This window comes from Phaseolus vulgaris, chromosome 3 (genome assembly GCF_051622355.1).
Source record: "Phaseolus vulgaris cultivar YP4 chromosome 3, ASM5162235v1, whole genome shotgun sequence".
In the NCBI taxonomy this organism is placed as follows: Eukaryota; Viridiplantae; Streptophyta; class Magnoliopsida; order Fabales; family Fabaceae; genus Phaseolus; species Phaseolus vulgaris.
The window spans coordinates 6709913-6770860 of record NC_143500.1 but is presented as its reverse complement, the minus strand read 5'-3'; the positions used below and the strand labels follow the sequence as shown (position 1 = coordinate 6770860).

The window sequence follows — 60948 nt, the reverse complement described above, 5'->3', positions numbered from 1 at the left end:
AGTGAACAAGCAAAACAAACAACACAACAAATTTTATAATGGTTCACATAAACTCACGGGCTAAGTCCAATTCTCTTATAAGTAGACAACTTAGGAGGTTCCACTAAACAAACAAATGATTACAAAATGAGTATACCAACCACTCCTTATTACAATGAGCATACAAACCACTTATGGTTCTTATGAGTACACCAATACCTCATTATTATAACGAATACACAAATCACTTTTGGTTATCACAAGTACAAAAACTACTCCTGGTTAGATTGTCTTAACCTCCCCTAAAATTAAGACCTCTCAAAAGAAAATAACACTATAAAATCACTATAAGATTGAAAACAATGTAGAATGTAGTTGTTTGTTCTTTATTGTCATCTTTTATCCCTTATATAGACTTGGAAGATGATCATTGTATATTAAATTGAATATTGACCCCAAATGTAGGGACCAAAAAGGTAATTATACCTTGAAATAATTGATCACTAGTTACTTATTCCTCTGTTGTTACTACACCAAGCTCCATAATCTAACATATTCATACTCCACCATCATCAAATTCACAAAAAGTGACTATATTGGAGACTGGAAATTGGGAATGCCACCCAATCATATCCTACATGTCATTAGTCAACCCAACAAAAAACCACTTCCTAAATTTCTCTTAAAGGAATAAATGGTTTACGGTGAAGGACATTAGTAACTTTTCAACTAGTAATGCACACTACTTCACTCCCCATAATCATTTTCAAATGACTTAGTGTAACACCATTTGGGAACCTACAAAATGTATACATCCCACCTTCATATTCAACAGAGACAAAAAAAATTGAATCGTAAACATTCAATTCTTTAAAGTGAACCATTTTCACTAGTGAGTTCCAAATGCTACATTATTTTTATGATCTAAGTGCACTAATTTATACTTCAACCATAGAGGGTGGGATGAAATGTTACGCTGACATGCAATGGATGGTTGGGGTGACTTATAACACGTGTCATCACATACATGCACGCTACCAATAAGGCATGACTTGTCAATGACAATGTGAGCACATGCTGACTTGGAGTGACCTTTGATGAGAGGTTACCCTGTCATGCAATAGATAGTTGAGGTGGCTTAGAACACGTGTCATCACATACACATGTACATTACCATGAGGCCTGAACTTGCCAATGTCAGTGGGAACGCATACTAACCTCGAGTGATGGTGGGATGGGATGTTACCTTGCCATGCAAGGGGAATGCGTGAGGAGCATAAGTGACCTTGGATGAGATATTACAATACCAAGCACTGGATGTGTGAGGTGATTTAGGACATGTGTCATCACATACACATACAAATAAACATGTGTCTAAGACTTGTCAACATCATTGGGAATGCGTGATAAATAGAAGTGACCTTGGATGGGATGTTACACTAATATGCATTGGGTGGTTGGGGTGGCCAAAGACATATTTCATCACATACAAAAGCACACTGCCACGCATTGACTTGTCAACATAATTAGGAATGCGTGCTAAGTAGAACCAACCTTTAAGGGAATTTCCACTTTATAAATGGAACCATATATCAACTTAATGCCAGAAAGCAATACCAATTCCTCCTTAGAAAACCAAATAAAATTCATTCTCTCCATACCATCATTTAATTTCCAATTCATCTTCAAATGGAGCACTTCGACATCACAAACACTGAGAATTATTTCAATTCTTATATCGCTGCTCAGTTTGCAAATGACAAATTATAAAATGCGACGAAGGTATCCAATTCTAGTGTCAATCTCCTAAATTATTTTGGATCCCCTATGACTACACCTTCAGTCTCCTCAAGGAAAAGTTTTGTGCTGCCTTGGACATTCCAAACACCACTCCATTAAATAACTTGTATTATCGCCAACCGACACTAAACGATCAGGGACAACTTACGTATCATGCTATTGAGATATCAACAAATGTCCATGTGTATCAAATGATAACTTGTAAGTCTCATTTCTCTATTAATACAATCATTGAAATGTATGTTATGTTTACAAGATCAACAAAACAAATTATGACATTTTTAAGCTAACTGACTCTAACCTCTTCCACAAAGCACAACCTCATCATTTCCATGAAAGAAATACTTTACTTTAGAGGACTTGTTGAAAGAGTCACCATAATGGAAAATTCAAATGGTTACAGTCTTACCTACATATGTAACAACCCAAGAACAATGATAATCCAACACAATTGGTCTTTTCATCAACTGTTAAGAACATAACTCAAGTACTATAATACAGAGACCGCAAAGAAATCATTGAAACCATCGTCCGCTTAAACTGGTTAATAAAAAATTGTGCATGATTTTATAGAAATCAAATCTAACATTAATGTTGCACAAATGATCTTGTTGGAAAAAAACTCAACTACTACATCCAAGCTCCAGTGTGAACAATCACGGAACAACATTGAACTCTTTATAAAACCAAAGATTTATGTAGGAGAATCCCTCATGAATTTATTTTGTGACTTAGAAGACAATATCTACATCTATCATTACAACATCAAAGATCTATATTTAACTAAATATTTATACGTTTAATTTTATTTATATTTTCTCCGTCCAATTACATGTATTTTCTTTACAACTATTTATGAAAAATTTCAATTCCTCTTTATAACTATGCTATTATCTACTTCTAATTATTTTCTTATTCACTCTACTATTTTCTATTCCTAATTTACTTCTTTCCAAATTCTATTACATAAAATTATTAATAATATATATAAAATAAATTCTATAATAATAATACAACCCAATTTTCAAGTTACTTATTTCACAAATGTCAAATTTATTTACATTCATAAACATCAATACTATAAACATAAATTATAAAAACAGTACATTGATAGAATTTCAAAAATTTATTACTGTACAATTTTATTTCCTTTCCATCATTATTTCAAAAATTATTTTTCAATTCATCAGTATTCATTATACACACTTTCCATTATTTTTTACAATTCTTTCTTCCTCCTCCTCCTCCTCAACATAATTTATTTATTTACACATTTTAATTTGCTTAAAATATGTGTACCAGTAAAATAATTATCGTTCAAATATTTATTTCTCACAATTAATATATTACATAGACTTATTTTATAAAATTAATATAATTTTTATAAACCAATACTTTTAGTTATACCACACACTTTCCATTACTTTCTTTTTTTATTTTTATTTTTTTTACAAATTTTACTATTTTAAAATTTTAAAATATATCTATTCATAAATATTTATTTATTTTATTTTTACTTATATAATAATTATATTCTAAAAATTTACTAAACATAATTAATATTCTTTTTAAAAATTAAATTTTTCTCCAAATTTTTCTTTTCAATTCATCATTTTTTTATATTTTCCCCAAATTTTACCTCCATTTCTTTATTTATTTTTTTAAAAAAAAAACAATAAAATTTCTACATCAGAATTAGGTTCCCAAAAAGCAATTTCCTATTCCTATTGATTTTTAGGTACAGATGCTACCAATCAGAGGTTAGAATTCGACTATTGGGAGACTGAATTCTGACCTATGTTCGAAGCCATTTAGTTACTGAAGCATTTCAAATTTGAAGATGTATTCGATTTCAGTGTAAAATGACGAATATGGTATAAATAAAATGGAAGCATGGATAAAACTAAATTCTGCCTCACCTTTTTTTAAAATATGCTTTCTGATTTTTTGTCCAGAACGTATTTTTTGTGTTTTAGAATTGTTTTTTTCAAAATAGATTTTTTTTTTAATTTTATTTCAAATTTTTATTTGTAGACAATAATTTTTTTCTAATCCACTTTTTCAAAATGTATTATTTTTAATTTTTATTTCCAGAATAAAAGATATTTTTGAAAATTTAAAAATGCAGGTTCAAAAAGTTTGGATTGGAAGAATTTGCCATGTTCGAAAATGTATTTTGCTAGAGTGTGCTATTGGAGAAATAAAAAAACCCATCTATACTATCCCAGCAAAAAATAATTATAAAATATGCACTCTAAAATTATTTTTTGGATTACTAAATTAAATAATCTAAAGTATAATAGCTATTTTTTAAAATTTTAAATTAATTGATTTGTAATATTATACTCGACTAAACAATTCAGAAATATTATGAATTAACCCATCTAAATAAAAAGAGGAAAAATTTAAAGTTTTTTCATAATCCATAGAGGTGAATAAAAAAAGTAATGGAGCTGCAGTAAGTAAAAATGAAGCAATAGAGAGCCCAAACAGAGGAGGCCCAACAAAGGCCAGTAAACATCATATGCATTCTCCGTCAGCGTTGGTGGCAAGTTGAGTGAAAAGGATTGATTCCTTTTTTCACTCTGTTTTACCTTCTCGGAGTGGAAAAATGGATCGGAGCTCTTACCGGTCGGGAATGCGAAAATCCAATTCTAAACCCGACATATACTCAACCTTCGTCGTTCACGACGACGAAGACGATGACGACGACGGCGTAGACACTAACCGCCGGCATAAATCCGGTGGTGCGCAGCCACGTGACGATCCTTATGCGACCATGGTGTACAAAGACAACGGCCGCGACGACGATGACGACGACGACGAATACTCTTCTCTCCCTCCGCTACTGAAGCGCCTCCCCAAGGACTTCGGCGGCGGAGCGCCGCTAGACTACGATGACGATGATGACGATGCTGGCGATTTCGGCACCATGATCATAAAGAGTGACAATAGACGGCCTCGCGATCGGCCTTCTTCCAGCTTGGCTTCGCCGACGTGGAAGTCTCGGAGCTCGTCTCAGGCGAGTCCTCTGAACAGATTCGGCGAAGAGGACGACGACGGCGATGAGGAAGACGGCGGCGGATTCTCAACGTTCGTCGTTCGTTCGACGGTGAAGTCTAGCGAGAGAGAGTCAGTAAGCGGAACAGTTGTGCGACGGTCCTCCGGCGGTAGCGGTGGCGTCGGTTCGACGATGGAGAGAGCAGTGGCGAGCATGCAGGGGATGGGAGATTTTGGATTCGGAAAGCAGAGGAAGGGAAGTGGATCTTCGCAGAACGATGAGGGAAGGCATCAATCGATAACGACGAAGGTTTCGACGAGTTCGATTCCTGACAGTATTACCAGAGAGGACCCTACTATTAAATACGAATTGCTCAATGAACTTGGTAGAGCCACTCGAGTTTATTCCCTTAATTTTCATTTATGTCTTACTTTGCTGAGTTCATTCCTTTAATTTTTTCCATTTGTGTTATACTGTTCTGATTGACTGCGCATTGCGAATTGTTGTGGTGTTTATGTTGGGGATGATGGAATGCAGGGAAGGGGTCCTATGGAGCTGTTTACAAGGCAAGGGATTTGAAAACCTCGGAGATGGTTGCTATCAAAGTGATATCGCTATCCGAAGGGGTGAGTTTAGGTTGCTTTATGTCTAGATACTTGTGTTATGGTGTTTTTATTAGTTAGACTAAGTTTGAACTATTTGGATGACTTTTTGGATGGTTATTAAGGAGGAGGGCTATGAGGAAATCCGTGGTGAGATTGAAATGTTACAACAATGTAATCATCCTAATGTTGTCCGTTATCTTGGAAGCTATCAAGGAGAAGAGTATCTTTGGGTAAGAGTTCATTTTATAACCTTAGCTTGTTATTCATATAGCACTGCCTTTGTGAAAATCTTTGTATATTTAGAGTATTCTTGTGACTTTGGTTTAATGGTGACGTTTTTTTTTTTGGGCTTCGTTGGGGTTATGGTGGTGATTGGCTAATTTTTACTCTAGACAAATGCCTTTGACAAAAATGAAGAGAGATTGGCAAGATTGTTCTTTTTGGCTTTTGTTTGCTCTTGGTTGGTTCTTTCACAAGGACCCCCTTCTTAATTTCTAATTCTTATCTATTGTCTTTCTCTATGCTTCTGTACAAATTTGCTTGATTCTAGTTATGTTTGAATTTGCCTGTTAAAATATTTCTGAATTCTGATTAAGTTTTTGGCAGATAGTGATGGAATACTGTGGTGGTGGTAGTGTTGCTGATTTAATGGGCGTGACTGACGAATCATTGGATGAGGGTCAAATAGCATATATCTGTAGAGAAGCTCTGAAGGTATAGTTGATGGACTTCGTTAGCATTGATTGTTTGACTTCTACCAAGATTTTCAATTTTAAGTATTATTATTTTGATAGAATTGAGAGAGCAAAGTACTTCAATAGATTTGTTTGAACCAAGTTTTCTGCTGTGTCTGTATGTTATTTTTGTTTACTTTAGCCCCTAATTGTTTACCTAATTATGTGTAGGGTCTTGATTATCTGCACTCAATTTTTAAAGTCCACAGAGACATCAAAGGTGGGAATATCTTATTAACTGAGCAAGGGGATGTCAAGCTAGGTGAGTAAAAAAGTTATATGATGATTGTCATATTGTTTCTTTGCACTTGAGAACTATAATAGTAGTATGCACTAGGGGAGTTGATTATTTTATTCTTACCCTCTTCTCAAATGAATGTCAAATTCATTCATTAAATTTGTGTCATAATTTTCGCCTTGTATGCCTAGTTATCAAGTCGCTATGGTGTTTTAGTTTATGTGATTGAGATGTTCTAATAGAACAACTACTCTTCTGAATTGTTATAAGCTACCACCTAGAAGCTATAATGATATGAAAAAGTGTTTGGGGTAGATAATTTCCATTCTAAATAATGATTTCTGCAACATCAATGTGATCAAGTAGTTGGGTCCCCTTTACGGTCATAGTTAACTAATACTTCATACAGTTAAAATTATCAATTGAATGTTCTCCAATTCATCACTAAGTGTACAATTAGAATTACTTTTGTATTTTGAGCGAAGGCACTTGTTAAACACTAGGGAAGAGAGAAATATTGAGTTGAAACCTTGTGCTTTTGAGACAACATGGGTACTTTATTTATATTGAGAAAAAGGAATCAAAACAATAAATAGAGGAGATTTGATATCCTCTAATACCAAAGATATGATTTTTGGAATAAATAAAAATGTTCCTAATAATACATATATAACTCCTTTTTTTTTTATAATTATAGCACTCCCCCTCAAGTTGGATCATATAAGTCGTGTGTGCCCATGTTGCTGCAAATATAATTGATCCTCGGTCTTCTTAGAGACTTTGGTGAATATGTTAGCCAACTGTTCATTAGAGTTGATAAATATAGTGATGTCTCTAGACTCCAGTTTTTCTCTCATGAAATGACAATCCATCTTAATATGTTTGATCCTCTCGTGAAAAGACAGGATTAGAGGCAATAAAGGATCAACTTCTTATTTCTATAATTATAACACTTCCTCTCAAGTTAGATCATATAAGTCATATGTGCCTAGGTTGCTGCAAATATAATCGATCCTCAATCCTCTTAGAGACTTTGGTAAAAATGTCAGCCAATTGTTCATTAGAGTTGACAAGTCTAGTGATGTCTCTAGACTCCACTTTTTCTCTTATGAAATGACAATCCATCTCAGTATATTTGATCTTCTTATGAAAGGCAAGATTAGAGGCAATGTGTAATGTTGCCTGGTTGTCATATACAAGGTGCATTTGGGAACTCTTTTCAAATTTGAGCTCTTTGAGGAGTTGTTTTAGATATATGAGCTCACAAGTGACTAATGTCATTGCCCTACATTTTGCTTTTCTCTTGATCTTGCCACAATACTAAATTACTCCTACAAGCACACAATACCCTGAAGTGGAGTGTCTATTGCTTGGTGACCCTACCCAATCAATGTTAGAATACCCAATAGTTTGAGTATTTCCCTTATGTTCACAATGAGGCCTTTTCCCCAAGAGTCTCTGTAATGGTCTTGACAAGGAAAGTCTAAAAATTGACTAATTATGCTTATTGCAAAGACGATGTCTGGATGAGTCACATGTGGTAATTTAGCATACTAATTACCTTCAGTATCTCCCGGGATCCAAATATGGTCTTCCTTAGTCAAGTACAAGTTTGACACTTGGATTGGATCCATTGGTGTGTTCACAAGCTTTTACCATTTATCATCCCTATTCCTTCTAAAATTGCATATTTTCTTTGAAATATGACCAAACTAGGATTGAGAGAGGAGTACATTACAAACTATTTTCTCCCAACTCAACACCCACACACTCAGTCACACACACACACATACATACATATATATATACACACACACACACACACACACATATATATATATATAAAGAGAGAGAGAAGTACATTACAAGGGAAAGGTATACCCTATAACACTCAACCTTTAGGCTAGGTACATACTCCCAACTCCCAAGAAATATCTTTATGTAAACTGTACTATACAATGACAATCATACTTTTAATAGTTATACTGAGTTAGTTAGTGATAAGTTCTGAGGCACTTGGGGAACCCACCCTCCAAAGCTAGTTAGGTGGAATCTAGCACTTTAATACTACATTGAACATTTGTAGAACTTAAACACCCCATAATACGCAACTTTCCATCACTCGCTCCTTAGAGCTAATCTCTTGCTAGCTTTCACTCAAAAGCTAGCTACTAAGGGGGAAGAACCAAGTGCTTAAATATTCCACCAATCATCCCATGCTTTTCAATGTGAGACTTAAGCACCCTATAATGCTCAAGTTCGTATCAGCTAGGGTTCTAAGTCAGCTATAAATAGCTGAATCCTTTTTCTTTGTAATCAGTTTTCTGGAAATACAAATTACCTTATCATCTCTAAAGTTTTCGCTCAAGTATATTTTAACTCTAGGTTTATTGAGCAGGGGATTTTGGTGTTGCTGCGCAGCTTACAAGGACCATGTCAAAGCGGAACACGGTAGTTGATGTGTTAACTTATTTTTATTTATCAGGATTTGTATTCTTTACTTATTATTACTTGATTACTTTATTTGTTTCCACATATAGAATAGAAATGCTAATTGTTACTGATTTCAATCCCTATGATTTAGGGATTCATGATTTGCATGTTATGTATATAAATAAAGTGGACTGATAGTATTTCCTTTCAAGCAATTCATAATAAAAGCAGTTTCAACTATCAGAATGTTATTCAGTCTGATGAATGAAGCGAGGACTAGGAACTAGGAACATGGTTTTAAATGCTTACATGTCTGAGTTATAGCTAGATGCAAGATTATTATTCTTTTAATAAATAGCAGGGGGTCGTGAATAAAGTATTTTGATTTACATCACAGCATTTCAGTTTTGGAACAATATTAAATAGTTGGGTGCCATTAAGTTGCTTATTAAGTATGTTCTTTCTATCAAATTGCATCTTAAACGGAGTTGGAGATGGTTGTATTATATGCATTGCAGGGATATCCTTCTAGTGGGATTGGCTTTGAATACAAGTACACATATTTTGAATTAAAGAAATGATTTGGTTTATCATTTCTTTACTGATATTTTTGGGGCACTTGTTTCGGATTAAGTTACACTATTGTGGGACATATTCAAATCCCAGCCCTAGTTTCTACCACTTGTTATGGCTACACACACAGTTGTTTCTGTCCCATTATAGGTACTTGAAAGTGATATGAGCTTATAATTATATTCAAAGTATTTGCCCAAAAATTTTGGCTTGAATGAGGTGTTGTTTACCTTATACATGCCCTTTGAGAATTCTTGAAAATGACATGTACTCATATTCAAAAGAAGTTGACTTAGATTAAGGCCTCCTGCTTCTTAAATGGAGATGTTATTCTTTCTTTTTATCGTATAAGATTTTTTATTTTCTATTTAATGTGCTTATAGTTCATTGGAACTCCTCATTGGATGGCTCCAGAAGTTATTCAGGAAAGTCGCTATGATGGAAAGGTACTGTGTTTTCTCAAAATTGTGAACCTTGTTTACTTGGTTCCATTATTTTTTTTATTTCACTGTACTGCATCTTCTGTAGACAGTTCTAAGGTTAGGACATAGGAGAAAAAGTCGTTGTACTGTATTGCCAGAAAACAACATTTGAATATGTATATTTAAATTTGGACAAAAAAAGTTAATTTGACACTGGTGGGTTTCAAGATTCTTCTTTAATGCTACCTCATGGACCTCCTTCAAAATGTGAAAGTCACACGAAAGCTTGCACTAGAATCTGGTATCCAAGAAGCATTTCCAGTTTTTTGAGAATTTGACTTTGTTAACGTTCCACACTCTTGGCTGATGAGCAGTGTTTTGAGGCTTAGTATTAGGATTAACCAAAAGTATTTGAGGTTTTATAAGATGTAGCAGAATAAGGAATATATTGTTGTGTAACTGGATTCGATGAAGTATAAAGACTTATATCTAAAATGACAGACATTTGCTGTGTAACCAAACTTAAGACAGATTTAACATTGAAAAATAACAAATTTATTAGCACCACAACCTCTTACTGAACCGCCACCACGACTAGTGACTCGACCACTAGAGCCACCGTGATTAGTGAAACCGTCACGATTATCACCACCACTATTACAATACTAGCCATAGTAATCTTGAGTAAAATTCAGTGAAGGAGATACCAAACCTTGCGTCTCGTAAACATACCGAACAATAAATGTTTCATGACCATAAAGAAAAGCTTCAAGGCATGCGAATTGTTTATTCGCCCAAGATGAATACAAAGTTAATGGAGAGGATTAAGATCAAGAATTTAACATCAAAACTTTTAGTACAATTGACTTCGTGGTTTATCTAGTACATGGTTTAAACCCTTTATTTTATTTTAGAATCAGTAATATTTTGCTTTTATTTCTACCACAATGCATTGTTAATCAGAGTCTAGAGAAATGAATATTGCTAATGATAATGTTTCATATATGATGAAATTATTGGACTGACCTGTATTTTGATCTGGTTACATTTATTTAAATGATTTTCAGGTAGATGTCTGGGCTCTTGGCGTGTCTGCTATTGAAATGGCTGAGGTATATCCAGTGCTTGTGTTTTTAATTCTACATTTTCCTAGTAAATTGTTAGTTTATCCAAAGTAGGTTACCTTTTTCTTTCACTCTTTATGCTCCCACCTTGTGTAAGGTATTGTCAATTTAACACTTTCTGAGGTGATTTTAAGCCTATAAGGTGGTCTTAGATTTTCTGGGTTTGATCTTGACCCAACCTCACAAAACTATCTTGTAAGGGGAAGTTATCACTCCACTTAAATATTTTTAGCCATATCACTAGTAGATATGATACTAAACCACAACCCTTGAGATTGTCATTTTAGGCAACCCCTAAAGTGGCTGCAACTAAGGTGGGCTAGGGCTGACTGCAATTAAGGTGGCTTTCCGACCGACCCTTTCATGTCCAGGACTTTAAGCCTTGAACATAGCAAATGTAGGTGGCCCAACAATGGATCTAGGATAGGCTTTTTGTACCATCTTAGATTTTTTGGTTGCATCCTACTTCTATATTCTATTTTTTCCATATCACTAGATGATTTTAGAGTGAGACTAAACCACCGCCTGGAGATTGCAATTACGGCAACCTCCAAAGAGGTCACGACTAAGGCAGGTGATGGGTGACTTTAATTAAGGTGGCTTTGCCAACAGGTGGTGTGGGGAACTAATTATATTAGTTTAAGCCCAATCACTCTTTTGGATAAACAATCTTCTGGGTACCTCCTCTTTTTTCCTTTCTTCCATGAAGTTGAAGTTTATAGGAGTTACGTTATGAAGAAATTTCCAATCTTTACATGGGTTGGTTATTATTTGTGGGCTGGGCTATTATTTACAGTTTCAGATAATGCAATTGGATAAAAAAATTATATTAGGTATTTTTCCTCCTGATGTTTCATTAGAAAAATAATATTGTCATGCTTAGTGATGCTTAAAGTCTGTCACCACAATTTTCAGGGTGTTCCTCCAAGATCTGACGTACATCCAATGAGGGTTAGTAACTTCATACATATTTGGTATTGACTGTTGTTTTATTAATAACGTATGATCTCTTTTACCCCTGCCTCCTTAAGTAATATTCAACTTGTAATTTATGTTGATGTTCATAAAATGTTTGGATTATTTGTCATTTCATCTACTGTTATGTTTCTAAGAGTTAGTTAGGATAAATTTGGATATTTGAATGGGTGAATCAGGAAGGAGAAACATAAGATTAATTTTAGATAAATTGAAGAGGAATTGAATAGGCGAGTTCATAGATATTGTAATTTTGGATAACTGTATGGTGAGAGGTACTATGTGGAATATTGATTAGTCATGAAAGAGGATCTAGGTTTTATTTATATTAGAATTCGGAACAAGGCTGAACAGTCCTTGTATAGCAGCATGTAGCGACGAACTCTAAAATGCTATAGTTAAGGAGGCTGCTATATTAAATATTAGAATGCAACTAAATAATTTATACCAGCCATAATTGCATGTAGTAACTGAGTTTGTGCCTAACTCAACTTCACAAAACTAGCTTGTAAGGGGAGGATTGCACCCCATTTATATATTATAATCTGGCTTAATTCTGGTCGGTATGAGATCTTCAACACATCCCTCATATCAAGGAATACACATTTCAAGAATGAGATTAAATATTTATGGATTGTCTTAACAGGAGTCCAATAAGTGTGACATAAAAGCCCCAAAGAACTTGACTAAGATAGATTTTGAATGACTTGAAAAATAAAGAATTATTTTATCGATATCAATCACACAAATTACTTTCTCATAATTTCTGTTTGTAATTAACCAAAACCTTTAAAAGAAGGAAATAAAAATATGCTGAAATAGATATGAAGATATTTATTCGTACCTACTATGAAGATATTGAGAATATTTTTATCATAATAATATGCTATTTACAACACTTCCCCTCAAGTTGGTAAATGAATATCAATCATTTCTAAATTTCCTACAAGATCCTGTGATCTGCCCTGAGGAAGCCTTTACTGGAAATGTATGCCATCTAAAATCCTGTAGGAACATGTTGTAACCACTAAGCCTCTGTCAAGATTATCTTTGATGAAGTGCCTGTCAATTTCAATATGTTTGGTGCTATCATGTTGGTTGGGATTATGGAAAATGCACATGGCCGACTTGTTACACATTATAGTTGCACAGGGATGTAACCTTAATTTTAAGGTCATCAAGTATGATTTCATCCAGAGTCCTTGATACACACCTTGAACAAGGTTTGTGGAATTCCTATGTTCTGCGCTAGAACAAGATACTCTATCCTCTTTTTTTTGCTTCTCCAGGCCACTATACTTTCTCCAAGAAACATATTCTCATATGTAGATTTTTTGTCAATAAAAGAACCTACATAGGCTGCATCAATATATATCCGGAAGTCAAAGTGTCTCCTTTCATGAAGAATAACCCTTTTCTTGGGCTTGACTTCAAGTACTTACGAATTTTGTCAGTTGCTTGCATGTGTCTTTCTCTTTGATCATGCCTAAATTGACTTACCACACTAACTACATAATGAGCAATGACTGGTCTCGTGTGTAATAATTAAATAAGCTTTCCTACTGTCTTTGATATTGAGTTTTTTTTCTATAAGAGAGCTCTTCACTCCCAATTTTATGATTTTGTTCAATAGACACTCCTGAGGTTCTACATCTTAGCTTACATGTTTCTTTAAAGAAAACAAGTACATATTTTCTTTGGGAGATCATCTAGGAATATATAAATTTTGTCTTTCAGTGACTTAAGCATGTGGCAGCATCTCCTTTGCATATTTTCAAAATTGGTATTGGTCTAGTCTAATCCAAAATCCATTCAAAATTTCGTGGTATTATGATATAAGGAAAGAACCCTTTTTAGTATTAGACACCTACTCTCAAGGTCATAACCGGCAACAAAATTCTTTTATTATAGAAAATGTTTTATTTAAGTCATCCTAAATTTCTTTAGCTGAGAAATAAAACTTATAATTTCAACTAATCTCAGGAACCATAGAATGCCAGATCTAGGTCATAATCCTAACTCTCAAAATTAGGGTCATTTTAGAGACCATCAAATCAATAGGGACCCACCACATTTGGAAGATCATAAGGACTCCTAGGAGTAAATTTCGGCTCAGCCATCGAGGAAAAGATGTGAACAACAAACCGAAAAAAGTGAACTCAAATTTGAGATGAACAGGATCTCACCATCCCATTGAGATGAGCTCATGGGGTCTTTGCAACCTTTTCTATTGTGGTGGCAACAGGAGTTGTCAAAACAAGATGTGTGGGCTACACATGTTGATGCTTGTCGTGGCATGTGGCGTTTCTGTTGGTGACTTGATGGTCGGTGTTGTGATCACCTATTTGGAACACACTTTTCTACCCCACCACTGTCTTCAAGGACAACGATACTAGCGGATATCAAGCCCCCGAGATTGGGAGCTCTTCTTCCAATTTGATTAATTAGATGAATAAATATTATAAATAACGATGATGCTAATTAAATTTCCTGTATTTGTAACAATCAAATTCTCTTAGAAAAAGGAATTAAAAATTGATAGAATGAATGTGAAGATTCTAAAGATATTTTTTTCCTAATTACTAATGGAGATATTATGATATTTTTATCCTAATAATACCTTATTTACAACAAAGAACAATAAAGAAAAACTTGCTATCACCCAAACAAGCTTAGTAACTAGTTGTTGAAACTAGGGTAACACTTTTTAGAATGAGTATGTAACGCCTTCCTTATTAATAATAAACATTTAGTTATTGTATTTTTTATTTGGCATTTCTAAGGGCATGCTCTTTTTACCCTCTCTTTTCTTTGAGGGGGTTCAATTTATAATAATGTATTTTTTTTCTTTTATAATTGTAGGTTTTATTCATGATATCAATTGAACCAGCTCCGATGCTTGAGGATAAAGAGAAATGGTTTGTTTCTATAGTCTATTGTTACCCAAGCTGTACCTTTACTAATTTTTTAATAAGTGAGCTTGAAGAGTCACCTATTGATGATCTAGAAAGAAATCTAGTTTAGATAATCCTAATTATCTTTTTCCATGTGCTATTTATTATGTTTTATGCTGTGCTTATTTTGCATTTTTGTAAAGCCAGTAGTGTGTAATTGCATGCTGCAATTCTTCTACTATACAATTTCTGCCTTTGATACTTTAATGTTAATGAGATGATGATGAATGGAAACCACTTGTAAATTTGAAAGCATTACTTTCTATCTTGAATTGAATTTCTGCCATTGATACTTCATTGAAAGCTTTACTTTCTATCTTTAATTGTATTTTTAGCTAGGTGCTATGTCTTATTAGTTGTATTTCTATTCTACATGCTATGAAGTCATGTACAGGCTAGAAACTCATCTATTAACCCACATAAATAAAATTCTGTACATTCTTTGTTCCTTCCCACTTTGTAGTTCATGAATATGGCACATCCATTCAAATGGCAATACATTGTTGTGTTGAAGTGTAAGATTACAAAGGTTGGTGCATTTTAAGGAGGCACAACTCCATGTACCAAAAATTCATTATGATTTCCTATCTTGATCTTAATGAGATTTCTTTTCTTAACCCAGAAACAATAAAGCTAGGTTGGTGCTTTCTTTGTCTAATGATATAAAATGCAACATAAACTACCCTGATTATATTTGCTAGCTAGGAGTGACTCTAAAATCCTATTTTCATGATCTGGTGGTGTATGAGATAATGTCTCTAATTAGTAATGATATCTTTATGCGATAATGATTTGAATTTGAATTTCTCTCTAGGTCTTTATATTTCCATGATTTTGTTGCCAAGTGTCTAACCAAAGAACCTCGGCTCCGCCCTACTGCATCTGAAATGTTGAAGGTATGCTTAACGATATTGTTTCGGGTGAAGTTTAATGACTATTATTGGGAGTCATAAGTTTTTTAAGCTATCTTTATATGTTAAATGGTTGAAAAAAATATAGCAATAGAGACAGACAAAGAAGAGAAGAAATCAATCTATATTTTCAGACATTTAACAATATCTTGATAGACAGAGATTTCCAAATGGCAAGATGGATAGTTGAGATTGGAGAGGCTTATTATTTGATTTTTTTTTTGGCTGCATATTATGCTTGGTATATAATTTAAAGTATTAAGTCTTCTTTGAATGTATATTTACTTCTACAGCAAATTTTATTCTTTTCCCTTGGGAGATGCTTAAATTGCACGACCTTTCCCACTTGTTTTAAAAATTATACTCTCTCGATAGATTTTGTCTATTTTGTTGTGATTGAATGTTAGCCTCTTGTCTTGGGGTTCCATTTTAACCTAATTGAACATTAGCCTCTTGAGGTTGTTTGAATAGTGTTTTGAAGACTGTTCTGGAAAACTTTCACAAGCTTGATCAAAAAGGATTTTGAATTAGCCCCCATCTTTTCTTCAAAAAAGGAGGAGGTTGCTCCATGTAGACTTCTTCATAAAGATCACCATGAAATAAATACAATCTTTAAGTCAGGCTAAAATAGAGTCCAGTGGTGAATAGTTGCAAGGCAAAAGAAAAGTCCAATAGATGTCATTTTGGCTATAGGAGATAAAGTGTCGGTATAATCTTCACCATAGATTTCTGTTTCCTTTGGCAACCAACCAAGCATTATAGAAATCAAAGTTAGAGGTCCTTTCTAAGTGTGTAAGACCATAAGCACCCAATAATTGATTTGCTAGCTAGAAGAGGAGCCAATTTCCAAGTACCACTACTTTGAAAGACACATTTCATCAATCATTGCTCGTTGCCACTTTGGGTTAGATAAAGCTTCATCTGGAAACTTAGGAATGGGAATAGAAGATTGAGTAAAAACAAGTATAATGTATGGTGGAAAGCCAATGATAATTGAGGTTTATATAATGTGGAGGGTTACAAATAGAACATGTACATCTTCAAATAATAATAGGTCAATTGTTATCAAAGGAGACCAGATATAGTGGTGAGGAAGGATCAAACATGACCATCATATTGTTATCTATTGAAGATGGGTATCGTATTGGAATTTCAATCCATGAACGATGTTAATATACCTAAAGAGGTGTTGGAGAAACATCATGAGTTATGGTAGAGTCATCTGGTGGAGATGAAGGAAGATTGACATTGGAGGGAAAGTGACATATGTTGTCATTAGAAGGAACAAGTGTATAGTATGAAATGAACTCAAAAAAGGGGACATTAGCAGACACAATACCTATGAAGATTAGTAGAGAAACATCATTACCCTTTTTTAGAATGATGATATCCCACTAAGACGCATTTGAGCAACCAAGGAGAAAGTTGATCTCGACCAGATGTGATGTTATGTAGAGGAAGTCCGTATGGAGGAGATTGAGAGAAAGGATAAAGTGTGGTACCTGATCATTATGGAAAAATGGTGGCATTCAATTAATCGGATAACATGCTGTAAGAGCAATGTCCTCCCAAGAATGGTTAGAAAGATGACTTTGAAGAGGTGTTTGACTCCATACAGGGGTTGTAATCTAATTTTGCACTAGGACTCAACCTCTTGTCAACTGTCAAATACAGATGTTAATTTATCCTTGTCATTAAATTTACTATTTAGTTATGCTCAAACTTACTACAATTAGAGTTTTGTATCATGTTAGACCTGCAGTTTTTAAGTTCCTGTGATTTGAGTTATATGTAAATTTATTATACATATAATCCTCATCTGATTGATCAAGACCCACTAATTGAGATGAAAGTTACTGATATTTTTCTTAACTTTTTTTTTTCTCTTCCCAATTTTTTTCTTTCAATATGATATGTTTTTTAGTTTCGCGTATTAAATCAGAGTGGTAAACTTGATTCTTGTTATGACTTGAAAATGATAATAATCTAAATGTGAATGATTATATAAGGTGTTTCTAAATTCAGCATAACACAACATATAATAATGAATTCTAAGGCAGTCTGGTTATCTAGAATTACTAAATCCTTTGAGCGATGGCTGGTCAAGCATGAGCTTTATTTTGGCTGGTTCTTATAATAGGTGACTAGAAAATTCCAGACACATGCCTCCATTGTTTCCAAATCAATTTGATTTGCTCCTATATAGTTTGTAATGGCATATTTAAACTTTTTTTCAATGCTGTATTTTGTATAAATAAAAGTTCTTTTCTATTGCTGTGCAGCACAAATTCTTTGAAAAGTGGAAAAGTGGATCTGCTGCTATGTTACCAAAATTAGAGAAGGCAAGGGAAATCAGGGCCTCAATGGCTTTGCAGGTGCAAACACTTACTCCAGCAGCATCAGAAGATCAGGTATGGCAAAAACTCCTTCCCTCTCATGCACATCTACGCAGCTTGTTCCATCTACCTTCTACATTGTAAAACTATAAAGAAAGTAATTTCTATGTGAAACACAAGTTCTTAATCTGAAGTAGCCCATGTTAGTCTCAGATGTTGAAGAATATGGAATGTTATTCTTGTTCTGATAATACATGGGTTATATATATATATATATATATATATATAAAGAAGCTAGAGGCAAATCCCATAACTTGTGGGTTTTCTATCAGAGAAAAAAGCACAAGTAAATCTCTTTGACCTGATTTTGGGGATACAATTTGTTATGGAATGTTTTCTAAAATAGCTGACATGTTCTTGTTGTCGTTTTTTCTCCAGTTAGTTTCAAAACCAAACGATGAATATGGAGACACTGTTCCATCCAGACCTCATAACATTGGTGTTGAGGGAGCTGCTGATTTGTCATCACATGGCACTATGAGGAAGCTACATAAGGTGGAAGATGTAGACATGAGTGAAGGTCTGTGATTCTTGCATTTTTCTTTGGATTGACAATTTTTTTCTCAATTTTGATTATCGCGTAATGTTAGAATGTTTGTGGTGCATGTGTATGTGTCTAAAAAACATTCTGATATTATTCAGAGGAGCATGCACTTAAATAGAATACAAAGACTTAATAACTGAAAATCCTAATTTATGATGGATTTAATCTATTCTTACACTTCTGGATCCATGATCCTATATAATAAATATAAAATATACTGTCAGCCTATTAATCCTCCCAATCATGGAGTATAATTAAATCTCGTAATTATATAATCAAAACTATACAAGGAAATATTAACTGCAACATAAATCATGGGTTTCAATAATGTGTATGCATTAGAATCTCTTGGAAGTCGACTATTATATATAATATTTGTTTCTTTAACAGTGTCTGAATGTTTATCTTACTTTTGTACCTCTTCAACTGAACAATTTTATACGGTTTCCCTGGATGTCGTGACTCGTGCTTACTATGGTTTATAATTGTTTGGTTTTGATTGTTAAGATTTCCTGCATTGACAAATAATATAGGCAAAATACTCATAAGGCTTGGACTACCCTTCCCTTTTAGCTAGCTTTTGGGTTGTATTAAGCCCTATTATTTTCTAATAATTGTATTATTCATTGTTCAAGTACTATAATTTTTCTGAAGTGTTACTGAATAATCTGGGTGGTGTGTAAATTTAAAGAATTTTCTTGTTATGCCACACCACATGAGTTACAGACTCCAGTTGATATAATATGCAAACCAATGGGGTTGGGGTTTACTGGGGTAAACCCTGTACTCAAGTTCCCTAATCCTTGTTCATCCATATGCCTCATATTGCCTGGCATATTTGATTGGGATAGAAAATAGGGAATGGTTTTGAATTTTCTCTTTGGTTGAAAAGACAAAATGAAAAGAAAAGGTACGGTATGGTAAGAAAGAAAACTGTAGAAAAAGAAAAGTTCACAATTTTATCTTTCTAAATTAGACTACCATTTTCTTCCTTTAATCCATACGAAAGATTAGAGTTCTAATTTATTTCTTTTCTAAAATATATAATTCTTAAAATTTGATGAAATGGAAGCTCTTGTTTTTGTTTTATTTAGGGGTGAATATTATGATTTATGTGGATTATTTCCAGGCAACTTTGGCACTTTTATAGTCCATGCAGATGAGTTACATCAGAAGACTACACAATATGCAGATTCCGCAGTTTCCGACTCTGCTGTACCCAGTGGCACGGGAAGCAGATTAGCTAACTCTGGGTACTTACCTGTCTGTTTACCTTCACTGCCTATATTTTTTATGAAAACATTTTTCTTTTATTCTCTCGCACTGACTTTCAAACAGTCTTAGCTTTGCTAATTTGTGTTCTTCATTTTCATATTATAGTTGGTCCCCTCTCTTTTTTTCATTTCCCTTGTCTTAACGTAGTCTGCTTTCTTTGTGGTTAATCTTTTAGGATTGAGAATCAGAAAGTTGATTTTATGAACACCACCTCTTTTAGAGGATCTAGTGCTACTACCAATACTATTCAGTCATCTTTACCTTATGCTAGTGATTCAACTGAGCAGAACCTCAAAATCAAAGGCAGTTATCGAGCACCAGCTGGAATGGGTAGTGATATATTCAGGAGTGAAACTGGCAGCCGTAAAGCATTTGCTTTACAAGATAAGGTATTTTTGTGATTTGATTTGTACATCTGATGTCTAACTGGATTCTGTAAGGGATATCACTCTGTCTGAGCAAAATTTGATGTTTTTAGTTATTAGAGGTGTTGCCTCTAGCTTTTTTAGAATTATATTTTCCTGTGTCCTTTGTTTGGCAGATTTCTAGTCCTTTTCGTTTCTTGAATTAATTGTCCAATCAATTATGTATATTCTGTCCTTCATGAATGTCTTGTGTGATTGCAGTGTCAGACTTACCTTTTTACTTCAATTTCTGTGCTAATGCAGCTTTGGTCCATTTATGCTGCTGGTAATACTGTGCCTATCCCATTCTTAAGGGCAACAGATATATCACCTATTGCTCTCTTGTCAAACAATGTACTTGGTGGTCTGCAACAGGATACTGGTGGAACCGGAACAGTGGAAGCATTGCAAGAGCTTTTCAGTGGTGATGGACAGTCCAAGAAGGGCCGTAGAGGACTAAATGAGGTAACTTTGTGTGTTGTGCAAATGTGTGCATGTATGTAATGTATACATGCAGTACACTTGTTATGGCCATTTATGTTGGTATGCCAATTGATGCAGCAGATGCCTCTTCCTCAAAGCATTTACCAAAGGTTGACATCAAGTTCTACACTTATGAATTTGGCACAGGCTTTAGCTTACCATAAGATGTATGTCTCTTAAACTTTTGATCAGCAAAACTTTTACCATTTCTACGTGAACAAAATTATTTTAATTTATTTGTGCAAATGCGTAAATAGGAGAACTGTACCAGATTTCACCTATGAGCGTGTCAATTAAGCACACTATTTTAGGGCTCGTGACATCTAATGTAGTGATTCCTTTCAGCTCCTCCTATGTTGATTATTCTTTTACCTAATTGTTTTGCTTGTTGTTAGGTGTTACGAGGATATGCCATTGCAAGAGTTGCAAGCGACCCAGGAGCAGCGGACTATTCAAAATCTCTCAGACACACTTCGAACCATACTTCGGTTGTAGGTAGGTAGCATATCTTGCGATTTTTTTGTCCCCTACTTTTATTGGCCTCAAAGATCACAAAATCATTCTTCTTTTTGTCGTAATCATTGATATAAATATATATATTCATACTAATCGATGGCACATAAGCACCAGATGCCTTTTATTTATTATACATATTTTTAGGTGTATGATTGTGTAACTAGTACCACCAAAGTTTTACTGGTTTCTTTTTCGTCCTTTTTCTTAGTTTTGTTAAGTAAACCCTAGAAGAATAGGGTTTTGTAAGCTGCCAGATATTTGTATGTAAATAGTGTATGCATGTCTTTCAACTAACATTGTTGCATTTGTGCACGTTGTAGTCACTAGTGGGAGTTTTAAAGAAATTTAAGAATTTTGTGTACCATATTTCAATTTGGATGGATGGATGAATTAGTTTCATTCAGTGGTTACATATTTGTTTCATAAATCAGGATTGAGAGATCTCTGTTCAAGTTTATGTGCGGACCTTTTATTTTTCAGATGAATAGGGATTTGTTGTTAAAAAAACCCCAAGAGTCCCAGAAAGTGAGGGTCTGGGTTGTGGAATTTGGGACCAAGCATTTTTAATTTTGAAGATTTTTTTGGAATAAACATTCACAGGTCTCAAATTATTAGTATACCATATATAATCTAAAAACCAGAAGGTCGGACTATGAAGACAATTATTTAGGACAGTAGAGATTTCTCAATTTCAGCTGGTTTTTGTAAAAATGGTAAGCTTGAAATAATCAATGTGTTTTCAGATAGGTGTTTTACTATTTTTTTTTTTAAAAAAATTCTCATTTAGTTTCAAACATACTTTTTGTAATTTATTATTTATCATCGGATTACACGTTCTGCAATAAATACAATTCCGGAAGAATTTAAAAGGTTTATTTATGGAACAACTTGGGTGAGTGATTGTTTTGGATTTTTTAGACAATGAATGGAGCATAATCCGAAATATGTAATTCAAAATTATGTAAGAAAATCATATAATTTTGAAATATATATTCTGAAAATTGTGTTTTCTGAAGTAGCTACTACATAATGTTACTTACATTGCTATAAGGATATATCTCCTCATGGTTGTTTGAATTTTACATAGCGTGTGTTTTTTAGTAAAAACTTTTTAAGAATAAAAGAAAATAAAATTTAACTTCTTTATAAATTAAAATTAATTTATATACAACATAAAAGTAAATTTTAAAAAAAAACTCATCCAATCAAGTGTTTAAATAGGCTGAAAGCAAAATAGTAAGGTACCACTACAATAAAAATGAGATGTCACAAAATGAGAAAGGGTAAAAATTATAGTTTAAAAATTTGGGAAGTAAAGAAAAGTTTCAATAATTAATTATATATATTAATTTTGGAATGATCTTATTTAGTACACTATTTTGATGGTAAACATCACGTTCTTGTATGGATTAAGAAAACGAAAAAATGGTAAGAAAAATGAAAATTTATCCCCTACTTTAATTTTTTCCGTGTATGCGCATTTTAAATTTTAAGGAAATAAAAGTAAATAAAGAAAAATTTCTGCATTTTGTATTTATTCAACTTGTAAATAATTTGATTTATTTTTTTAACAACTTAAAAATATTTTTTATTATTATTTTCCGGCACAACATGATTATTACAATTTTTTTATTTACAAAATTTAAGTTTATGTGAGGGAAGTCTTCTTTACTAAGTTTCTTTATAAGTTCAGTTTTAATAAAAGTGAAATAATAAAGAGGCTATTCATAAACTCCTAATTGTGTACATCATTTATCTTATTTTGATTTAACGAATTTAAATAATGACAATAAATCTAGTGGGAGAAAATATTTTATTATTAATTTTTTATTTTCATCACCGAATACAAAAGAAAATTATTTGATTCAATTTTGGTATCTATAATTATTTTCAAGTATTTTATCCTTATTATATTTGATGAGAAAAATTATCTATAAATTGTTACTGTGAATTTTTTAAAATAATATTAAATAATCTAGGTTTTTAATAATTTTTTATGGTTTGTAATTCCTACAACATTTTCGAAAATAAAAAATTCAAATTGACGAATAAATATAACTAAAGAAAAAGTAAGCAATGCATACATAGCACAACTAAGAATTGTCTCATATCTTACTCCGAAAATTGAAAATAAGTAGAGTAAAAAGTCTCCTAATAAAAAAATGTGCTTAAGGTACTGTTGTATTTATATTTTAATCATTAGTCACTATGCGAAGTGATAAATTTTAATCACTATTAGTACATTTGAAACAAATAGTAAAAAAATGTGTTTACATATAGTTCTTAATAAGGGTGTATTTGAGTAACTCTAAGAAGCATTTTTATAAATTTATATCAAATAAGAGTTTATCTATAAACGTGTAAGACTTCTTAAATAAATTTAAGACTAAGTTATAAATTATTTTCATAAACCAGATTAATTTCTTCAAATAAGCTCCATAAATTAGGATTGATAATAAATGTTGTCTTATTCATTCATGCAATCTTTGATTTATACCAAAACTAATTGTTGAAATTTGAGGTAGAAGGTAGGAATAATTGTTTTCAAAGTTTGAATTAAAAAAAATTAAATGAATTATAATTTTATTATTTATTTATTTATTAATTAAGATGAATTAAAGTACATTTTTCTGCATATCATATTATAGATAAAATAGAGAAATATGTAAAGAGTGAAAGATTTGAATAATGTATCACAGTAAGGAATCAAACATAATAGATAAATAAATATAAGGTTGTTATATCTCCTTTTGTCATCCTTTCCTTTCTTAAAAGGATCATGAGTAATCCAACCTTTGCTTTTCACTACATGAGTATCAATTTCTAAAATCATAAAATGACTTTCCAATCGTAAAATTCATAATAGAACTTTCTTTTCCAAATTCTACATTTAGAGTCAAATTTAGAAAAACCTTTCAAATTATAGAATTCATAATACAATTTTATATTATGAATGCTAGAATTCATAATATAACTTCCTGATGGGAGTTTCTTCCTGCACCCCAACATTTTTGTTTTTACACTTCACAATATTTTAAATTTTGAAGTTGATCTTCACCTTTTATTTAAAATCGGGATCTTAGAATATGCTACGGATTTATTAATCTGGAAATGAATCATGTTGTTTTTCGGATAAAGGGGTGTTCTCGAAGCAAAGTTTGCATAAATTGTTGATTTCTAAATTGCTGAATCTAGAAACCTAATTTCTATTACGGATTGGTGGATACGAAATGATTTTTTTTCAATTATAATTTTTTTAAAATAATGTATATTTACTATTAGATTAGAATATGTAAAACAAGCTAGAAATATGCAATTTTATATTGCAGAAATCAAATCTCAACTAAGATAATAATTGGGCTTACAGTCTGAACATCTTTCAAAATTTTCAAAAGGCAAATTCTTCCTACACCATAGTAATTCTAACCTATACTCTATTTGCCATTCAAAATGACAAAAATACTTTCGACCTTAAAGGCTGTAGATCAAAATATATTTCTGAAATTTCTTTTTCATAATAGATTTTTGGATTTAAATTTTTGGAATATATTTTTGAATTTTGAATTTTTTTTTCTATAACAGATTTTGTGTTCTGGATTTTATTTTTTTTGTAATGTATTTTTTTCATTTTGAAATTTTTTTAGAAAAGAAATTTTGACTTTTGAATTATATTTTTTGAATTTTCAAATCCAAAATAGAGAGTAATTTTGGAAAATTTAAAAGATGGTTGGGTGCAGGTTGAAATTGATATGATGCAGGAAGAACTTGCCTTTTCAAAATTACTCACTATTTTGGATTTAAAAATATGGAATTCAAAAGTCAATTTTCATTATGAAAAAAAAATTCAAAATGCAAAAAAAAAAAATCCACAGAAGAAAATCTGGAACACAAAAATCTGAAAATGTATTTTGGAAAAGCATTTTTTAAATTCAAAAAGGTGTTTCAGAAATACAAATGCAGACAAAGATTTCAGAAGTTTCTTTTTTCACACCCATTTCATTTAAGTTCATTTTCATCATTTTGTAAGAGCATTTTCGTCATTTTAAATGAGGGTGCATGTTGAAATTGTTATGGTGTAGGAGGAATTTGCCTTAGTTTGGCTGAACGGGCCTGTAGGCCCATAAGCAAACACAAACCCTACGGTTTTATGTAATTATAAACACCACCAAATTGTTTCATCTCGATCTCTGCATCGTTCACGATTGCTCTCTCTTTTTTAGGGTCGCTTTGTTTTTTTTTTTTAAATTTGAAGAATTTTAAAGTGCAAGTTCAGCTTCTTGAATGGATCTGATAACCCTACGGTCCAATCAATCGTTTTTCATAAACTTGCGAAATCAAATTATGCAGTGTCACTCGTCTGAATTTGATTTTTCTGTGATCTTTCAGGCCCTTTATCACTGCAATATCTCATTTCTTTCTTAATTGCTTTAATTTCTGAATCTGCTCTTTGAATTTTTTTGATTCAAGCAAACACACTCTGTCCCAAAACCCAAAACTGTGTTGACACCAATGTTTTGAGGCAATGTTTTTGTTGTGTTTCTACCATATATATGATTCACATATATGAAATTTAACAGAATAAATTTTAAATTAAAAGAAGTGTTTTTACGTATATACGACCAATATGTATGAAATTTAAAAGAATAAATCAATAGAATAATTTTCTAATTTTATAATTTAAAAATATTGTCTAATTTTATAATTTAAAAATATGTATTATATTTTAAGAGTTGTAGTCTAGAGGCTCCGACACTCTTTAGAGACATTCTTAAAGACATATAAGTCATTTAATTTAAAAAATATTTGTTTACTTTTTAATAATTCTAATAACAATAATTCTAATAACAACAGTTTTAACACATTTTAAAAAAATACCATTATCACATGAACAAAACTCATAGTGAATCAGGAATTTGCATTTGCAAAACAAGACTGAAGAGATGGAGAAAATACAAGTGTGTTATTGATATATTTACATATATTATATTGTTTCCTTGAAATAAAATAATAATAATTTTTTATTTGCAGTAACCGTTTTAATTTTATTTTAGTAGGAATCACTCATTTCCCCTTTTATTCATATTTTTTCATTATTTATTTCGTATTTTTTTTCTGTCTCATAATTTAAACGCACCCTTTCTGTATGAAACTGATTTTGAAAATAAATTAGTATTAAGCAATTTTTTTAGTTCAAAGCCTTATCTTGAAAACCGTCAATAAAATAAAATATTAATATAAAAATAAATGAGAAAGTAATTATATATACTAGTGGGAACACAAACAAGAATGCATCCGCATTTCCATTTTTTATTTTTACTATTATTATATGTATATTTATATTTATTTAAATGAAATATAGATTTATGTGTATTTTGTATGTATGAGAGAGCTAGAGAGAATGAGAGACACAGAAAACATGAAAATATGTTATTGCGTTTTTAAGAGATTTGAGAAAGAAGAAAGATAAAGTAAGAAAGAGCGAAAAGAAAAAAAACGGTAATAATAAAATCCCAGAAATTCAAGTTAGAAAACAGTAAGTGGAAATTGAAGAAATGGAAATTGAAGAAATGGAGATATATTTTAAAATATTAAATTAAAAAAAATTTCTACATTCAAAACATTTTTAATATGTTTTAGAAAAAATAGAAAATGACAATGCCCATAATACAATAATAAAATTAAATATTAATATAAGATAAAATAGAAAAAAAATTGAGATCATAATTAAAGAATCCCCTTCACATATAACATATTTTTTTAAAACATCATAAAAGAGGAAACGAAATGTTTATTCCATTAAATATTCAAGCAATTTTTATTTTTATATTCTCCACCTAGAGTATTGTTTACATTAAATATAAGATATGTTTAAACTTTCAACAGATTTTGATATTCATTTACACATATAGTTTCCTTTTATGATATATGTAGAGTTTACGTTTTTTTAAAATATAATTTTCTTGAGTATAGATTCGAGAAACATAAAATATTTATATTCTAAAATTGTAAAATAAAATAATAATAATTTTTCTAATACAATTGAAAAATAATTGAAGCAATCTATAACTTTTAAGAGAAATTCCTAATATTAATGTATTTTAAAAGTTCAGAAATTAAAAAGATTTGAAATTGTGCAATTGGTGGAACTTTCTGATTTGCAGTAACCGTTTTAGTTTTAGTTTTTTTTTTTGTTCATATTTAAAACTCTGATAGAAATTAGGTTTCGTATTTTTGGATTTTGCGAGTGACACTGAGTAAAGGAAATGGAATTGGGCATTTATGAGATCAGTAACTGAGTGTGGAGAAGATAATGGACTTCGTCGTGAATTGAAGATGGTGTAACTCTTGGGCTTATGGGCGAAATGTATATGACAATTACTTCCTGCCCCCAATCAATTATGATTCGTATAATTTTTAAAATTCCCATTGTGCCCTTCTTTTTTTCATTTTGAAAAATAGTATATGGTAAGGTACAGAGGAAGTTCATTGTTGTGGTGAAGCTTTGCTTTGAGTTGCAAAAGAGGAGGCTTTAACGGAGTTGTGCACGGACGTTTAATGTAAGGTGTGGTTGTCAAGTTAATGAGGTAAGTAGACATTTGAACTCGTTTTTGGTGTTTCGTTCGAACTGAGCTGGTCCTGGATATCGGCATCCGAAAGTCTGGTTTTTGCATTACGGATGTCAAAATTCGGAAGTATGGTTTGTTGCTTCTGGACGCCCATGTCCGTAGCTGAAAATTGGCTTACGGAAGCCATTAATCAATTATGGATAAAAATATCCAGAAGCCATTAATCAATTACAGATCAAAATATCCGGAAGGCAATAATGAACTATGGATAAAAATATCTGGAAGGCAATGATCAATTACGGATAAAAATATCCAGAATACACAACTCAATTACGAATATAAACATCCGGAAGCCATGTGAGTGTACCTTGACTTCTTCAACGATGGTTCCTTCTCTAACTTCCGAACCTGACCGTGGTGACTGCTGCTTTGCCTACGATGATGAAGGTAACTGACAGTGATGCAAACGAACGGAGACGAAGGTGGATGACGGTGATAGTTGCACCTGTGGCTACTGGTTCACGCATAAACGAAGAAGAAGAATAATAGGATTGGGTGCAGATCACACTTAAGGTATTTTCAAATTCATTAAAGGTAGTTTAGTCTTTTCCTATATGCGATTGGGTGTCAATTCAAAATGATCGGGTGCAGGAAGAATTAGCCAAAGTAAATTTTATTAAAATAATTTTTTAAGTAATAAAGGAAAAGAAAGCGTGGGAAGTAACAAAGAAAATTGAATAAAATAAAAAATAAATTAGAATTATATTTTTTAGTTATTTATTTATTGAAGTTCGAGAAAGTGTGAAGTATTTTGTTTAGATTTTAGGAACTTAAGTTAAAGTTAAGAAATTCTCTTTAGAATAAATTCATGTATAAATAATATATTCCATGCTTTTAATATTATTAGGTATTGATCATAGTAATAGTAAAAGTTTACATTTAACAAGTTAAACGTTTGCAGTTTATTTTGAATATTAATGTGAGGTTTTCATAGATCTACGATACAAACAAAATTAATTAAATTGGTTTGATTTTGTTTTTCTGTTCGAATCAAACTCGAACCAACTGATAAGCTTTTGTTTACCGTTTTAAAATTTGAAAATCTAAACCAAATTAAAATGATTAAAATATATTTAATTTTTATTTTATTTTTAATTTTGTTGAAGATTTTGGTTTATTTACAGAATCTCATTGACATAAAACAAGTTCCTTAGGCTAATTTAGTGAATTTCAATTAAATTTTTTAAAAAACATATTGATATTTTTTAATTAAATTTTAAGTGATCTGAATCCATTAATATATTATTAATTTGGTTAGATTAGTTGAAAAAGTTTTGAATCCAAACTAAATTAAACCAATTCATATTAATTAGTTTAGATTTATGTTTCCTCTAACATCAAACTGATTAGCACATTATTAATTCATATGCATGCCAACTAAGTTTATAAAACACAAGCATCCAGACTTAGTTTTTTTTTTAACTTTGTTTTCTAGACTATTATATTCTCTAACAATGGTTGATTAAGAGTTGTTATACTAATTTCACATTTTGACAATATTATTATCTTTCTATTTTTGTCATTTTTTATCACTTATTTAGAAGAATTAATTCTTATACGTACATTTGTGTTCATGCCAAATTACAATCCTACTTGTATGTGAGAATATTTTGTTATCAACATCAGTTGTGGACGTATGCAGATGATCAGAAAATGAAAATAATAAGTTGTCTTACTTTTTCTTCGTGGTGATTGGAAGCTATAAAATGGAATCCTTCATATAAAAATTATTAGGAAAATAATGATTATTAAATTATACGTAATTATTGTACGCAATTATACGCAATTAATTTGATAATGATAGAATCCATTTATTGCGAGTAGACTACTGATTAAGTGTTTATTTTATCATGTTTTCTTATTACTCCTCAAAACTGTGACAATTAAAGTATTTTATTTTTAAATAATTTTTTTAGGACAAATACTTAGTGATGGATTTCCTATGAGCTCTTCTTGAATGTTTGGTGAAGATGGTGCGGAAGCTTATGTATGAGATGGACAAGGTCCTCCTAGGAGGTGTGGTGACCTTGAAGGTGCATGAAGAGTGTGGACATGGGGAGGTTCGGCCAACCCCTTTTATAGGCTAAGGAGGTCGTAAATGTTAAGCTAACAGAAGATGAAATGCTAGCTAAATGTAATGTAAATGTGAAGCACATGGGCCATATGGAGCAATGGTCCTCCAACCTTCACATGGCCGAACTTGATTAGTGAAGGCTTCTAGAAACCTTTAGCTAATCAAGGTTAATGCTTCCTTAATTCTAATGTGCAGAAAAATAAACATTTGTCCACATGGCTATGTTATTTACACCCCAATTAAAACTAGGCTATACGATGGGCCTTCACGGAACATGTACCAATATGTCATTCTCCCATACATAGCTTGATTCAAGTCTTCTTATCCTGGATGCTCCTAGCTTGGTTTTAGACGCTCCTAGCTTGATCTTAGACGCTCCTAGCTTGGTCTTAGATGCTTGGCTTGGGTCTAGACGCTTTTGACTTGGGGTCTAGCCTTTCATGGGAGGTTGTGCTTGGCCCTCCTCCATCACTTAGCATCTGCGATAAGACATGACTATGTCGTAATTCATGATTTTGAAATTTTGTGAGTATATATTGGTAATAAGAACTTATATTTAAATGTTTTAAAACCAAACTTCAAAAGTGATATTTAATCAAAACTAGTATCATTCCTAAAACGATTATACATGTTTCAAATTATTTTTCTCAAATTATTCTATTATTTTTTAGTGGAGTTGAATTTGTGATTTTGATTTTTTTTCTTCCTTTATAGGGGTGCCTATGTCTTAAAATAGCTTTATGCTTATTATTATTTTTTATTATAGTTCATTTGGTGTGTACTCATGATTTAAACTTTTTGTTTCAACATGCAGTGATGGATGCATGCAAATGATGATTTCTCAGAAAATGAAAATAATAAGTTCTCCCACTTCTTTTTCGTGGAGCGGTGATTGGAGACTATAAAATAGAATTCTTCATACAAAAATTATTAAGGAAATAATAATTATCAAATTACGCAATTATACGCAATTCATTTGATAATAATAGAATCTCATTTATTGCGAGTAGACCTACTGATTGAGTGTTTATTTTATCGTGCTTTCTTATTACTCCTTAAAACTGTGACAATTAAAGTATTCTATTTTCAAATAATTTTCTAGGACAAATACTTAGCATCTGGGACAAGTCATGACTGTGTCGTAATTCATGATTTTGAAAGTTTGTATTATAAAATTCATAAACCTTTTAAGTACATATTGATAATAAGGATTTATTTTATTTTATTACATAACAATAATATTTTTAGCAAATGTTTTAAAACCAGACTTCAAAAGTGATATTTAATCAATTAATTTGTCCGCATCTAATTCTTATTCAAAACTAGTATCATTCACTAAAATGATTATACATGTTTCAAATTTTTTTTCTCAAATTATTCAATTATTTTTTTAGTGGAGTTGAATTTGTGATTTTGATTTTCTTTTTCTTCCTAGCCTACGTCTTAAAATAACTTTATGTTTATTATTATTATTTTTACAATTCATTTGGTTGTATTCATGATTTAAACCTTTTGTTTCAACATCAGTGGTGCATGCATGCATATGATTTCTCAAAAAATGCAAAATAATAAGTTGTCACACTTCTTCTTCGTGGAGCGGTGATTGGAGCTATAAAATGGAATCTTTCGGACTAAAATTATTAAGAAAATAATTATTATCAAATTACACGTAATTATTGTATGTAATTATTGTACGTAATTATTGTACATAATTATACGTAATTAATTTGATAATGATATTTATTACGAGAAGACTACTTGATTAAGTGTTTATATCATCGTGCTTTCTTAATTGTCATGAAAAGTTGTACCTGATTTATTCTTTTCATATATATCTGTCGGACCAAAATCAGGTTTCAAATAAATTTTGTTACCTTTTCACCTGATAATAAGAGTTAAATTATATATTAGTTTTTTTTTCTCGTTCTTTAGTTATTTTGTTTTGGTAGTTGTACCCTGATTTATTCTTTTCATATATTTACGTTTTCATTATTATTTTATTATAATACCAGAGCTCGAATAAATTATGTTGTTTGCAGAAGTAATGTAAATATTTAAACCTAATTTGAATTACAAAGACTTTTGGTAGACTTTGATAAGCAGGTAAATATAACAATTGATATTGAATTGCGAGAGTTTAATTATTTTAGCTGTTATATTGTATTACACAATTATTTTACGATATTGTACGCAGATGATTTTTCAGAAAATGAAAATAAACAAACATCTATGTAATACTTTGAACCATTTTTTTACCTTTGTAAACTAGGGAGAAAACAAATCTTTGTTTGCAGAAGAAAGGTAAATATTTAGATCTAATTTGAATTACAAAGACTTTTGGTACTAATTTATAACGAGTGATGCGTTCTTTTTTATCATACACACAATGATATACTCTCATTGTTGTAATCTAGCTTACTGAGCCTGTATGGTGGTATTTCTGAAGTAGACTTTGATAAGCAGGTAAATACAACAATTGATATTGAAGTGCGATAGTTTAATTATTTTAGCTGTTATATTGTATTACACAATTATTTTAAAGTTAATAAGGTATACACAATTATTGTACGTTATTGTACACATATGATGAAAATAAACAGTTGCCCTAGTTCTTCGAGGAGTGGAGACTGGAGGCTATAAAATGGAATCCTTTGGACCAAAAATCAGGTTTCAAATAAACTTTGTTACCTTTTCACCTGATAATAAGTGTTAAATTATATATTAGGTTTTTTCTTTTTTTCTCGTTCTTTAGCTATTTTGTTTTGAAAGTTGTTACCTTGATTTATTCTTTTCATATATTTATGTTTTCATTATTATTTTATTATAATACCAGAGCTCGAATAAATTATGTTGTTTGCAGAAGTAATGTAAATATTTAAACCTAATTTGAATTACAAAGACTTTTGGTGCCAATTTATAACGAGAGTTGCGTTCTTTTTTTATCATACACGATGTTAGACTCTATTCCCGTCTTCACTCGTTGCGCGCCACCAACTAACTCACCAACGCCGCGTGCCGCGTCGCGTGTTGCCCTAGCCGCCGCCGAGGCGCCACGAACCAGCTATCACTGCATTACGAACTAACTCACCAGCCAGACTCCTCCGCGTGCCGTACTAGTTCTGAAAAACTTCTCCTTTTCTCAACTCTACCGTGCACGCTAGAAAGCAAGCAAAACGTAGAAAGGGTGTTTGGGCACCGTGTATAAGGGTTGAATCATCCCTGAAGTGGTTCCAATTTATTTACAAACAACATAATGCGGTAATAATTATCAAATTATACACAATTATTGTATGCATTTATTATATGTTATTGTACGATATACAAATAACCCAACCGAATGAGTAACTCTTATAAAAGCTCACTTTATTGAAAACATACAAGCCTTAGGATCAATGCACCACTCAGAGTAAGTAAAACTAGCAGAAACAGTTTTAGAAGTTACCCAAGACCAAGTCTTTAATTGTGCCAAAGCGAACACTTCCGAAGGATCGATCACCCCTCCTTGGAAAATATGTTTATTCCTGTACTTCCATAATTCACAAACTACAGCTATCCAAACACAATTCCAAACTACATTAACCTGGACAGGAGCATTTAGCAAAATAAAATGCAAGAAGTGAGCTGTTGGGACAGCATGGTCAACCGACGCAATCCCTAACCATGTATAGCACTGATTCCAGACTAACCAAGCTATCCTGCAATCAAAAAACATGTGTTTTGTCGACTCACACAGTCATCCTGCAAAAACTACATAGATTGGTATCCACCAAAACTCCATGTCTCTCCCAGTTAGCTTTTGTGGCAATCGAATTAATCAACACCCTCCAAGCGATAATATGTGCTGAGGGCAAAACAGTAGTCTTCCAGAGAAAGACAAACACACTTTTTCCCTCAACAAGGCCTCTTAAAAGATCATAGGCAGATTTTACCGAGAAACCACTATCCTTACCAGCCTTCCAAACTCGACTATCTGCAGAATTCAAGATAGGGGTCTTTCCATGCACTTCTTGTAACAGCTGGACTTCCTGGCATATTTCCCGATCAAACAGACCCCTCCTCCAAATTAACTTCCACTACCTCTTCTTATCCGGTAAGTAACCATTGACAAACTATTCTTGTATTATGTGATGACTTAATATAATTGATTTTTATTTTATGTAATACTATTAACCATTTTTTTACTTTTGTAAACCAAGGAGAAAACATATCTTTGTTTGCAGGAGGAATTAAATATTTAGACCTAATTTAAATTGCAAAGACTTTTGTTGCTAATTTATAAAGAGGGTTGCATTCTTTTTTATCATACACAATGATAGACTCTCGTCGTTGTCATGTAGCTTTTTAAGGCTACAACGTGGTATTTCTGGAGTAGACTTTGATAAGCAGGTAAATACCACCATTGATATTGAATGAATGGTTAGAGTTTAATTATTTTAGCTATTATATTGTATTTACACAATTATTTTAGAGTTAATAAGATATACACAATTATTGTACGCAATTATTGTACATTATAAGGATTTATTTATTTTTGATTGCATAAAAATAATATTATTAGCAAATATTTTAAAACCAAACTTTAAAAGTGATATTTAATGGAAATAATAATTATCAAATTATACACAATTATTGTATGCAATTATTGTACTTGTACGCAATAATTTAATAATGATAGAATCTCATAATTAGTGGATCCCTAATTGTAATTTGGTAAGAAAAAGTCTTCATACATTTAACTGTATCATTCTTTTTTTTTTACCATTTTCTTATAGTGATTTTGATAATGAAGATTATGCAAAGAAAAATATTCATATAAGTTACATACAAGATTTAAACCAACTTAATTGTCATGAAATGACTAGTTTGCTAAGTCATTCACATTCTTAGGTACATCTATTCTTGTTATAGCTTTTATGTTACATACAAATCTCTTCCAAAAAAAATGTGAACATATTTAAAATGTTTAAATTAAAGGTTGGAAGATTTAAACATAACTATCACTTTAATGAAGTAACCATTGACAAACTATTTGTTTATTATGTGATGACTTAATATAATGGATTTTTATTCAATGTAATACTATTAACCATTGTTTTACTTTTGTAAATCAGGGAGAAAACAGATTTTTGTTTGCAGGAAAAATGTAAATATTTAGACCTAATTTCAATTGCAAAGAATTTTGTTGCTAATTTATTAAGAGGGTTGCGTTCTTTTTTTATCATACATAATGATAGACTCTCGTCATTACCATCTAGCTTATTGATGAAATGTAAATATTTAGACCTAATTTAAATTGCAAAGAATTTTGTTGCTAATTTATTAAGAGGGTTGCGTTCTTTTTTTATCATACATAATGATAGACTCTCGTCATTACCATCTAGCTTATTGATGCTGCATCGTGGTATTTCTGGGGTAGACTTTGAAAAACAGGTAAATACAACAATTGATATTGAATTGCTAGAGTTTAATTATTTTAGCTGTTGTATTGTATTTACACAATTATTTTAGAGTTAATAAAGTATACACAATTATTGTACGACATTTTTTAGAAAACGAAAATAAACAACTTCTTCGAGGAGGGGAGACCTGAGGTTATAAAATAGAATCTTTCAGACCAAAATCAAGTTTCAAATAAACTTTGTTACCTTTTTATCTAGTAATAAAGGTTAAATTAGCTGTTGTATTGTATTTACACAATTATTTTAGAGTTAATAAAGTATACACAATTATTGTACGACATTTTTTAGAAAACGAAAATAAACAACTTCTTCGAGGAGGGGAGACCTGAGGTTATAAAATAGAATCTTTCAGACCAAAATCAAGTTTCAAATAAACTTTGTTACCTTTTTATCTAGTAATAAAGGTTAAATTAGATATTAGTTTTTTTTTTCGTTCTTTACCTTGATTTATTCTTTTCATATATTTAAGTTTTAATTATTATTTTATTATGATACCAGAGCTCGAATAGATTACTCTTCATGTCGATGAAACCATATATATATATATATATATATATATATATATATATATATATATATATATATATATAATCTGCAAGATGCATATTCATCTGAATGTCGATGAAACCATATATATATATATATATATATATATATATATATATATATATAATCTGCAAGATGCATATTCATCTGAATGAAAGTCTCTCCATTGCAAAATCAAGAAGGAAAAGTGAATTTTTTTTAGTTCTTTTTTTTAATGCAATATTTAAGTTGATTCGTGTTCATATTTGGGATCAGGTTTTTGTAATATCCTCAAACAATCATTCTTATTTTCTTACTATAATGGATTTTTAATAAAGACACTTGAATTTACTTACTACCTTTTAGGTTGTGTGTGCAAGTACAAAATTTGATAGAATATTCATATATGATGTACAACATGCACAATGTCAACCATATGTGAACATGCACAATGTCAACCATATGTGAGTTTTGTTTCTATTCCTAGTAATAATTTTGCTATGACAATTTGAATCATCTGTGAGATATGTTTCTATTCTTACTAATAATTTTGTCATGAACAATTATAATTTTGCTTTCTAGTTGCAACATGTTACCATTATTTTAATGGTTACAAATGACCTAGAAAATATGTCAACGGAAATGAATACATTAAGTATAATATTTGCTGGCTGATATCATTACATTTTGTTCGTATCTCTAAAGGATACACTTGTTACAGGTTTAAACTAAGTCAGTTGAACTAGTATTTTTTTTATTGAATTACAGAATTATAGAACAAGAAAACTAGCAGTAGATCCTGATGCTTTAGATTTCTCTAACATGGTTCTTGCATCAAATTACCAAATGTGAGTTAACCTTCATTTTTATGAAGTGTTTTTTTAACTGATAGGAGAGATAAATTTCATATATATATATATATATATAGTTAATTCTTATACTTATAATTTCATAGTATAGTAAATACAACTTAAATTTCATAATTGAAAGAAGTATTTCATTTTATAAACTTTAAACTTAGAAAACTACTTAATTTGTAAGCAATAGAGTCAGAAAATTTTACATTAATTTGTTTATTGTGGAAGTAGAATCATATTTTATTTTATACGATTACCATTTATTTGTACGATGACAATAATGGTTCAACCATTAATTTTAATTATATGTTTATTCTATATTTTTTGACATGATCTTAATTTACAATTCTTTATCATATTTTATTTTGTACGATAACCATATTGGTTCAACCATTAATTTTAATTATATATTTACTATATATTTTCTGACAGGATCTTAATTTACAAATTGTGTTGGAATATTTTGTATGATGACCATTAATTTTAATTATATGTTTATTCTATATTTTCCGACAAAATCTTAATTTGCAATTGCATTAGATTGCATCCAATGTTATTGAAATGGAAGAATATTGATGTTTTTGAAGTTTCTATGTTTAATATAGTGGTGTAGTTGCTTGATGTTTAGGTATGTTTTGAAATATAATAATATTGATGTTTGACTATGTTTGAAATGGAAGAAAAGAATATTGATGTATGTTATTTTGCATTAGTGCAAACATAGGTTCAATTTTTTATACAATTATAGTCAATTTATATTCATTTTTTTTAATTATTGAATTTTATTATTCAGTGTTTTAGTGACAATGCAAAATGTAGCAAATATTTTGATTGAATTTTTTTATATTGAATTTTTTTATATTGAATTTTTTTATTTTAAATTTCCCAGTAACAAACATTTTTATTGAATTTCTTAAAAAAAAAATTGTACGCAGGTTGGATCGCAGACCCACAGGCTAATCCTTATGCGGGACGAGGCAGAAAAATCAACCTGCATTCAATACACGAAACAGACCAACCTGCCCCGTATTTTGCGGGCCAAACGTGGGTTAAGCCTATGCGGGATGGGTCAGTCCTCATTGGCATCCCTAAATGCAATAATCAAGAGAGATTAACCAACATTGTATTGGAGGTAGAAGATCAATTGTTTAAGCCAGTCAGTCTATTACATAGTTTCGTTTTGTGATTATCTAGGACAAATATTGTGTTTGATCAATATCATTTTATGATTTAATTTATTTTCACATTCGCGGTGGAAGAGACCCTGACAACAATAGGAATTTAATATGTTAGGTTCCCTAAACCCTAAACCCTAAACCCTAAATACACGAAACAGACCAACCTGCCCCGTATTTTGCGGGCCAAACGTGGGTTAAGCCTATGCGGCATGGGTCAGTCCTCATTGGCATCCCTAAATGCAATAATCAAGAGAGATTAACCAAAATTGTATTGGAGGTAGAAGATCAATTGTTTAAGCCAGTCAGTCTATTACATAGTTTCGTTTTGTGATTATCTAGGACAAATATTGTGTTTGATCAATATCATTTTATGATTTAATTTATTTTCACATTCGCGGTGGAAGAGACTCTGACAACAATAGGAATTTAATATGTTAGGTTAACTTATGACTTGTACGAAAATGTTATTTTTAAAATTTACAATATTTTGCTTTATATTAATAATTTTTTTTAATATATTATATTATTTTATGTACGTCCGATATTTTGGATGTTAATAATAATTTTGAGCTGAAAAACATTCACACGAATCATCTTAAGTTAGTTCATGGATTATATTTTCACTTGTTTTTGTTTCATTTCATAGAAGAATTTAGAATATATGTATTGGATTTACAATTAAGTTTAAGTGGATACGACTTTAAATAGTTTCTTTTTTACATAAATTTTTTAAAATTAAATTTAACTTCTAACAATTATATATGAAAAACACACACTTAGATCTCATGTTGGTATGTTCATATTTGTGAAAGGTTGTAAAAAATAGGATAAAATGTTTCTTTCATTACTCTATATGTTTTTGTTTTAATACTTTTTTTCTTTAATTTGAAATACAAAATTTTTAGTCTTTCATACAATATTTAAATTGTTTTTCATTCATCCATAAAACATTTGACTATTTGGAGGATTAAAATAATATAATTTTTTTATTACGAAACTAAATTATACTTTAAAAAACTAAAATACATTTTATTCTAAAAGAATACGTCTAAATAATATGATCTTCCTTTTATGCCGGTCATGAAAGACATGAAGGGAAAGGATCATTGCTATCAACAACTTTGGTAAGAAACTTTAGTAAACAAGATAATTAGTGATATTTTTTAATGTTTCTTTGAAAGAATTATAAATTGTTGTCACTTGTTATTATCCCATTTTATTAATGGTTAAAAAAGGTAAACTCTTCCACTTCAAAAACTTAGTCTGATTAATATTAGTAATAAAGAGCTTAAGAATAACAAAAGCTACACTTAAACCAATCAAAATGTTCAAAACATGAAAATGTCAGCTCTCTATAACACAAGAATCTAAAGGAAATCATAAACTTCTCAAAATACTCTTATCTCATAATTTATCCAAGTCAAGCACACTAAACATTCAAATTATTATTATTATGTGATATCCATTACTAAATACATCTAGTTAGTATAATTAATATATATATAAATAAATAAACTTCTTTAGATTATTTTTATTGCTACGTACAAAAACAACTGTGTACTTATGTTAAACACTATGTTTAATACATTCAAAATATATAAAGAAAAACAGGTCAATAATGTTTTTTCAAATTGGATTGAACTAGTTGAACCATAATTTCTTTTTTCCTGTTTATTGTGGAAGTAAAATAATATTATTTTGTACAATTACCATTTATTTTGTACGATGACCAAATTGGTTGAACCATTAATTTTAATTATATATTTATTTTATATTTTTCTACAGGATCTTAATTTGCAAAATTTGTAAATTGGATTAGATTGCATCCAATGTTATTGAAATGGAAGAATATTGATGTTTTTGAATTTTCTATGTTTAATGTAGTGTGTAGTTGTTTGATGTTTAAGTATGTTTTGAACTTGAATAATATTGATGTCTGATGTTTTATCTTAATTGAATTATTGATGTTTGACTATGTTTGAAATTAAAGAAAAGAATATTGATGTTTGATGTTTTACATCACAGTAGCAAACATAGGTTCAAGTTTTTATACAATTATAATCAATTTTTATTAATTTTTCTTATAATTATTGAATTTTATTATTCAGTGTTTCTCAGTAACAAATATTTTGATTGAATTCTTTTATATTCAATTTTTCAGTGGCAAACAATTTTATTGAATTTCTTAAAAAAAAAAATGTATGCATGACGGGGCAGAGAAATCAGTCTGCGTTCACTACGCAGGGCGGATCAACCCGACCCGTATTTTGCAGGCCAAACGTGGGTTGGGCCTATGCGGGACGGGCCAACCCACATTGTCATCCCTAAATGCAACAATCAAGAGTGAATGACTAGCATTGAATTGGATGTAGAAGATCAGGTTATCAATTGTTTACACCAGTCAATCTATTACATCATTTCATTTCGTGATTATCTAGGACAAGTATTGTTTTTTTATCAGCATCTAGGACAAGTATTGTGTTTTATAATTCAGGTTATTATTTTTGTTATCGGGTATAATGAAAATGTGTATTGGTCGAACATTCACGGTGGAAGAGACTATGCTTACAACAGGAATTTAGTATATTTAGTTAACTTATGACTTGTAGAAAAATGTTATTTTTAAATTTTACAATATTTTTCTTTATATTAATAAATGTCTGTGATATATTATATTATTTTATGTACGTACGACATTTTGAATGTTAATAATAATTTTTAGCTAACACATATTCACCACGAATACTCTCGACGTAAGTTAGTTCATATATTAATCTTCACATGTAATCTGAGGGAGTCGAAACAGAGGTGGATTTAACAGCGTCTCATGCATCAGGACAATTGGGGAGTCGTGATTTCAAAGAACCAATGGTGGAAATGAGTTATGCACAGTCTCTGTCGGCACAGAATCGTCTGAGATCAGAACCAATAGCACCGTTACAAAGCTATGAGCCTTTTCTAGCAAACCCCTTAGGAGCTTTCTCGACACCCAATCGTTGCACATTACGGGAAAGGAAAACCTAGGATCTGAATTCCCAACGGCTCTAAGAAGGGCTGACGTGGCAAAGTGGAATGGGCTTTCAGAAACGGCCCAATGTGTGATGAACCAAACAACCCACTTGGCTGAGGAAGGGAGGTGTAGAAATCGAAATCACAAAGAGTTTATTTCGAAAACAGGCCCAACTGTTAGCACATAGGAGGAGAAGTTGTGGAAGGGATCTCTTGGAAGCCCGATCAACACTGAAAAACCATATGCTATAGGTGAATTAGAACAGGTTGGACATCTCTGGAACAATGAAGCTATCGCCCACCATGAGAAACCTTGTAATGAGGCAATCATAGCACTTCCAACCAATTCCATTGCAGCGGCGGAGGTATATTAAGGATATTATTAGAAAGGAAGGTGTAACAATGGTGTTTTTGCAAGAAGTAAGAATGGTAAATTTCAGTTTTAATAAATGTTGTCAGTTGTGGGGAGATAATGATATTGATTATCTCTATAGTGAACCATCTAAGGGGGCAGGGGGCATCCTCACAATTTGGCACAAAAAAAAACTATGTTCTAACCACATAATTAATAGTCAGTTCATTGTGTTTTTCGGTTTTTTTGAGGAGAATAGTATTCTTGTTGTCATAGTAAACATGTATTCTTCGTGTAATTTGCTCGTCAAAATGCAAATGTGGAAAGATCTAAAAAATATTAGACATAGTGAACCTTGCAAATCATGGTGCATATTGGGGGACTTCAATTCCATAAGAAAAGAAGGGGAACGCAAGGGGATTAATCGGGCAAGTGGTAATAAGAGAGAAATACAAGGTTTTAATAAATTCATTGATGAAATGGAAATGGTGGATATACCCGGTATCGGAAGAAAATTTACTTGGTATAGACCTAATGGCAAAGCTAAGAGTAGGCTTTACAGGTTTTTAACTACTTTTGAATGGTTGCAACATTGGCCAGATTGTAAGCAATATGTCTTAGATAGACAAATTTATGACCACTGTGCATTGGTGCTAAAATCGAATGTGGTAGATTGGGGACCAAAACCATTCAGGTTCCTAGATATTTGGTAGGAAGATAAGGAGTTTGATAATTTTGTTAAAAGAAAATGGGAAAGTTATTTGGTGCAAGGCAACGAAATAGTAGTGTTAAAAGAGAAATTGAAAATGCTAAAGAGTGACCTGAAAGGATGGAATAAAGATGTTTTTGGGTATACTGATAAGATAAAACTTGATATTTTGAGGAAAATACAAGAGCTGGATATGAGTGACGATATAGATAACTTGGATGAGAACAAGATTAGGGAAAGAAGAGAACTCTTGAGCCAATTACCGGATATAAATGTGAGGAATGAATCCTTATTACAACAGAAGTCAAGAGCACTATGGATCAAGCAAGGGGATTCCAAATCAAAATACTTTCATGCGTCAATTAAATGGAGAAGGTTAAGGAATGAGATAAAAAGGAATACATTGCCATAACTTAGGTAATTGGGTGGAAGAGCCAAATACAGTGAAGGAGATGGTTGAAGAATTCTACCAGAAAAAGATGTCGGTCATAAAGGACATTGGAGTAAGGCTGGATAACATTGAATTTAAGGAGATAACAGAATCTGACAATAGATTTTTGACTGAGTCCTTTGATGAAAAAGAAATTAAGGAAGCCATTTGGAATTGTGATAGTCATAAAAGCCCTGGTCAGACAGAGTAACTTTCAGTTTCATTAAAAAGTATTGGGGTCTATTAAATAAGGATGTGTTGGGAGCATTGAAACACTTTCACAGAGAAGGAAAAATCCTGAAAGGTTGTAATGCTTCTTTCTTAAAGCTGATCCCAAAGTCTGAGAATCCTCAATCTCTTGAAGAGTAGGCCCATATCACTCGTAGGTTGTATGCACAAAATCTTGACCAAAGTGTTATTTAATAGGATTAAAAAAGTTATTGAGAAGGTGATAGATGGATCACAATCGGCGTTTTTGTCTAATAGAGGATTACTAGACAGTGTCCTAGTAATGAATGAGGTGTTGGATGATTTGAAAAGAAGGAGAAAAAGCGGGGTGATTGTGAAACTTGATTTCGAAAAGGCGTATGATTCAGTGAGTTGGGAGTTCTTATTTTACATGATGGGAAGACTAGGGTTTTGTGGAAGATGGATACAATGGATTAGAGCATGCCTTGAATCAGCTACAATCTCAATTTTGGTAAATGGTAGTCCGATAAAAGAATTCAAACCTTCTAAAGGCCTTAGACAAGGGGATCCAATGGCACCGTTCTTGCTTCTGATTGTAGCACAAGGTCTGGCAGGGCTAGTAAAACAAGCAACAAGAAAAAATCTGTTTTCTGGAATAAAAGTTGGGGAAAAAAAGGTGGAAGTGAATCTACTCCAATTCGCAAATGACACTCTTTTTGTATGTGAATCGAAAGTACAAAATATTATGTGCATTAAGGCTATTTTAAGATGTTTTGAATTAAGCTTTGGCCTCAAAGTTAACTTCTATAAGAGCAAAATTGGCGCAATTGAAGTAGACAGAAATGAGGTGAAAATGTATTCGGAAATACTCCACTGTAGTCTAATTGATATACCCTTTACGTACCTAGGACTAACTATCAGAGGTAATCCATCTAGGTGTTCCTTTTGGGAGCTTGTACTATCAAAGATTAGAAAGAAACTTTCGGTATGGAAGGGGAGGAACATGTCCTTCGCGGGAAGAGTTTGTCTTTAAAATCTGTCATCAACGTCATACCACTATTCTTTCTATCCTTTTTTAAAGCCCCGATTGGAGTGTGTAAGGAGATCACAAAATTACAGAGAAAATTTTTGTGGGGGTGGGGAGCAGAAGGGAGAAAAATCGCTTGGACTAGCTGGGAGAACATTTGTAAAGCGGAAAATGAGGGTGGACTAGGAATCAAGAGAATTGATTTGTTCAATAAGGCACTATTGGCTAAATGGTTATGGAGAATGGATTCACCACAGACATGACTTTGGAAGGAAGTTCTCGAATCGAAGTATGGTTCGTGGAGGCTAACAAACTCACCGATACCGAAAAGAAACATGTATACTTCTAGATGGTGGAAGGATTTAACAAAAGTCAGAATTTCAGACCAAGGCGACAACTGGTTCAATTCGAACATGGTCTGGAAAGTTGGAACTGGGGAGAAGGTCAAATTTAGGGAAGATGAATGGCTAGACAATGGTCAACTCAAAAAAAGATACGAAAGATTATATAATAACTATGAGTTGAAGGATAAGTCTATAGGTAGTTTTGGAAGATGGTCTACAGAAGGATGGGAGTGGTTTGAGTGGGAAAAAACTATGGTAGAGGAATTTATGACAATTATAGCACAGGTGTCACTACACCAAGATATAGAGGACAAACAGTTATGGAACGACCCTCCATCATAAACTTTCTCGGTTAAACCAACTTATAATAAGTTAGTAAATCACAGATCTAGGGGGGTTTGGAGGTGTTTGAACATCTTTGGGATTTAAAGGTTATGCCTTCAGCTCTATTTTATGTGTGGAGGGCTTTTTCGAATAGAATAGCGACTAAACAGAATTTGCGGAGAAGAGGCGTCACAACGGGAGATACCTTATGCATTTTATGTGGGAGGGAGGAGGAGACAACTTCACACATTCTTGTTTCATGTAAGGAATCAATTAAAGTATGGAATATGTGCTTTAGCTGGATGAGAATTAATTCGGTGAACCACAATGAGTTGATTTATCATTTCGAACAATTCTCTTACATATGCTTAAATAAAAAATGTAATATGTTATGGAAAAGCCTTTGGGTCTCAGTTGTATTGTGTATATGGAAGTATAGAAACATAGTTATTTTTAACCAAGCAAATGTAGATGCAGAGAAAATCTTTACTTTGGCACAAGTACAATCTTGGATATGGATGATACATAAAGAAAGGAAAGTTAATTTCTCTTTTCTGATTGGATTTTATCACCTTTAACCTACATTAAGATGGTAACAAAGTAAGTTTAGCCTGTTGCAACCTGTGTAACTATTCTATGTTCTATATGCAAAGCATGAAACGCTGGGCTGTACCAAAAAGTTAGTTTGATTTTTTCATATTCACTGTTATGGTACGTTCTGTATCTTTGAATTACTTGAGAGGTGTAGAAGGTAGTGCTTTGTGATGCAAGTAAACAAGGAGAGGAGCAGAGAATAACAAGTATCAGAGGAGAAAGTAGAGGGAAAGAATTTGGAAGGGGTAAAAGAGAAGTTGTAGCAGCTGTTAGTGAGAGGAACAAAAGACAGTTTTGGTGCTGAGATGAAGATGTTCGGAAGTTTGAAGGGAGGAGTCAGGAGAGTTGTTTCTTGGGCAGCAAATGCTAGTATTCGTAAGAAGCTTTTGCAGCCAACACTGATAGAGGAAGAAAACAAGGTGTTAAGGAAGCAAGAGAGTTGCATCTAATAAAATAAAATAAAACGCTGCTATGATTAGATGGATAATGGCTTTGATTACTGGTGGGGCAAGGGACTTTGTAGTGGAAGGGAAATACGAAATGTATATGAAGAGGAAGATGAGGCTACAATTAGGAAACACAACAATTGTCCAATCTGTAACCACGGTGAAGCAGATTTAAGCTGAGGGACCATGAGGTGTTTGCTGGGTGTGATGCAACAAATTCTGCAGATTTGTAGGTGGCCTTGCGAGGTGGCTCAGCTTTCATGAAAGGGGAAGCAAACCTTTTTTATGCAATCTCTATTGAGTCATGAACAATTTGTGTTTAATCCTGCAATTTGATTTGGAAGCATGATGGTGTTGAGTGTAGTTTGTATAAGGATTGGAACCAATGAAGTGTCTCTTTTATTTTTAATTTAATTAATTATTTGCTGAAAAAAAGCTTCACATGTTAATGGTATCATTTTAGTGAAGAATTTAGAATATATGTATTGGGTTCATAATTTATTTTAAGTAGATACGAATTTAAATAAAAAAATTTACATAAATTTTTTTAAATTAAATTTAACTTCTAACAATTATATAAAAAAAAACATACATAAATAAGTATCAATGCTCAACAAAAACACACACTTAGATGTCATGTTTCTATGTTCTGGTGAAAAAATAGGGTAAAATGCTTCTTTCGTTACTCTATATAACATTTTTAAAGCAATGTTTTATTTTCTAAAATAGGCTCAAATATGTTTTTGTTTTAACATTTTTTTTTAAATACAAAACTTTTAGTCTTCCATACCATAATTAAATTGTTTTTCATTCATCCATAAAACATTTGACTATGTGGAAGATTAAAATAATATAACTTTTATTGCAAAATTAAATTATACTTAAAAAAACTAAAATACATTTTATCCTAAAAGAATATATTTAAATAATGGCATGAAGCAAAAGGGTAAGAAACTTTAGTAAATAAGATATTTTTTTACTTTAAATTTATTTGCGACTGACAATCTATTAAACCTAGGTGGTGTTTATGATAATGTTACTTATGTATTTTTGTTTAAATAAGTTAGTGATATTTTTTACTGTTTCTTTTCAAAAGTTATAAATTATTGTCAGTTGGTAGTATCCCATTTTATTAACGGTTAATAAAGGTAAACTCCTCTACTTCAAGAACATATTAATACTAGTAACCAAGAGCTTAAGAATAAACCAATCATAATGTTCAAACACATGAAAATGTGAACTCTTCATAACAAGAATTTAAAGAAAATCATAAACTTCTCATAACACTCTCATTTCATAATTGTTCTAAGTGCACACTAAACTTTCAAATTATTATTTGATATCCATTAGTAAATACATATAGTTAGTATAATTAATATATTTATATCATTTTTATGCTCATCGTAAAAATAAAAAACAAAGTTGTGTACTTATGTCAAATTCTATGTTTAAATACATTTAAAATATATAAAGAAAAACAAGTCAATAATATTTCTTCAAATTGGACTGAACTAGTTGAACCTGTTTATTGTGGGAGTAGAATCATATTTTATTTTCTATTATTACCATTTATTTTGTACGATGACCATATTGGTTGAACCATTAATTTTAATTATATGTTTTATTCTATATTTTCCGACACAATCTTAACTTGCAAATTGAATTGGAATGGATGACATTTCTTTCTCCCGGTTTACTGTGGGAATGGAATTATATTTTATTTTGTATGATTAATATTTATTTATTACGATGACCACATTGATTGAACCATTAATTTTAATTATATGTTTATTTTATATTTTTTCGACAGATTCTTAATTTGCAAAAATTGCAAATTGGATTGGAATTGATGAGGAATGTATTAACATGCATCCAATCAATATTCAAATGGAAGAATATTGATGTTTGGATATGTTTTTAAATGGAAGAATATTGATGTCTTTATCTTAATTGAATTATTAATGTTGGAGTAGGTTTGAAATGGAAGAAAATAATATTGATGTTATATGTTCAATTTTTTATTCAATTATAATCAATTTATATCCATTTTTTATAATTATTGAATTTTATTAATAATTTCTCAATAGCAATGCAAAATGTAACAAATATTTTGATTGAATTCTTTTATATTCAATTTCTCAGTATCAAACATTTTTATTGAATTTCATTAAAAAAAAAGTTGTACGCAGGTTGGATCGCAGACTCGCGAGCTAAGCCTTATGTGGGATGGGCAGAGAAATCAGTCTGCGTTCACTATGTGGGGCAGACCTACTGACCCGTATTTTGCGGGCCAAACGCAGTTGGACCTATGCGGGACGAGCCAGCCCACATTGTCATCTCTAAATGCAACAATCAGGAGAGATTGACCAACATTGAATTAGATGTAAAAGATCAAATTATCAATGGTTTAGGTCAATCTATTACATCGTTTCGTGATTATCTAGGACAAGAATTGTGTTTCGTCAATATTATTTTATAATTTGAAATACAAAACTTTTAGTCTTCCATACAATGTTTAAATTGTTTTGTATTCATCCATAAAACATTTGACTATTTGGAGAATTAAAATAATATAAAAATTTTATTGCGAAACTAAATTATACTTAAAAAAAATACTAAAATATATTCTTTTATTTCGATCATAAAAGATATAAAGCTAAAGGACCATGGTTATCAAAACTTCTGTAAGAAACTTTAGTAAACAAGATATTTTTTTACTTTAAAATTATAATCGCAACTGTCAATTTATTCAACCTCATGTTTATGATAGTGTTTTTTTTTTATCAGCAAAGAATTAAATAAATTAAAGGGGATACTTCAGGGGTATCCCAACCCTTATACAAACCAGCACAATCTAGTCTACAAAAACTTTAGAAAAGCATGGTAGAGAAAAAACACATAAGACCCTATAAAACAACTACCCAAGCATAAGCTTCTATGTGAAAAAAAAAGGGGGACACAACACGTATTAAAGAGCAGAAACATATGCCCACTTTCTCACCACAGCAACATGGAATACAATCCCACTTCTCCACAACCACCATACGGGGTCGACTCTTCTCATACCTTGGCACCTTGAACCATCCCGTATTTCATGAGATAGTCTCATCCTACCCCGGACATCACACCAAACCACCACCTTCAAACCATCAAGGACCAGCTGCTGCACTGCTGGTATCAAGTTTGGTACAGCTCCAAACTTCAATACAATTCTGTCCTTTCCAATTCACTCCTTCAAGACTTCCCTGCTTCGGCACTTACCTCTTAAGATTTCACAGCTTTAAGTAGCACACAAGAATTGAAATCAGGTCCACGTACAAGCTCACTTTTCACGATAGAACCAAGGTTCAAACCAACAATTACTGAACCCAGCTTTGGCACCTCAGCAGCAAAAAATAACCAACACCGGCGACCACCGATTACACATATAGTGGACGCCACTTCATCGATCGGCGGTCATGTTGACCTAAGGAGATCGCCGCTTCATCAACCGGCGATCATGTTGATCTTTGCATACCTCCGGCGACCACCGACCACGCACATGGAGATCGCCCGTTGATCGACCGACGATCATGTTGATGGAGATCGCCGGTTGATCGACCGGCGATCATGTTGTCCTTGTAAAACTTCTGCACCCTCCGACTACACACATATGGAGAACGCCGCTTCTTCGATCGGCGATCATGTTGACAGAACGCCGCTTCATTAACCGGCGATCATGTTGGCCTTTGCATACCTTCGGCGACCACCGACTACGCACGCATGGAGATCGCCTTTTTCGACGACCACCGACTCCGCACACATGGAGATCGCCGTTTCATGTTGACCCTTGCAGACCTTCGACGACCACCGACTACGCCCGCGTGGAGATCGTCGGTTCATCGACCTTGCATAACTTCGGCGATCATGGCGGAATTTGCCTCATACAAACCACACCTTTCACCCTTTAGGAGTACTTCAGCATTAACCTCACCCTCATATAGATAATACATCCTTCCAGCTCTGATTTCGCAATTACTCTCCCACCACCATCTTGTTACTTAAAGCTTCTGCAGCAGATCAGTGGATTTAGAATCCAGTCTTAAAAGGAATAATTAAAGGATTAACTCCTGTGTTTTAACCATTGCCACATCTTGAGTTGAGCCATCTGGAATATCTCTTCCACATCTACAACTCCTTGTTTGAACACATTGGAATTTCTATGTTCCCAAATACACCTCACAATAGTTGCCCATACTCCTTTCCACAGAAGATTTTGTTTACAGTTCAACTGTGACAGAGAGAAATTCTCAAAGTGAAACAACAGGTCATTGTGTTGTACAAACTGTACGCCTATCCATTTAAAGCACAGGGTCCACACCTTTTGGGCAAATTCGCATTCAAAGAAGATATGCTGGCAGGTTTCCTCCTTAGTATGACAGAATACACATAAAGTCGAGCTTAGCAACACCCTCCTCCTCCTCAGGTTCACTCTTGTTGGAAGTCTACCTAGGAGGGCCCTCCAAGCTGTGGTTATGACATTGGGTAGTGCTTTGGTCTTCCAAAGAGATATAAAGACCTCTTGCTGAGAATTCCTGATCTGCTTGGTTAGGTACCTATACGCTGAATTGACAGAGAAGACTCCTGTATCTTCACCTCCCCCACATCTGAACGTCTTTCCTTTCCCTAGACAAGCTTACCTGGGACATTTGGTGAGTAAGATCAGCTTCCAAAGGAACTTCCCACTCAAATCTGGCCCTCCTCCACCTTATTTTCCACTGCCAAGCTGAATCTTCCCACTCCCCAATCTCATTCACCCTTTGACCTTGATTTAACGATAGTGAGAACAACCTGGGATACAAAGATTTAAGACTACTGCTTCCAATCCACTCATCCTCCCAAAATTTCACTTTTTCGCCCCCTCCTAGTCTCCATCTAAGCTGCTGCTGAAACCAACCTGCTCCTTCTCCTTCTTTACATACTTTCTGCAAGTCTTTCCACCACCATGTTTGCAGTTTCACTGGAGTTTGTTGGTTATCCTGATCCTGCCCATATTTTGAGATTAAGAGGTCCTTCCACATCCCTTTTTCTTCCGACACAAGACGCCATCTCCATTTAGCTAGGAGAGCATAATTGAACTTCTGGATATCTCTAATCCCCAAGCCTCCCTCCTCTTTTGTTTTACATACGTCTTCCCAGCTGACCCATGAGATCGGTCTCTTTTCCTTCCCCCACCCCCACAGAAACCTCCGTTGAATTCTGATTATACTTTGGTAGATGGAGTTTGGTGCTTTAAAGATGGAGAGGTAAAAAAGAGGAACCGCGGAGATGACTGATTTAATTAGACAAATTCTCCCTGCCAAGGATAGAAATCTTCCTTTCCACACACTGAGTCGAGCTTTTAACTTTGTTAGTACGGGCTCCCAGAATTTAGTCTTCCTTGGGTTTCCTCCCACTTCTACACCCAGATATTTACTTTCAACATTCACTCCAGCAATCTTGGACTTATGAAAATTAATTTTTAAGCCTGAGGCTAACTCAAAGCTCCTTAAGATCGCCTTCATGGTTACCACATTACTGTGTGATTCTTCACATAAGAATAAAGTATCATCTGCGAATTGCAGGATACTTAGTTCTATCTTCTCTCTACCAAACTTAACTCCTGACAGCATATTAACCATATTTGCTTGCCTTACTAACCCAGCTAGCCCTTCAGCTACCACTAAAAAGAGAAAGGGGGCAAGCGGGTCACCTTGTCTCAAGCCTCTTGTTGGTTTGAATTCCTCTGTCGGACTTCCCTTAACTAGCACTGAGATTGTGGCCGATTCCAGACACCCTCGCATCCACATAATCCACTTATTATGAAACCCCAATTTATGTAGCATGTCGTATAGAAACTCCCATCTCACCGAGTCATAGGCCTTTTCAAAGTCAACCTTCAAGCATAAACCTCTCCTCCCGCTCCTTCTAAGGTCCTCCACCACTTCATTAGCCATGACCACACTATCTAACATCCCTCTACCTTTTAGGAACGCAGACTGCCTTTCATCGATGACTGAGTTTAACACTTTCTTTATTCTGCCAGCCAACACCTTCGATATAATTTTATAAATGGCCCCCACTAGAGAGATAGGTCTATACTCCTCTAGCTTAGAGGGTTCCTTAACTTTTGGAACCAGGGCTATGAAGGATGGATTGCACCCCTTGGGTATGGTACCAGACTCATGAAAGAAGGCCAAGGCTTTAATAAGCTCATCTTTTATGTACGCCCAACTTTCCTTGATAAATTTAAAGTTGAACCCATCAGGACCAGGGCTCTTTGACCCATCACATTGCCACACCGCTTCCTTGATTTCCTCCTCCCTAAAAGTAGATATGAGGGTCAGGTTTTCTTCTGAGGATAGAGCCTTAAACTGTACACCATCAAGCCTTACGCCAAAATCTCTTGTAGCCTTGAACCTCTTCTCAAACAGTTTCTTCGCTTCAACTCGGAGCGTGCATGGCTCCTCACACCACTGACCCCCAACTTCTACTCCCTTCACTTCATTTCTAAGCCTTCTCCATCTCAAAGATGAGTGATAGAATTTGGTACAAGAATCCCCATACTTGAACCAGTTTGACCTTGCTTTTTGGCAGATCAGTGAGTCTATCTTTCTATCTACATCCCTTAACCGACTTGTTAGATCCATCCTTACCAAGCTCACGCTTCCTACCGCATCTCCCTCAAAGTCCTGATTGTCAAGAGCCTCCATTTCTCTCAGAATGTTCCTCTTTGCAGTATGCAGATTACCATACACATCCCTATTCCAGATTTTCAGATCCCCCTTAAGCAGTTTCAACTTTTCCTTGATTTTCAAGATTTCATTCCCCTGTATAGAATAAGACTGCCACTTTTCCTTCACCATCCCATTAAAGCCTCCCTCCATATGCCATGCATCAATGGTTCAGAGCGGTTTAGGACCCCAGTCCTTCTCCATGGACTTCACCACCAAAGCACAGTGATCTGAAACTTCCCTATGCTGGACATACTGCTTACACATTGGCCAAATATTCATCCATTCTTCAGAAACAAGAATTCTATCAAGCCTGCTCTTAGCTGAACCATTTGATTTAAACCACGTGTATTTCTTGCCAACTATAGGTAGATCCAATAACAAATTGGAATCTATGAACCTATTAAAACCATTGATCTCGCTTGCGTGGTTACCAGATTGGTCCCCTCTACCACTAGAACCTTTTCTTTCCCTTCTACTTCTTACAGCATTAAAATCCCCACAGAAACACCAAACCGACTCCTGAGAGGCCGCTTTGATATTGGTGAGCTCCTCCCAAAGTATCTTTTTATCTCTTAATGTACAAGCAGAATAGATGTTTGCTATAACACATCTTCTTTTAGAACTTAAGTGTTGGCCAACAATAACAACAAAACCCTTCCCCATCATATGGCTCTCATAGCAGAAGGCTTCTTTGTGCCACATGGATAGTAAGCTCCTTCCTCCATTTTCACCTTCATTGTGAACCCATCCAATTCGATTATCCCCTATAGGGCAAAGCATCTGCTTTCTGTGAAATTTGTTGTTTTCGTTTCTTGTAAAGTTACAAATTCTGCTCCCTCCCCAGCAATTAATTGTCTCAAATATCTGGTCTTCGTTCCTCCCCCCAAACCTCTTATATTCAGATTAACTATCAGCATAAAAAACCTTTTTTTACACCCTCCTTGAACCTCTGCATAAACTCCTCGTCTCTCAATTCCATACACTGCATTTCCTGAACAGCCTCTTCCTTAACCCCTCTACAAGCAATTCCCAGATGCTTACCTAAGTCCCACAACTTTACTGGTTCCATCCTAATTTATGGATCCCAAAACGGAGAATTGCATTTAGCAATCTCCCCGTCAGAGACAGAAGCAGAGAAGGTACCAGCTTTAAGGAAGGGAGTATTTCTCACCTGGTTATACCTTGCACTTATTCTAGCTGATCGTCGTGGGTGTGTACTTGGTTCCCCCACTTCCCACAAACCTTTCATCCTACTTCTACGTGGTGGGGACTGACACTCACTATCCCCTGGTCCACCACCATCTTGTAGACCTTTCAACATATTTCCTTCTTCGTGACTTTGCTCTAATTCCTGCACCGCCTTTGGGTTGAGCTGGTTTGTACTAGAATTTATCTCCTCACATGTTGACCCACATCCCGCATGTATGCGCTCACTAGTTCCTTCTTCCTCTTGGGCTAAAATTTTAATCTGCCCTTGACCATTCTGGCCCACCCTTGCACCCACTTGGCCCAAACCCATGAAGGATTCAGTCATAGCATAACCATACTCCACGTCGACCACTAACTTGGCCATGTCATCCTGTTTGAGAGGGCTGTATTGGGAAGATACAACCTTTTGATTAAAAGACTTCAGGTCCGCAGCCTCGCCTAACAACCTCTGGGCCCCCCTTACCTCATATGTGAAACCTTTATTACTTTTACTCTGACATTGTACCCCCTGCAGCATATCTTCCTCCAATACCAAACAATTTGTCGTTTCTGCTTTTCTCTCTCCTTCTCCCCCCACCCCTCCTCCGTTCACCTCCTCCTTCGACCACCGTGCCTCTCGGTCCCTCCTCCCGACCTCCTCTTCACAACTATTGATAGAGCACGCAGTTTCCTCTACATAGGTCTCCGACGAGGAGATGCTATCAGAGGAAGCAAAGCCTTCATAGCTGCATTTACATGGACCTCTGTTTTCGCAAGGTATTTCCTCCTCTACAAGTATGTTGAAAAGATGGTCATTGATCCACATACTTTTCTCCAACCTTGCATTCTGATTTATCAGTAGCCGGACTTGTAATCTAGCATACTCGAGGTTTTCCCATAGGAGAGTAGATTTATCAATTGACACTAACGATGCCATTTCACCTACTACTTTGGAGAAGCAATCCTTGTTCCAGAGAGAGATGGGTATCCCATAGCACCTTACCCACACAATTTTATGACCCGCTACGTGATTCTCCGACCACGGGTTGATGCTGTCAAAGACACTCTCAAACCAATCCTTATTGAGATTTATCAAATTCTCCATACTCTCCCCTTCTCTTGGCGTCAGCATGGCTAGATTATCACCCAAGTAGCGTACATTTATCATGCTCATGCCCCCCTTCAGAACCTCATCCTCCAGCTGTTCAAAGTCTAGATCTTCACTGAACTGGCCAATGACACTATTCTCCATCCACGATAGAATCTGTTTATGAGTTGCAATAGCTGGATCCTTCCGCTTCTGCTGATTGTCTCCTTTGACTATCTCTGCATAAGATTTCTTCCCTCTTTTTTCCACCCAGATCTCCTTCCTGATCGCCCTTCCTTTTCCTACTGGGCCATCAGCCTGGCCCCACCTCCTAGGTCCTCCTTGTGACTCCAAAAAAGGTATCTTTTCGCCCTTTCTCTGTTCCCTTCTGGGTTCTGACTCAAGTCTTCGATACCTCGGTACGTTCACGTGAAGCTTCATGTTACCTATATATATTTGATCCAACTCCTTCTCTAATTTCCCCACATGTCTCACCTCAAAAAATCGGACAAAACCGAATCTCCTGCCCCACTTGTTCAGCTTTCGAGAAATAAACACTTTTTTTACTCTTGCCCATCTTTGGAAGACCTTGTGCATATCCATCTCTCCAAACCCATTTGGAAAATTAGAAAAGAAGAAGGTGGTGAAGTCATACTTGTGTTTCTGACCTGCGCGGACCCCGACTTGCCTTTGCGAATGGCGAGCTTCCCTTCCCTTATGTTCTTGACCTGAGCTAATCCCATCGTATCTTTGCGAATGGCGAGCTTGCCTTCCCTTCCCATCACGCATCGTATTTGATGTTTTATGATAGTGTTAGTTATATAAATTTTTGTTTAAATAAGTTAGTGACATATCTCACTTTTTTTTTTCAAAAATTATAAATTATTGCCACTTGGTATTATCAATAAAATGGTTAATAAAGGTAAAATCCTTCATGATAAATTATTATGTGATATTCATTAATAAATATATCTTCTTAGTATAAATAATATATATATATATATATATATATATATATATATATTTGTTATGGTCTATTGTCTTTTAATTAAAATAAATTGTTTTTGATATTTAGTTTTTTTTTTTGTCAACCTATCACTTGTTAACTAAATGTGAACACGTTTTGTAATCTATAAAAGTAACATTATGCAATTTTATTTTACCAATCCAAATTTTATTTTGGATGTATCCTTATCATATCTTAACACTTTAATATGGTATAAAAAAACATAATATTCCTTTGAGGGACGGAGTGATAAAAAGTAAAACAGAAAAGTCAGAGCAAACCATAAAAACAAAGGTAAAAGGTTTATTGAAACCTTAATTTTTAAATGATAGGTTTTAAGTATGATATAATTTCTCATCATCGTCAATTCTATTGATTTACAAAATAACCATGTCAGAATAAATGCAGATCTTTATGGCACCACATAGAAAGGGCATGTGACTCTTGGATTTCTATCCCAGTTGCAATTCGCTATTGCACATGTATTCCAGGTAAGTCACTCTATAATTTCAGAGTGAGAGCAAGTGAAAAAATATTTATGGAATAACTGAAAGTTGAAGGTTCCAATCCTTATCTAGCTGAGTCACTCTTATGGTTTTTCCAAAATTAACAAATTTGGATCATTTTACCCTTTTCTTATTTTATTTAAGGATTAATGAATTTTTTTTCATATTTTGAACAATTGTTGAATAATGGTTGTTGTTTTAATATTAATAGAAATCTCCCTCTATCTGAAATAACAATTTATTGCACGGCTCTCTGTATTAAAGTGAAATTTCATTAAATAAAATAAAAATAATTAAAATGCATTTATATTTGATATCTACGAAGGAATACTCTTTTTTATAGAAATTATCTGCAAAAAGTACTATGAAAATTGATTATATGTTCAGGAATCATCTTATTATAATTTTATGACATCTCATCGCCTTTCCGTGAATATGTTTCTATTGCGACTCCAAGAGAAACATATTACTAAAGACGTATGAGAATGTAATGAAAGACTATTGAGACCCAGAAGACATTCAATCTGGGTACTAAAGCACGAGGACATACTTGACCAACGAGTCAAACAGTTAATTGATCATTCTGGTTTTGGACATTTGTAAAATTTAAGAACATTGACTTTAATCACGTACTACTTACAACATTAGTGGAAAGACGGAAAACAAAGACATATCTTTCACTTTTTTTCTCGGTGAAAAAACTGTTACTTTGGAAGATGTGGAATTGGTATTGGGTTTACTTGTTGATGGAGAGGTTGTCACCAGGATTACTAGTGGTGATTTAGTATCTTTATGTGAGCACTTGCTCAGATTTATATCACCCGCTACAATGGTGAAAGGAAATGCAATTAATTTGTCTTGGCTTAACAACACTTTTCTTTTTAGGAACTGTCACATCCTACAACCGATAATGTTATTGCTCAACATGCTCGAGCCCACATATTAACACTTATTGGAAGCCTATTGATGCCTGATTCTTGAGGCAATAAGGTACATTTAATGTATCTATTATTGTTGGTTGACTTGAACAATGTCAGAAATTATAGTTGGGGTTCAACTGTATTGACTTCTTTATACCGTGCGCTCGATCATGAAATAGATCAATCATGGAATAGACTTTAAATGCAATATTTACATATTACTTTTAAAATATATTTAGCAACGGATAACTATTTTAAGAAAAATCATTTTATAACTCAATCAAGTTAAACGACTAAACTATTTAGGTAATGAAATAGGAAAAAAGGTCTTTATTTTAAATCACATAGACAAAACAAATTTTATAAAATGTTAGAATTATAAAGAGATTATAAACAGAATAATAACACAAATATTTCGCCATCTACAGAAAATCACACAAAAGGAAAAAAAAAAACAAAGAATGCTATTTTTCAATGGGACTGTGATTATAAAGAGATTGTAAAAAGAATGATAATTTGGAATTATGTTGGGCATCGAGACCCTCGTGATTTGGGCCTCTCCCTACTGGTAACTAGGATGTGGCTTGAAAACCACCTTTTTTGTCCATCTTTACTGTTGGGGTGTCGAGGCCCGAGGCCTCCACGCCCTGCCTCGATGCCGCCCCTCCTCGGCTCCCCTTACCCATGAGCCTAACAAGACTCCTCCCTATCCTGCTGAACTTTCCAGTGGTCTCAGCCTTCGGGGCCCCACCTTGACTTTGGTCAACGCCCGAGTCCGAGGACCGGTCGGTACACAAGCCCCCCAGTCTCGAGCTGTCAACTTGTTCAACGAAGAGACTATGGCCTCGCCCTACCGACCTACGTGGCTCCATGTGATAGGACGTGTACAGTGTACCGAAGTGACGCTTTCCTATTCATGCTTTAAACAGCACACACGTGTCTTAATCAGGCGGCTGGGACTTAACGTCGCTTGCACTTCTCAAGTTTACGTTAAGTCTTTCAAAAACGTGCGCTTCATGCACTGTTCCATCACTTGAAACTTCTCTTGCATTCTTCATCTTCTCCCTCGAGCTCTCTAGTTTCCTTTCTTCGCAAATATCAAAACTTTTGCTCATCAATAATCAAAGGTATGGTTTTTCTCCATTGATTGCTCTTTACTTCTGATTTACGCATTGATAACTGTCTGGGACTGTCTAAATTTCCACATTTGAGTTTTCGTCTGCATCTTCTTTGTTCCTCTGTTTTCTGGGTTTTTCTACGAGGGTAAAGTTTTTTTTTTGGGTTTCTTTAGTTTCACACCATAGTCCCCCTTGTTGAACCTTTGCTTTCTTCTTTTCCTTGTTTTTCCTAGCTTCCTTCATCATGGCACAAACGAAAGTCACCGCCAACCCTCCTTCTCCTAGCGTCAACTATAAGCCCTTATACCCTTGGGCTTCCAACGAGCTCCTCGCTAAAACCTCCTCCCCACCTCTCTCGCTGACTGGAGGGCACACCTGGACAGCGAACCTGGTTTCAAGGGTAGGGCGTTCGGGAGAGAGTGTGATGCTTACATCACGGTTCGCCCCTGCGTAGAGGGCGAACCCGTGGCCGTGGACAACCGCGCCAACGACGGTGAACCATTCTTCTTCTTCTATCAGACTGTCTTCAAGCGCATTAGGCAACGCCTCCCATTTAACAACTTCGAAAGGGAGTTATTAACTGAGATAAACTCGCCCCTACCCAGCTACATCCCAACAGCTGGACCTTCATCAGGGCTTTCTCCATTCTTTGTAACAACGTTGGCCATGCCCCCTCCGTAGACGTTTTCCTCCATTTCTTTGAGGTAAAAAATCCTGGGAAAAACCTCTGGGTTAGCTTCAACGGGGTGACAGGGAGAGTCATCCTTACCCTGTTCCAATAGTCTTACAAGGGGTTTAAGGGAAAATTCTTCAGGGTGTGTTGCTCCGAGTACGACTGCACCGTCCTAGACGGATTTCCCTTGTACTGGGTGGTGAAGTTAAAACTTAAAAAGGCCAAAACCTTGGATGAGCTTTCTTCTGCTGATCCCGGGGTATGCCAAGTGTTGGCCAGCCTGGGGTGATCTTCAACACCACAGAGCTCATCAAGAACGAATACAGTTCGACTGGGCTTGCTGGTTATATTGGTATAGGAACCCTTTCCTGATCTTCCTCATACACCACTCTGTTTGTTTTTCATATGTATCTGCTAGCTTATACTTATGTTGATTTTCTGATTCTTCCATGTTTACTAAGTCCTTAACTCTCCTTCTTTTGGTTTGATTGTTAAGATTTCCTGCATTGACAAATAATATAGGCAAAATACTCGTATAAGGCTTGGACTACCCTTCCTTTTAGCTAGCTTTTGAGTTGTATTAAGCCCTATTATTTTCTAATAATTGTATTATTCATTGTTTAAGTACTATAATTTTTCTAAAGTGTTATTGAATAATCTGGGTGGTGTGTAAACTTAAAGAATTTTCTTATTATGACACATGAGTTACAGACTCCAGATGATATAACATGTAAACCAATGTGGTTGGGGGTTACTGGGGTAAACCCTGTACTCAAGTTCCCTAATCCTTGTTCATCCATATGCCTCATATTGCCTGGCATATTTGATTGGGAGAGAAAATAGGGAATGGTTTTGAATTTTCTCTTTGGTTGAAAAGACATTGAAAAGAAAAGGTATGATAAGAAAGAAAACCGTGGAAGAAAAAAACAAGTTCACAATTTTATCTTTCCAAATTAGCCTACCATTTTCTTCTTTTAATCCATACAAAAGATTAGAGTTCTAATTTATTTCTTTTCTAAACTATACAATTCTTAAAATTTGGTGAAATGGAAGCCCTTGTTTTTGTTTTATTTAGGGGTGAATATTATGATTTATGTGGATTATTTCAAGGCAACTTTGGCACTATTATAATTTAAAAATTAATTTCTAAAATCATAATCACTTTTGAATTGTAGAATTTCTATTCCAAATTTTACATTATGAAAGTGAATTTTTGGATTTAGAAAAACTTTTTTAAATTGTAGAATTCATAATACAACTTTATATTATGAATTCTAGAATTCAGAATATAACTTTATATTATGAATTTTACAATTTAGAACCTATAATGTTCTACAATTCATAAATGAAAAAACAAAGTCAACAACTTACCTCAAACAAGTTTACTATGGTCATCACAAACTATCAAAAACAACCATATTTCACCACTACAACTCTTAACGAAATCAACAAACATCACAAGTTTCACATACTTTACCACTAACTTTATTCACCTCCAATAATAACTCTTAACCTACACAAATATTTGGAGAAGGGTACTTTTGAAATTATAATAATAATAATTATGGATGTGTCGGAAGAAACTATGAAGGTAGAGAATGAATTTGGCAACATAATAATATGAAATATAGTAAATATAATAGCTGCATATTACTTTTAAATTATATTTAGCAACGATAACTATTTTAAGAAAAGTCATTTTATAACTCAATCAAGTTAAGCGACTAAACGATTTACACAATGAAAAAGGAAAAATGGTCTTTAGTTTAAATCTCATAAACAAATCAGATTTTATAAAATGTTAGAATTATAAAGAGATTATAAAAAGAATAATAACACAAATATTTTGCCAACTACCGAAAATCACACAAAAGGAAAAAACAAAGAATGCTACTTTTATATGAGACTGATTATAAAAAGAATTTAAAAAGATGGTAGGTGTATTTTGAAATTGATATGGTGCAAGAAGAACTTTCCTTTTCAAAATTACTCTCTATTCTGGATTTGAAAATTTAAAATTCTGTGTTTCGGAAATTTAAATCCAGTGAAAAGATTTTAGAAGTACTTATTTTTTTCACACACATTTCATTTAAGTTCATTTTCATCATTTTGTAAGAGCATTTTCGTCCTTTTAAATTCAGGAGGAATTTGCCTTAGTTTAGCTGAACGGGCCTGTAGGCCCATA

The 60948-nt window shown here is 33.2% G+C and overlaps 1 protein-coding gene across 6 annotated transcripts; it reads left to right on the top strand.

Moving 5' to 3' along the window:
• The first annotated feature begins 4311 nt into the window (after nucleotides 1-4311).
• SIK1 (Protein kinase superfamily protein) lies at nucleotides 4312-21731 on the top strand. 6 transcript variants are annotated; one of them, XM_068606416.2, is made up of 18 exons: nucleotides 4312-5165; nucleotides 5318-5406; nucleotides 5508-5615; nucleotides 5992-6099; nucleotides 6291-6381; nucleotides 8756-8808; nucleotides 9747-9809; nucleotides 10853-10897; nucleotides 11825-11860; nucleotides 14747-14802; nucleotides 15653-15734; nucleotides 18032-18160; nucleotides 18524-18665; nucleotides 19819-19942; nucleotides 20140-20353; nucleotides 20633-20833; nucleotides 20933-21018; nucleotides 21247-21731. In XM_068606416.2, exons 1-18 carry the CDS (start codon nucleotides 4391-4393, stop codon nucleotides 21344-21346), a joined length of 2502 nt encoding a protein of 833 aa, XP_068462517.1. In that variant the 5' UTR covers nucleotides 4312-4390; the 3' UTR covers nucleotides 21347-21731. The 6 variants fall into 6 exon arrangements, with proteins under 6 accessions (XP_068462517.1, XP_068462516.1, XP_090156101.1 ...); XM_068606415.1 differs by having other exon boundaries at nucleotides 4315-5165; nucleotides 20930-21018; XM_090299975.1 differs by having other exon boundaries at nucleotides 4317-5165; nucleotides 5996-6099.
• The last annotated feature ends 39217 nt before the right edge of the window (nucleotides 21732-60948 follow it).

Bases quoted from the DNA above. Each gene is read 5' to 3' on its own strand.
- SIK1 (XM_068606415.1), top strand. From the start codon at position 4,391: ATGGATCGGAGCTCTTACCGGTCGGGAATGCGAAAATCCAATTCTAAA. The intron at 15,735-18,031 runs GTATGCTTAACG...ATTGCTGTGCAG, and splicing joins CTGCATCTGAAATGTTGAAG to CACAAATTCTTTGAAAAGTG. The intron at 18,161-18,523 runs GTATGGCAAAAA...TTTTTTCTCCAG, and splicing joins CAGCAGCATCAGAAGATCAG to TTAGTTTCAAAACCAAACGA.